Source organism: Acartia tonsa, chromosome 2 (genome assembly GCF_053477335.1).
Source record: "Acartia tonsa isolate MP-2025a chromosome 2, ASM5347733v1, whole genome shotgun sequence".
Taxonomy (NCBI): Eukaryota; Metazoa; Arthropoda; class Copepoda; order Calanoida; family Acartiidae; genus Acartia; species Acartia tonsa.
In genome coordinates, this window is record NC_137261.1 from 46,466,815 (window position 1) to 46,538,903 (window position 72,089).

Below are 72,089 nucleotides of genomic sequence, written 5' to 3' on the forward strand. Positions count from 1 at the left end.
AAAGGTTTAATTTTACTTCTTTTTTAACCATGTGGGATTTTTTCCATAAACTTTTACCTAATCATCTAAAAATAAGATGCCTATTGATTATGTTTTTATCCCTACGGATTTAAAGTTACCTCAACCTAACAAATTTTAAGTAAAGAAGTTGTTTACCTTCCCCTGCGGGTTTTAGTCTAATCTACCTATCAAGTTTAGAGTACGGAGCCTTATGTACTTACACATTACCCCTATAAGGGTTAGAGCTACCTATACCTAACTCTTTTAGAGTAAGTTAAAAATTATTCCTTTATCCCTGCGGGTTGTGTAGAGTTACCTCTACACAACCATTTCAGAGTCGGTAGTCTACTTTTCTATTCCTTTATGGGACATGAGCATATCAAATTATTCCTTTATCCCTGCGGGGTGTAGAGTTACTTCAACCTAACCATTTCCGAGTAAGGAGTCTCAAGGGAGTCACTTTGCAATACTCCATTTTCATTCCTTATTTATCTATTGCAGTGGGATAACTTTACATAAAAATCGAGTTTTAAAAAAGTAATAAGGATTTAATCTTAATGTCAATGAAATCACAATATTTGATAACGAGTATAATCATATTTTGACATAATTGTCATTTTTTTATTTCCTGTATGTCAATCATAACAATAGAAATTAGAAATTCTGGTAAATATTTATGGTGAATTTTAAAGTTTATTATTCCCAAGAAAACTTGGCAGTAACAAAGTTTTTCTTTTGGTAAATTAAGCAGTTGGTTGAATAACATATATAAGAATACACAATACACATTGTAAGTTTTTTTTCATAAGACATTTATTTTCAACTGCAATAAATTACTGATATATCATGACCTTAAACATAATCAAATTAAAAAAACTTAAGTTTTTATTTAAACTATTTTTTATAGATTTTTTCTCTCCAAAAATTGTTAACAGATAAACAGGCATCTTAATACTTAACTTGTTTAATTAGTGTAGTTTTAACTTCAACAACGCATTTGAAATTATACATAAATATTAATAAAATTTCCCCTCATCCTATTACATGAAGTATTAAGCTATTTTGTCTGTAGCTTAAGATTTCGATAACTACTGTACCTATTGAGTTCTTTGTTTTATGGAAGCTTCTTATAGGTTTCTGGATAGTTTTAGGCTATTTAATTTTTTATATCTAAGTTAGGTTTTAGGCTATTTTACTAATTTCCTTACTTCTTTATATAGAGAGCTCCTAGACTAAAATAGTATTAGGAAACAAACTTTTTGAGCTTCATTAGCTTTGGTTAAGAAAAAAAGCTAGAAATGGGATAGCGATGGAGTCCATCTAAGTTATTAAGCCCTACGGAGGGTATAGCCATTTTTAAAAATTAAAAAAAAGTTGGGGGGGGGGGGGGTTAAGAATTTTCTTATTATCTTATTATAGTTTCTTATCTTATGTTTTTACTTGCAAATCCAACAACTAACAATTCTAATTTAATACCTTCAATTTTTTCATCCTCCCCTATCCTTTCACCTCACCAACCCGACAATTGGATCTGTGTGGCATCGTCCCCATGGGAGTAGTTTAAAGTTATCCGAGGCAAGGTAGCCTAAAAATAAATAAGAGAACGATCATGTCCAATAGTGACAAAGCCTCACAAAAACATAGTTAGAAACATTAAGAAATATTTATCATTTTCTCTTTAATTCTTATAGATGAGTCAAACAAATCTAACCAAAGGCGTGCAGTAAGGAGGTGTAGGGGTTGTATCCACCCCACTGGCAAAAAATAAGGGGGTCCCTTCTAATGTCCAATCCCCTTCACTCCACTACACCCCTTTGTAACCCCCCTGTACAAGAATCTACATCCACCTTAAATACCCAAGGGGGTGTCAAGGTGTATCCACCACTCCCCCCACCTCTATAATTAAACATCACCCCTCTTGTTACACCCCTAAAAACCCATTCTTTTTTTGTTTAAGAGGGGTGTAAAAATTTTCCGGTGCTCTTCGAGCACACTCCTAGCAAAAATCCTGTGTATGCTACTGATTCAAACACTTTTTAAATGCCAAAAAAGTTCACCTGATTACAAATTCTAGAATGTGCGCTATATTGTTTACCTCTATATAAAACCTTGGACAAATTACAAGAGTTGAAGATACCAACGCAATCTCCAAGGAGTAATATGGTTCAACATATAGTAGACAATAAAACTATTGGCCGTGTAGAGGATCAATTTGTATATAAAATATTATCTTTCTTACAACTATATCCATTATTTTTTCTTAAGTAAAACCTTTTTTTCTCAAAACCCTGTTCTTTTTTCTTGCCTCACTTTATCATTCTTTCTCTTTTTTTCTCTTTTTAAATACATATTCATCTTTTTTCTTCCTATAACCTTTCTTATTCTCTTTCAGTACACTCTCATTTTCTACCTAACATATTTGCACACATAACCACACATACACACACACACACATAATACTTGAAGTTAACCCTTCAAAATGTCATTTCCTACCCCCACTGTCCGCTCCTGCCCTGAAAAGTTATTATGCACTGCATACAGTGGTGCCATTCTATATTTCTATATATGGATGAGTTAAAATGATTCAACTATAACAAAGCGAAATAAAAAAGGCCATCTTGACAGTATCAAAGAAATTAGACAAGAAATATGTCAACCATACTTTTGCAATTAAAGTGTAGTTCAATATTAGTGGCTGGTATTTATAAATGCTTGTTTTATTGAGGTAGAAACTGCTGCTTAAAATCTTATATCTTTATTTTGCTTATAACCTACCAAGAACAAATTAATGATTTTTTTTGAAAATATCTTAGAATTTTGGGGAAGAAATGCCTTGACATATTAAATTATTTTCATTTTCTTATGGTTTTAACGCCATATTCTAGTTGTCCATTAAAATGGCGCGAAGACAAGAAGTCCCACGTGGGATGAACCAGTGAACGGACCAACCAAGGACAACTTGACAAAATTCAAGTGCCAATGCAATTCTTGCAAATTAGATCACGTGACCATTTCTTTGTCTCTATTGGTCCAAATTTGCACTAAATATATATGTGTGTGTGTGCGTGTGCGTGTGTATGAATTTAAATAGTATTTTGCAAACACAATATATACATTTGTGTGTGTGTGAATACATGGTTATGTAAAGTTACACACACAGAAACTTACTTTTCAAATGAAAGGTCTGTGTGTACTGTCCAACATTAAGAAAGGGATAGAACAATGGATGGAAAATTAATCATTCCAGTTTAAACTTAGAAAGGGAGGGGGCATTTGGCTATTTATTACACTAGACTCCAAAGTTTTATTTTAACGTTTTCTTATTCGTTTTATTCGTTGGCTTAAATACTTTGGGGAATTTAACTAGATTTTAATTGGTTGTGTGTCCAAACGTTTTAATCACTAATTGTAATCTACAAAAGAGGTAATTGTGTGTATCATCAATTTATCATCCTTTGTCTTATCCCTTTAGATTCCTGGTTTATACAACTTTATTGGCTTAGCCCCTTCTATATTCAAAAGTAAAGGAATAGCTTAAAACCAACCTATTAAACTGAAATAGCTTAAAACTAATTTAGAAGCTATTTATGATTTCACTCAAAAAACTCAATGGGTTAGCGAGATCTTAATGGACAGTATAAAACCTTCTGGATACTTTTTTAATAGCTTATTGAAGCAAGATTGAATTATTGTCCTATTCCTGTTTCCATAACTCTGGAGCATTTATAAATATTTGATAGGTGGTAGTACATTGTAAGATGAATTAATGGATATATACGTGAATGTTATACCAGGGAAAAGTTGTCGTCTATTCATCTTCCTCATATGGACCTCATTTATTGGTTAGTTCGTTCATCCAGTAGGAGGGGAAAAGAGTGGGGTACAGAAATCGATGATTAAGTAGAAATGCGTAAAATTGAATATCCGCTGAAAGCTGGCTTTAATACAATTCGATAAATAACTATTATCCGTTAATAACAATCTATTTCTGCAATTATATTTGCAATAGTTTGCAAAATTAAACAAATTTTCTTTAAGTATTATCAGTGGCGTGCGAAGCACTTTGTCTAGGGGGGGGCATTTTGAATATTTTGTAAAATTTTGCCCCCCCCTAAATCAAAGTGCCCCGGGGGGGCACTTTGCTTTAGGGGGGGGCATTTTGATTATATATACTAATTTTAAATAAAGGCGTTTTAAGGGGTGGGATTATTTGATTATGGGCCTCCTAGTCCTTATCCCTTCTTCCCCATCCCTTCCCCCATCCCTATTTCCCATTTATATCCCCCACCTCTTCCCCCCCCTATCTCTTCCCCCCCCCCATCTCTTCTCTTCCATCCCTTCTCCCCACCCTGCAATGACCGAAGGGAAGGGAGCCAGAAAGCATCTTTGAAAAAATAGTACAGAAGATAAATTAACCTTCCCCCCCCCCCCCTTCCACCACAAAACATTTTTAATGGGTGAAAGGGGATGTTATAAAATGTCAGCAGGAAGGATGAATAACCACATTAAAAAAAATTGGGGGGGGGGGGAGATAAAAACACTCATTTTGGAAATAATTTACCAAAAATTAACCTAATATGAAAAAATTATTTTAAATATTTCTTTATTGTTTGACAACAAGGATGACAACATCTTTAAGTAGCAAAGCACAAAAAATCATTAATAAGAATACAGACAAGTAGATTTAAAGAGCATCTGTTGAAATAAATATATATTTTAGGTAGAAAAAGTCAAAAATTCTTTTTTTTCAAATGTTGTGTGATGCCAGTCAAAGTAAATAACATACTGGATGGGCTATTTATTACACTAGTCCCCAATATTTCATAGCAGAAACCATTTGGAAGGGCGCGAAGCGCAAATTTTTTCCTCAAATATGCAGTGAGGGAGGGGTTTTTGGGCTATTTATTACACTAGTCCCCAATATTTCATAGCAGAAACCATTTGGAAGGGCGCGAAGCGCAAATTTTTTTCTTCAAATATGCAGGGAGGGAGGGGTTTTTGGGCTATTTATTACACTAGTCCCCAATATTTCATAGCAGAAACCATTTGGAAGGGTGCAAAGCGCAAATTTTTTTCTTCAGATATGCAGGGAGGGAGGGGTTTTTGGGCTATTTATTACACTAGTCCCCTATATTACATAGCAGAAACCATTTGGAAGGGCGCGAAGCGCAAATTTTTTTCTTCAAATATGCAGGGAGGGAGGGGTTTTTGGGCTATTTATTACACTAGTCCCCAATATTTCATAGCAGAAACCATTTGGAAGGGCGCAAAGCGCAAATTTTTTTCTTCAAAAATGCAGGGAGGGAGAGGTTTTTGGGCTATTTATTACACTAGTCCCCTATATTACATAGCAGAAACCATTTGGAAGGGCGCGAAGCGCAAATTTTTTTCTTCAAATATGCAGGGAGGGAGGGGTTTTTGGGCTATTTATTACACTAGTCCCCAATATTTCATAGCAGAAACCATTTGGAAGGGCGCGAAGCGCAAATTTTTTTTTCAAATATGCAGGGAGGGAGAGGTTTTTGGGCTATTTATTACACTAGTCCCCTATATTTCATAGCAGAAACCATTTGGAAGGGCGCGAAGCGCAAATTTTTTTCTTCAAATATGCAGGGAGGGAGGGGTTTTTGGGCTATTTATTACACTAGTCCCCAATATTTCATATAAAATTTTCTTATTCGTTGGCTTAACAACTTTGGGGACTTTAATGGAATTTTGATTGGTTGGTTAATTAAGTCGAGTTTCCATACATTTCATCCACTAATTGTAATCTATATAAGGGGTAATTTTGTGTATCATCAAAGCGCAAATTTTTTTCTTCAAATATGCAGGGAGGGAGGGGTTTTTGGGCTATTTATTACACTAGTCCCCAATATTTCATAGCAGAAACCATTTGGAAGGGCGCGAAGCGCAAATTTTTTCTTCAAATATGCAGGGAGGGAGAGGTTTTTGGGCTATTTATTACACTAGTCCCCTATATTCATAGCAGAAACCATTTGGAAGGGCGCGAAGCGCAAATTTTTTTCTTCAAATATGCAGGGAGGGAGGGGTTTTTGGGCTATTTATTACACTAGTCCCCAATATTTCATAGCAGAAACCATTTAGAAGGGCGCGAAGCGCAAATTTTTTTCTTCAAACATGCAGGGAGGGAGGGGTTTTTGGGCTATTTATTACACTAGTCCCCAATATTTCATATAAAATTTTCTTATTCGTTGGCTCAACAACTTTGGGGACTTTAATGGAATTTTGATTGGTTGGTTAATTAAGTCGAGTTTCCATACATTTCATCCACTAACTGTAATCTATATAAGGGGTAATTTTGTGTATCATCATTGGAGATGTACAAAATTTCTTTGGTAAAAAGTTTATATTATACAAAATAAAATACTTCCTACAACCTGGTTTGTTGTGTTCAGTGAAAAAAGATTATAACCTAATTTCTACATTAATTAAAAAATTTGGTAAGGTTAAATGAATAGTAACTGTCTGTTTGGCGCGAAGCGCCAAAATTTTTTTTTTGGAGTATTTCTTGATCTTTTTTTTTGGAAACTGGGATAGTTTTGCTTTTTGTAGGGTAGGGGGCAAAAAGGGGCATTTTTGTTGACCAGGGGGGGGCAAAATGGGGCATTTTTTAACATTTAGGGGGGGGCAGGGGGGGCGGTTGCTAGGGGGGGGCAGGGGGGGGCGTTTTGGTCGCTAGGGGGGGGCGATTGCCCCAAATGCCCCCTTCGGTTCGCACGCCACTGAACTGTATTATTAATTTTATTTTAATAAATAGTATGTGTACACAATTGGGATCAACTGCAGTTCACGGTAAAATATTCTTGGTAACGAATATTTCAAAAAATCTATGAATTTTAAAGGCTGCTAGCTGCCAAACAGCTGAACGTACAGATCATGCCCGCACACTGTTTTAAGGGGCAAAAGAAGGCCTACAAATAATTTGGAATAGCCATAAATTAAAAAAGCATAATTATCTCGCAATGCAGAGAAATGCGCAAAAAAGACCTATTTTACGCGTTTTTTCTTCAGTGAAGCTTTCCCTGTGCATCATTGGATTTTGGCTATTCCAGATTATTTGTAGGCCTTTTATGCCGCTTAAAATGGTGTGCGGGTATGATCAGTACGTTCAGCCGATTGGCAGCTAGCAGCCTTTAAAATTCATAGATTTTTGGAAATATTCGATACCAGGAATATTTTACCGTGAACTGCAGTTGATCCCAAAATTGTAATTTTGTAAGAGGATATTCATAAAATTAGCATCCCACAAAAAATGGAGTAAAACTTGCCATAAAAAAATGTAAAGCTTTCTGGAAAATTATATGTTAATCATTACTATTAAATTGTATCTTATGTAAAGGAAAGACATTATATTGATAACCAAAGCTTTTAAAAACACGTTCTTTCATTAATTGGCTTAAAAACTCTGGATAGTTTAATTACATCTTGATTAGTAGGTTCAAACTAGAAGTATCAACTCTTTTTTTCAAAAATTTCAATTACAAAAGGATTAATTTTGTCAATCATCATTGGGGATGTATATAGATTAATATTCAATCCCCTGAAAGCCCTGGACTTTCATACAATTGATATACTTTGATACGTACAAGGCAGAGAGAGAGAGATTTAGAGAGAGAGAGAGATTTAGAGATTTAGAGAGAGAGAGAGAGAGAGAGAGAGAGAGAGGGAGAGAGAGAGAGAGAGAGAGAGAGAGAGAGAGAGAGAGGGGACAATGGACTGTTTATTACACTAGTCCTCAAAGTCTTATAATGACGGTTTTTTTATTCGACGACTCAACAACTTTGATGACTTTAATTAAATTTTGATTGGTTGGTTCATTAAGTTCATAAACAAACATTTTAATCATTAATTATAATCTACGGAAGGGGTAATTTTGTGTCATCATTGTGGATACACATTAGTTTATTGTTTATTGTCTTAACCCTTAGAATCCCTGGCCTTAGCAAATAAATTGCTATTAAAGGGCGTTCAACAAAGGTAAGTATAGAGTTGCTGCGCTGCTAACTACACAATTTGCAATGTCTGTATGCAAAATATTATGAATTAGAAACCATATAAAAACAATAATTACATACATTAATACAATTATATACAGTACACCAATAATTTTTAATCATATTCTAAAAATTAAATATTAATTTCTTTCTAATGAAAAATTGTATTTCCCCTGGAGGCCTCTTGGGCCACTTGAAGGGGGGGAAACGCCCCCCTCCCCTCAACTTTAAATTCTAGTTTTACAAGGAAAAGGCAAGGGTAAAATTGTTATGGGGTGATTTCACTTGGGAGGGTGAAGATACCCCTAACCCCTAATAGTTATAAACATTCCCAGGAACTATGAGAATTTACACCGAAAACATTTCAGCGATTAGCGAGATCCTTACACACAGACAGATATCCTGTTACTTTTATATTAGGATTATTACCAAGATAATTAGATATTTTATTGAAATAATATTTAAAAAATAATGAATACCTTCCTGTCAAAAATTTCAAGGACCAGTGATAAAAAATCTATCGATAATAGAAATAAAACAAGAGCAAAAATTTAATTGATAGCAGAGATATAAGAATTGATAAATAAAAGACCAGCAAAAAAATATTCATAATATATAGGGCACTTGAGGTGGGGTGGGAAAAATCGACACCCAACCAATTGCAATTTTAGTTTTAAACAGAAAAAGTTAAATACTTATTTGTTGAAGGCTAAGCATTTTTTTCGCGGAACGGTTTCTCTTAAAAGGGTTTTAGTTCCCATCCCTAAAATAGTTTTAAATCTTTCTAGGGCCTATGAGAAACTACACTGTAAACGAAAACCATATCGGTTCAGCAGTCAGCAAGTACTTATGTTGTTTGTGTTCTTAAAGTATTTTATAGAGTAGGAACGCTTCCTAAAGTTGAATTCTATGGAACATGAGGTTTTCTTTCTATATAATCCTTCTCAGAATTCAACAAAGAAAATAGAAAACAATTTGAGAAAGACATGAAACAGATAGGTGTGATTACAATTCTACAAATTTATACCAACTAGCGACTACGGGTACATTTTATTTTTGAAATATTTTTGGCGATTTCTCTTGATTGGGTGTGGTACCCTCTTCCTTAATAGCTATAAACTTCCAAGGATCTATGAGAAGCTGCACTGTAAAGGAGAACCATATCGGTTCAGCAAAAAGCGTGATCCTTTGGTACAGAGAGACAGACAGCAGACAAACAGACAGACAGACAGAGACAGGGATCCTGTTACATTTGAATAAAGTTAAAAAAATAGAGGGGACAAGAGTTAAATACATGCACCTCTCATCCGAGTGAAAACCCTATACTACAACCTCGTTGGTTCTAAGATTTGTCAGATTTTTTACACTTTTTCAAATCTTTGAAATGAACGCCAAAAATATGAAATTAATGTGGTATTCGCATATTCAACGTAAACTATACTTTTTATAGTGTTGTCTTGAGACAAAAAAAATTTAAAAACTTCCTCAACTTTTAGTGTATATTTGTCGAGCTCAGTGAGAAAACAAACATTTCCTAGACAAAATTGTCTGCAATCTTTTGGGTCCATAAAGAAAAAGGAAGGTAGTTGTTCATTATACGTAAATCTATGCTTAAAAATTGATTTTATTTGAAAAGAGTTTATTTTCCACTATAGCACTAAAAAATTTACATCCTTTCATCCTCTTGATAATCAAAAACTACAAAGTGCAGAATATTAAACTTTGATATCAATATATATTTTAGTTTTTGCTCATTTTGTTAAATCTCATCATATTTCATTTGAAGTTTTGGGGCTATTTTCGTGAATTTTCGTATTTTTATTTGAGCACCAATCAGATTTGTAAAAATGTCAAAATGTATCCAAGGATGATAACAAATAAATTGAAGGTTTATAAAAAGGTGGATAGATATAAATACTTATAATTATATTTCTATAAAAAACATTCAACAGTGTCTTTTTGCTATAGGATATTAATTGAAACAAGAGATAATAGAATATATAGAGGGTCAATGGCATAGACGTCCAAGGGGGGGGGGACGGGGGGTAAAGGGGTGATTACCCCCCCCAAAAAATGAATTTAAAAAGCTTGGATGCCCCTGGTCAATGGTATTCAGTTTTTGTTTGCATGCATACCGTTTCATTAATTTATGTTTTTGTAATTAATGATTTTTAAGAATCTTGTCTTTGCACAGCTTCTTGTAGCGCAGTTTTTCTCTTTTTCAACGTTTTTCCTGACCAAATCTATGTAAAGCATCGTGTTACAGACAATTTTTCACAAATATTGAAATAAAAGTTTAGTAAGCCTTGACCCTTTGCCCCTCTGTGCTAGCAAAACTGGTTTTAATGTTCAAATTTTTTCTTTTCCTATTCACAGAAGGTTGTATATAATACCAAGCGATAATTGTTATTTCTCGCATCGTATTATAAACGGCTTTCCGCGGATATAGAATGTACAAATATAAGATTAAAACCAGTTTTTTTAGCCCCGAGGTGCCGAAGGCACCGGTTAAAAAAACTGGTTTAAATCTTATGATTGTACATTTTTATATTCGTAGAAAACTGGTGGTTATTATTCGATGCTAGACATAGTTTTTTCGTATGGATTAGAACCGGTTCTTATCCACCGGATTCGAATGAATACGATAAATAACTATACCGTCTTAGTTATAATAATGATCTTAATTAAAAGTAGAACTAAAACATTACTTTTAATTTTCCTTTGTCTAACTAAAGTTGAATATGTTTTGGTGAAGGAGCCAATCTTGGGGAACAAATGTGGAAACATCAATTTTTATGATATTACTCTGTCTGTGCTTCAGGATAGAGAACCAGGGATATAAAGACAATGGCCGATAATTTGATGTACATCCCCAACAAAATTACCTTTTCTGTAGATAACAATCAGTGGTTGAAACGTTTGGACTCTCAACATAATAAACTAACCAATCAAAATTCAATTGAAGTCCAAAAAGCTGTTAAGCCAACGAATAAGAAAATGTTTTCATAAACAGACCAATATCACCTTCCTCCTTGCATATCTATAATACAAAGTAGAACGATGTCTGTCTGTCCGTCTGTCCGTCTGACCGTCTGTCCGTCCGTCTGTCTGTCTGTCCCTTAAGATCTCGGTAACCACTGAACCGATCGGATTCTACTCTTCAGGGTATCTACCTATTGGTCCTGTGGTGGTTTTAAGCTATTTTCTCGGGGGGTGGGACACCCCCAACCCCCCCAAAAACCAAAAAATCCCCCCCCATTTTTTTTTTTTTTTTTTTTTTTTTTTTTTGAAGGAGTTTCCATGGTCCTTTATGGTCTCTCGCAATAATTTTTTTTTATCACCTCTTGGGAAAAGCCCCTAGAGGCTAGGGGCGAAGCCGCTAGTATGACATATTTGAATAGGTTCATTATATGCAGCTATCTCAGTACTATCCAAAACATCTTTATTTTTAAACAATTGTAGTAATTTTACTCAATTAAATATATTTTTACTGTTTTTAGCCTTAAATCATTAGTATCTATCTAAAAGTTTGTGTTTAACTTTCTAACATTAAGAATTTGCAAACTTTGTAATTTTGAGAAGCACTTTTTGCTAAAAGAATCCTGATCCAATAAGAAATGGTCCAATCTCTTTTTATTATATTACCTTGGAGGAAGAAAAGAGCTTACTGTGTCCCAATTGAGATAATCAAGAGACATATTGTAAAAATCAGCCAATAGGAGAATACTGACAGTACATTCAAGACATCTCTTTGGTTCTTTTCAGATCTGGTAATTAAGGGCATATTTTTTTCTTTTCATTCGCATTAAGAAACGCATTGCTTAGGATAAATTTTTTCTTGGGTCAACTAATTCGTGTAAAAATTTCTTTCCTTGTATAATGTGAAGCATATGACAAAACACAATAAGTTAATTTTAAAATTCGTTGAATAAAGTTAGCTTTCTATAAAAATTATATTTAAAAAAAAATTAATATTGTATACAACAAAATGTAAACAACGATTTTTGTCTGCGAAAATTCCCTTTTTTAGTTTGACAAAAATGGGGTCAGATGGAATATCTAAATATATTACATCTATTTGTGTCCCGCACTACACAAATATCAATAATATTTTATCAATAGCTGGGGAAACATTTTATTCTTTAATTTCAAGATTGGACATCTTCTAAACCCAATATGTGTTTTCAATAGAAAAATAAAATAACCTGGGGCAATCTATTGACTTGTTTGCCCATTAATCAATTGTTCATCATCAAGATTAAACCTGGGTATAATTCATAACTCTACTAACACTTTGAAAATCAATCTTTAATTAGAATGGTTAGTGCAAATATCTATCAGTTTGTTAAAAGAAAATTTAGAATATTGTTTGCATATCAAGTTGAAATTTCTGACACCTTACTTTGCAGGGAGGGAGGGGACATTAAGCTGTTTATTACACTAGTCCCCAAATTTTTATAATAAAATTTTCTTATCCATTGGCTTAACAACCTTGGGGAATTTTAGAATATTTATTAGTTTGTTAATTTAGTTCTGTGTCCAAACGTTTTAACCACTAGGTTTAATCTACAGAAGGGGTAATTTTATGTATCATCATTAGGAATGTGTATCAATTTATCAGCCATTGTCTTATCCCTTTAGATTCCTGTTGCTTTGGCACAGAATTAACCTTGAATCAGATTTCTATATCTCAAGTTAGAATCTTGTAAAGTTTTGCCAATTTTTCATAAACTTTTAAGCGCACCATTTTTGCAATCTTTGGGCAGAATTAAAAGTTTTATCGAGTTGAAATTTAAAATTATGGAAAACTTGTGGCATTTTATGCAAAAAATGAACAAGCAGAAACAGGGCTATATATATATTCAATTTGTAACATTTTATTTTCACTTCTTCGTATAAATTTTAAGATACTGCGCCCTTAGTATCTAGGGGCTCTATATTTGAAGAAATATAAATGGGCAGAAAAATAGCCTAAAACCATACCCAGTCTTTTTATAAAAATTGAATAGCCTAAAACCATCTTGGAACCTCTCCGAAACTTCACTTTAAAGAAGGAAACTATCAGTTCAGCGGTTAGCGAGATCCTTCGGTACAAACAAAAGAATCTTTTTATATTAGTTTAGAAATGACCTTGTAAAATGGAAAAATGAATATGAAACTAATATAAAACAGCTACATCAATATTTATGCTGATTTCTTTGTCAAATATTGGATATCTTTCATCTTTTTCCCAGAATAAACCTTTTATCCTAATGTAAACTGATAAAAAAGTTATAACATTTTTGTTAAGAAAAGCTATAACATAATTTCAGTAAAGTTAAAGTAAAATAAATAAAAGATTAAATATTTGTTAATAAATGATGAATATTCATGAAAAAAACTAATTATTGCAGAAAAATCTTATAAAATTTTAATCCTACTTTAAAATTTAAATGGATGTTATGCAGATAATTTTATGGATAAAATATGGAAATAAAATTTAAATAAATCCTTACTTAAGAATGTCATTTGAATGGCTTCTGAGACAAAATATTGAAATGTGATGCACTGGTATTTATGTAAGAATTTGGCTTAACTATAAATGTCTATTTTTCATATTTTTTTATAATTCTGTTTAAACTTTTAGTTGAAAATGTTATTAAAAAATATTAAATTTGTCAAAATTTAGAATTATTTTTCAGTTTTTATTTTCTGATTCTATGTGCATACATTCCCAAGTTCCAAGCATTGATTTAATGATTCGATTTGTGGAAAAAAAGTGAGCTATAGATCCGATGCACTTTTGAGAAAATAAGTAAGGAGTCATTATCACAGCTCTGTGATTGAAATACTAACTCAAAGTAGAAAATTTCAGTGTAAAACTTTCCAAGAATTTGCAAAGTAGAAAGTGCAAAAAGAAAAGAGAGTGCAAATATTTGATTAGGTTGTTCAATACAGAATTTAGGATAAATGAAAATCTTACCCTGCGCAAACTTGAATGCAAAAGTATAAAGATTGTTACTTTGATCTTTACCTTTATGGGTTTTGAAAGCTCTGCCTTTAAAAACATCCTTAGAGATACATATGAAGCCTCCCTAACTCATCAACCTAATTATTACAAGTTATTAAACTCATTTTGTTTAAACGGGTAAAAAATCATTAATTGAATAATGAAAAAAGAAATTATAATGCTTATTTTAAATATTTCATCTTTTGCCAATTTCAAAACTAACCCTTTAATATTAATCAGGGAGGAAGGGGGACATTGGGCTGTTTATTACACTAGTTCCCAAAGTTTTATAATAAAGTTTTCTTATTCGTTGGCTAAACAACGTTGGGGACATTAATGAACTTTGATGGGCTGGTTCATTAAGTTGAGTGTCCAAACGTTTCAATCATTATTTGTAATCAATAAAAGAGATAATTTTTTTTATCCTAATTGAGGATGTACATCAATTCATTATCCATTATCTTATCCCTTTAGATCCCTGGATATTACTTGTAAAGTTGTATGTCTATTAACTCCTGGGCACTTTATTTTTTATACTCGAAAATATTATGGATTAATTCATTACATTTTTTTTATTATTTGAACCTAAATCACACCAGTAATGGAACAAAGATGGCAACATTTATAAAATGCAAAGCTGGTTTAAATACATTTTTAGATAATGTTAAACTTTTCCATGCAGGTTTTAAGCTATTGTTACTTGGATGTACTTTAAAAATCGGTACTCGCAGCTGTATAAAATAACGATAACCCCCATCCACTCCCTTCCTACTAGAAGATGAACGAACTAACCAATAAATGAGATTTATATCAAATTTATTATTAAAAATCTATAATAGCTACAGCTTAAATATAGCGGTTGATGTAGGATGGATATTAAAAGCGGCCGCTCAAAAAAATGCGGCAACTAGCCACTGTGAGACGAAGTGTGATCCTGTTTTATCAAAATCCACGCAAGAGGAATTATAAAATCTTTGATATTGGAGATAGAGAAGTGGGATGTGGAATAATTTAAGTGTGATAAAAGTTGGGGAATAAACTAAGGATTACAAAATTTAGGATAAACACAGCCAAAAAGGGATAAAAGAATTACAAAAATAGTTAAATTTACCATGAAACACTAATAATAACAAGCATGATTATATCCAGTCCATTTTAGGCAAAGCAATTTCAAATTTAAACATAGAAAGATCATGAAAGATGTATGGCATAGAATCCAAACAGATACTAAATCATTACAGACAGAAGTAAAGACAGACAGACACGATAACTTACAGAGTAACTTCTCAAATAAAAATAAAGTAAAAGATATAATAAACCTTATCATAAACCATTATAGTCTAAATCTCTATGTAAAGAATGTTTTACAGAATATACCAGTTATGAATGAGGTACCTGACCAATAATCTATACATTATTACTAGGATGTTGCACCAGATTTTTATGTACTCTGATAAAGTGATGCTCGCAGCTAGCTAAAACAATTCACCCCATCAACACCAATTACTAATCCCTTTCCATCCAACTGGATGAAAGAACTGACTAATAAGTGAGGTCCATATTTTCCCCTGTCAAAATATATACATATTACACACTAGCTGCTTCGCCCCTAGCCTCTAGGGACTTTGCCCCAAGAGGTAATTTTTAAAAAATAGGTACTGCTACAGCCTACCTAAAAAAACGAGGGGTATTTTTGGTTTTTTTTTTGGGGGGGGGGGGGGTGTTGGGGGTGTCCCCCCCTCAAAATAGCCTAAAACCACCACAGGACCAGTTTATATATATTCCCTAAAGAGTAGAATCCAATCGGTTCAGTGGTTACCGAGACTTAAGGGAATGACAGACGGACGGACGGACAGACATCAAGCTACTTTGTATTATAGATATATGTATATTCAATATCCATTTGGCCAATTAATTATCCCTTTATGCCAGAGGAAGGGAGAAACTTTGAGATAGGGGAAAATTAATCCATTTGAATTATCCTGTTTTGGTTGATATAATCCGTATAGAACACAATAGTCTACTTTATATTGATAATCCTAAATAATACACCATCTCATTCCCTGCAATGTTTAGGTAGCGAAGCTGCCCTTTAATTAGGACATGTTCGTTAAAATTTTCCTTTTTTATTGAACATAACTACTAAAAAAATATGATACAAAAAATAATTTTCCTTTCATTTATTTTCCATTGACAATATGTTGAATATGTGTTTATAAAAGATATACTATTACTTGGATCTTAAACCAGATTATCATCTACTCAAATAAAGTGAAACTTGAAGTTAGCAAAAGAAAGATCCCCCATCCCCTTTCTTCCTACTAGATAAACGAACTGACCAATACAGTTCCATGTTAGCAACCTTACTTGAATAAAATTTTTCCCCTGTCATAATATCCACGTATATTCTACGTCCATTCCCTTACCCCCTAAAAAATCTTAAACTAATTCGTATTCTAAACCCTATGTCCCACCCTAATATTTCCTATTTCTAAACATATAGAGAGGTATATAATAGAGTACTTGTTAGTATTCTACTAGTATTCTAAACCCTATGTCCCACCCTAATATTTCCTATTACTAAACATATATAGAGGTATATAATAGAGTATTTGTTAGTATTCTACTACTATTCTAAACCCTATGTCCCACCCTAATATTTCCTATTCGTAAACATAGAAAGGTATATAATAGAGTACTAGTTAGTATTCTACTACTGTTCTAAACCCTATGTCCCACCCTAATATTTCCTATTTCTAAACATATAGTGAAGTATATAATAGAGTACTTGTTAGTATTCTACTAGTATTCTAAACCCTATGTCCCACCCTAATATTTCCTATTTCTAAACATAAAGTGAAGTATATAATAGAGAACTTGTTAGTATTTTTTTTGTATTCTAAACCCTATGTCCCACCCTAATATTTCCTATTTCTAAACATATAGTGAAGTATATAATAGAGTACTTGTTAGTATTTTTTTTGTATTCTAAACCCTATGTCCCACCCTAATATTTCCTATTTCTAAACATATAGTGAAGTATATAATAGAGTACTTGTTAGTATTCTACTAGTATTCTAAACCCTATGTCCCACCCTAATATTTCCTATTTCTAAACATAAAGTGAAGTATATAATAGAGAACTTGTTAGTATTTTTTTTGTATTCTAAACCCTATGTCCCACCCTAATATTTCCTATTTCTAAACATATAGTGAAGTATATAATAGAGTACTTGTTAGTATTTTTTTTGTATTCTAAACCCTATGTCCCACCCTAATATTTCCTATTTCTAAACATATAGTGAAGTATATAATAGAGTACTTGTTAGTATTCTACTAGTATTCTAAACCCTATGTCCCACCCTAATATTTCCTATTTCTAAACATAAAGTGAAGTATATAATAGAGAACTTGTTAGTATTTTTTTTTGTATTCTAAACCCTATGTCCCACCCTAATATTTCCTATTTCTAAACATATAGTGAAGTATATAATAGAGTACTTGTTAGTATTCTACTAGTATTCTAAACCCTATGTCCCACCCTAATATTTCCTATTACTAAACATATATAGAGGTATATAATAGAGTATTTGTTAGTATTCTACTACTATTCTAAACCCTATGTCCCACCCTAATATTTCCTATTCCTAAACATATATAGAGGTATGTAATAGAGTACTTGTTAGTATTCTACTAGTATTCTAAACCCTATGTCCCAGAAACCAGTAAAAGTGTCAGACTGATTATGACGTAAAAAAAATAATTATCCAATAAGAGGCCACTATAATTTTACCATTGGTCAATAATGGCCTCTCATTGGCTAATTTTTATTTTTACGTCATAATCAGTCCGACACTCTTACTGGGTTCTATGTCCCACCCTAATATTTCCTATTTCTAACAAATAAAGAAAGGTATATAATACAGTACTTGTTAGTATTTTACTTGTATTCTAAATAAAATATACAATCTAATATTCAAAATTATTTTGGACATTTGACAGTTGATCAAACTGTTAATTGTACAAATACTCTAATGTATAAATCTAATACTAACACAAAGAAAGACATATTCCCTAATCTGTATTCATTTAAAATCGATACCTAGAAATAAGATGGACCAGATTTACCAGGAAGGAAGGGGATACTGAACAGCATAGTGGTTTCCTTCTCCAAAATATTTATAAACCTTCCCAGGACCTAAAAAGTAAAGGAAAACCATATCAGTTCAGTGGTATGCGATACATACATAAATATGTTTATGTTTTACATTCATAGATATCCTGCTACTTAAATAAAAGGAAAAAGGCAACTGGTTGGATTTTGCATTTTTTCGCTTTATTAGATGTTATAATCCTTGTTTTATTAATATCAGGGAGGGAGGGGACATTAAGCTGTTTATTACACCAGTCCCCAAAGTTTCATAATAACGATTCTCACTAACTTTGGACATTTTTACTTGATTTTTATTAGTTGGATCATTAAAATGAGTGCCCAAACGTTTCGACCACTAATTGTTATCTACAATAGGGATAATTTTGTGTACCATCATTGAAGATGTAAGTAAATTTATCGGCCATTGTCTTACCCTTTAGATCCATGAGTTATATCCTTATTTGTGTGTTTTGTTTGGGGGATGTAATCTTTAACGATCATTCATCTGAAAGTCCATATCATTCCCAAATTTAGTTCAGCTTTTGTGTGAACCTTAACAAGGACATGCATAACTAAGGATAGACACCAGGGAAGAATATTTAAACATAAATGGTAACACTTAAAAAATAGACGATTATCTATTTATGATAACAAGCGAGTAAATCACATTTCCCTCTTATAACAGACTAACAAAAAAAACAGTCATGAAGTTTACCTTAAGGTGCTTTAATTAAATATGAAAAAACTATAAGTGCACAATTTTTTCCACAAAAGGGGTAATTTTGTTTATTGTCATTCATGTTTATTCCCTAATACCTAATACCTTTAAATCCCTTGAGAAAATGGAGAGAAGTAACTGCGCTTCATAAAATTATAGAAGCGACGCTTTTCGAGAAAAAAAAACTGACACGTGCGAACACTTTATTAAAAGTGAATTTACGTTTTAGATTATCATTATGATGGGGAATACAAACGTATGTATGTACCATTGATTTCACCGCTGAGGAACATCCGTTTTATTTGAGCGATGTTAAGATATCCACTCTCCATTGTATATAGGATATACTTAGCTAGGTAAATGTATTGGTCAATTCGTTCATCCAGTAGGAAGGAAGGGGATGGGGTAAAGGGAGTAGATATAGAATATCGTTATTTTAGCCAGCTAAGATGGTGTTGTAATCTTAATTTTAAGATGCTTTAAAAATTATATGGTCATTCCTAAGACGATAATACAAAATGAAGAATTTGTTATACATTTATTCAATAAAATATACAAAAAAAATACATTTTCTTTGTCAAGGAATCTACCTATATACAAAGGCATTTTTAAAAAAATCGAAACTACTATCTTTTACAAAGTCTATTATGATCTAGTCATTGATGGGTAAGTAGTTTATGCAAAAGTTATTAAACAATATCATTATCGTCCATATTAGAGGTTAGATAGGCATATAGATGGGGTAGTATACTATATTCAGCCCCGTCATCTGAGAATATGTCTCTGTCAGCTTCGTCACGTCCATCTTCTATAATTCTACCTGAAAAATAAAAATGAAAACATATAAGAATAACTATTTTATAATAAGATAAATACCATATTTTAATTTAATATAAAATTATTTTTCGAAGCCATACTGGAAATTTTTTGCTTATTTACAGTTTTGGTTACTTATTAATATTAATATTATAACTTAGTTCAAAAACTTTTGCATGCTATTTTCGTTCTTCCTCGTGTTTCAATTTTTCCCATACTGATAGGTGATCTAAGAAGCTTCGTGTGCAGTGATTTAATGACATGTTGTATTGAAATTCAGTAAAGAAATGATTTTATAGAATGGCTTAAAAACCGAATAATATTCGCTGAATTAAAACAGTTTCTCAACTATTCCTGTACAGCATCGTATATCAGACAAGTTTCCACGAATATTTAAATAAAAATCATCACTGTTTTTAATCTTTAAAATTGTATTTTAATATCCCGCGGAAAGCTATCTGTAATACACGGTTTTAAATCAAATAAATCAACCAATATCTGACCATGATTTGTGCAGGTTTTACCTGGATAGTAGTCATACACTAGGAGGGAGGCCAGATCAGGAGCCCCGAGGGCCATGTTAACCTCAAGATCGTCGTCTATATCATTGTCCTGCGGGTTGTTATGCGGATAGGAACCCTGCGGGCGATGGGCTCGGTGAATTTGATACTGCACCCGGCTATAACATGAAAATATTTTATTTTAAACGACAAATATGAAATTATAAAAAAGCGAAGCTCAAAATATCAAGACAGTCAAGACAACAGAATATCAACAAAAGAATGAAATTTAATACGTATAGGTTTAATAAAGAAATGCTTCGCTTTTAAACATTGTGCAAAATCGAGTTAAAAAGTTTTCTAAATAATTATGTCTGAAGGACGACTCAAACATAATATTAGAGCTCTCCGTTACGACATATTACTAATTTAGAAAAGCTTTACTTTTAAAATCATATGTAGTTACTAGTTAGATAATTACTAGGCATTAATAATCTTTTATAGCAGCTTGACTTAAACATAGCATTTGATAACCTATTAATTACTGCGTTATTGCATAGTTCCTATAACAATACCTATACTAAATTATCTAAAACGAGGATGACAACATCCACAAAGCGAAGCTCATAAATCAGAAGGAAGGACACACGAACAATAACTCTTGTCAGAATTTAATAGAACATTAACTTGTATAAATAAAACTGTATACAGTTGCAAAATTTAGTTAATCCTTATACTAAAGTAACAGGATGTCTGTGTGTTTGTCTGTGTGTTTGTACCGAAGGTTCTCGCTAACCGCTGAACCGATCGTATTCTCCTTAACAGGGTAGCTTCTCATAGGTCCCGGGAAGGTTTATAACTATTTTGGGGGAGGGTACCACCACCCTCCCAAGAGAAATCGCCCCTAGAAAAAAATTAACCCTCCCGAAAAAGAGACTTTAACGAAACATAAACCAATTATTTCTCTAATTAGATATTTTAAATAAAAAAAAAACAATCAAAGTGCCACTAGAGGCCTCTAGGGGCGTAGCCGCTAGTACAGAATAAAGTAAAAAGACATAAATTTAAGATTTAAGAGGTATCGCTTATAATATCGTATAAGTATCGTTATATAGTATCGTATAAAATCATATAAATAGGATAAAAATATCATACAAAAAGATTTTATCATAAAAAATAAAAATCAGCATATTTTTAATGAACGTACGGACTTTCTAGTGACGCTACGCTTTTTAAATCGTATCTAGCTGTTATGGGAATCACAACTTACAGCGTACGTGTAATTATAAAATGAAAATACTCACATTGTATCACGTTTGAGAATGACAGAATATCTTAGAAGCATATGAAGATAACCAGCTTGTATTGTTATCCTAAATAATAAAAATTTATGGGATATATACATATAGTTATTTTAAATAAATTGATGGATTTAATGGAATGTTTTTAGGATATTGTTCCAAATCCTACTACTTTGAGAATAGTTACCCTTCCCCCTTATTTATAAAAAAAAGTCATTAGTGACGAAGTCCAATCTGTACCACTTTTGATTCCTGTGACGTCATAAAAATGAGGGAGATGAGAGGAGAAGTGGGAAAGAAAACCCCTAAAAAAGAGATGGAGAATCCCTTATTTTTATGACGTCACAGAAATAAAAGTGGTAGTGCTTTTGTCCCATTAGTGATTTAATTGTGTTAGATAAAAAAGATTTATAAAAGACTTTGAAATTGTATTCATGACAAGCGGCACCGCCCCTAGAAACAAAAAACATTTTTGGAGAGGGAAGAGTATTTTTTCTAGTGGCGCTTCTCGTGTGAGGTTTATGTTACCTTCCTCTAAAAAAGTTATAAACCTTCCCTGTACCTAAGAGAAGCTGCATTGGAAAGGAAAGCCATATCAGCTTAACGAGATCCTTAGTACAGGCAGATACCAGTTACTTACATTCAAGAATGATGTCAATAACCTTATAAAGAACTTTTTTCTACCTGTTCATTAAAACGGCTTTGAATCCCTCTCTTTCTTGATTGGCCAGGATTCGGACCTGTTAATATTCATAATTATAAATCCACTATTAACAAATAAAATAATATAAAATTTAAATGAACTTTTCTCAGAAAGAAAAAGATTAAACTTTATAAGGGACTATTAGGTGGTTCCCTAATATTGTATTTCGACCAAGATAATAACCTACCAATGGATTTATTATTTCTTGGATCTTACACCTGATTATCATTTACTCTAATTAAGTAAAACTTTTAGCTGGCTAAAATCGGAATCCCACATTCATCCCATCCCCTCCTACTTTATGAACGAACTGACCAATAATTGTTGTCCATGTTAGCAACCAAAACATAATATCTACCTATATTCTATATCTATTCGCCTACCTGTCTTTCTAGCTCCGCAAGATCCAAGCTAGTCTCTCTTATTTTTCGTTCTAGCACAACACGTTTACTGCGCAGTTTTGTTAGCTCATTCAACATCTGCTGCAAGGAGGATATGTTCGGATGTCGACACCTAAATAAAGCAACAAATGGTTAGCAAATGTGAGATCAAGCTAATCGCTCGGGCTCATCTTGCAGTTAGCTTTTCATTTGCGTAATTGGTAACGTGTCGGCATGCAGTCTGGTCAACACCGCGTCATTCTAGAGACATACTATTGCTATGCAAGGCGCCTGACATCAATTGTAAGCGTAAGGGGAATGTCTTGGTCGTAAATAAGGCGCAACTTATTGCCATGCACAATTATAACTTCCAGACATATGCAACAAAGGGATGGTTCTCTGCAGGGCGTATGAACAAATAATCCTGCACAACAATTACTAAAATTTAGTTCAAAGATGCACCAAAATAAAATCCTGACGCTAAAAATAAAATGGTTAGGAAATGAAAGATCAGGCTAATCGCTGGGTTCAGTGGACTCATCTTACAGTAAAAAATTCTGGTAAGGTTTATGTTAAGGATACTTTCGCCCTTGAAAATAAATTACCCATAGTAAAAAAACTTTCTAACATATAAATTTAAGATCGGCCAAAATAAAGATAAAGTTATTCTAGGTATATTTTAATAAAAAATAATTACTAAATAAAAAAATAAAATTTACTAAATAAATGAAAATATTAATTAAAAACTTACTTTATACAATCTTTACAGTAATCATTATGAAAATCCACAGTTCTAAACGTAGTCAAGTCATAAGACATTTTTGTAAATTTATGTTGACAACTTTAACAATTAACGTTTCAAATTAGACTGTTAGTTATATCAAGTAAAATAAAGTATTTTCGCGAGTTTTTGCTGGCGGTCAAAATGGCTCTAACCTACCTTGCCTTACTCTCAATATGTCTCCCACACCATTTTTCTTGACTACTTAATAATACACTCCCCCCTCCCCCTCCTCAGCTGTTGGTTATCATCTGGTATGAGCGCGCTTTGACCGTTTCAAGATCAATTGAAACCGAATGGAAATTTTCTCCTAGCTGTTTATGAAATAAGTTATTTTATATTTATTTATGTTTTATTATTTTTGTGTTTTATTCTATCTTCTATCTTTTATATAATTTTTATATACTTTTTCAGAATTAAAATTGAAATCTAGCTTGGTGATAAAAAGCAAAAAAAAAAATCAAATGAGCGTGGCTGCATCTTTTCAAGAAGGGGGTATATTCTTGAAGATATATTGGTTTTCGTTTTATTAACATGAACGACAACATCCTTAAGAAGCGAAGCACAAAATAAATCATGGAATGAACAAACGGACAAAAATAGTTATAGAGCAGATGTTAAGTCGTCAAAACAAAGAAAAGAAAGAAAGAGAGAGAGAGAGAGAGAGAGAGAGAGAGAGAGAGAGAGAGAGAGAGAGAGAGAGAGTATGCAAAACTCAAAGAAAATTACAAAGTTCCAACTGTTCATTGAAATCAGTTGCACTCTTTTACGGGCCAAGGTATTCGCCCCAACGTCCCTAGATTGACACGGCGTGGTTGAAACTCGAACCCAACACCTTTCTGCGACGACGATATGGGTTTTATGTATTTTAAAAGTATATGTGTTTATGTGCAGGTTCTTGTTGTGTGTATCTGGGTTGCATGCGTATGTGTAAAGAGTGACTGAAACCCACTGGTCCGAAAATGTACACAAGTTTGCAAAGTACAAAGGCAAATAACCAATGAAAAATTGCCTCTAAAACTTATTTTTTATTTTAAAAATAACTTTGTTGCAATACTCGAGAAAAACATTTCAATATTGTATAAAATCAGACCCTGAATTATCCTGTCATCCTATATTTGGCGAATGTGTTGGTGTATAGTGCATAGCTAATATGCATGTAAAAAATGATTAGCTACAAAGACAAGCGACTCAAATTCGTCGAATAAATGTACAATCTTTTTCGCTCTCTAAACTCACGCTTGTGTTTGTATGATCGGGATAATTTAATGCATGCAGCATTGGTGATATAGGATCTCTAGAAAACTATTTCGTTTGTATTTTTTCCTACTATTTTCAACTAGCGTATACGCCACTAACCTCTAGTGTAATAATATGAAGTTGGTAAGGAGCCAGAAAAAAAAGCCTAAAACCATCTCAAGGCTGAAATCTAATAGTAAAATATCCAAAAGCCAACTGGGACCTAGTGGATATTGAAGTCTTAAGATTTAGACAAAAAAACCTCACTACTTTATGTTATAGGACTAGCGGCTACGCCATAGAGGCCTCTAGTGGCACTTTCAATGTTTTTTTTTAAAAAGAATAATACGATACCTATCTAGTGTTATTGCCAGAAAAATAAGTTTAAATCAATGTATGAAGATGATTAAAGTCCCTCCACAGATTATGACGTCATGCGATATAATAGCCAATGAGAGGCCAGTATACACTGTAATTGACCAATGCCATGGTAAAATTTATGCTGGCCTCTCATTGGTTATTCTATCGTATGACGTCATAATCTGTGAATCATCGTCTCAATTTATTAATAAAGTTTATTATGAAAATTGCTTCAGATTAAAACAAAACTATAGTTTTAATCCAAATAATTAAAAAACATCAATTCAATAATTATTTGGGAAGGGCCCCTCTAAAATAGACATTTATCTCCAGCATTCTGCAAATGAAAAAATTGCTAAATTTGATATTTATTCGCGCATTTGATTGCTAACTACTCTAACTCAACTTTCAACTATAATATAGGCATATTTGACCCAAGCTAACAATCGTTGCAAAATATTATTTTCAACCCAAAGGTTGCAAAAAATGCAATGATTTAGATTCACTTATGTCAAGGCATGACCCTGCGTTCGCAAAAACACATAGAGAATCAATTTTTGCAAGTAATTTTCCGCGCTCACCAGCCAAAATTGCCAAAAGTTAAAAAGATCAACACAGGGCATATTTGTTTTGCACATTTTATGCAATGGATATATTTTTACTTGGATCTTACACCAGATTTTCGACACCATGGAAACTGTCCCAATTTTGTATAACTTTTGCGGAACATGTTCCAGTTACGTCATATTTTTCTTTCCCGAAAAAGGGAAGGGGGAAAGAAAAAAAGGGAAGGGGGGAAGAAAAAAGAGATGGGAGAAAAGGGGGTTTTCCCCATCTCTTTTGAAGAGATTTTCTTCCCCCCTTCCCTTTTTCGGGAAAGAAAAATATGACGTAACTGGAACATGTTCCGCAAAAGTTATACAAAATTGGGACAGTTTCCATGGTGTCCAGATTTTCATATTTTCTAATAAATTGAAACTTGCAGTGGGCTAAAATAATGATTTCCCCCTTCCACACTCTTTACTCAACAACATTCTACAACTGAATGAACGAACTGACCAATAAACGAGTTCCACAATAGCAACCTAAATTGACGACAAGTTTTCCCCTGGTAAAATATTCACTTATATTTTACATCCATTTTTTACCCGTAAACCATACTAGTGCTTTACACTTAATCTGTAACCCACTTTAACCTACATGAAATAGAAGAAATCAATCGATACAGCTGTAGACGGACGAAATGACCAACAGACGGACAAATAGACAGACATACATTGTTTTACTTTATATTACAAATTTGACGAACAAAAGTACAAAAAATCCACAGCTATTGTTGGTCATTAAATTTGCGAATGACTAAGAATTGCAATGAATATGCGTAGTTTGAGTGTGCGCGTGTGTGTGTGTGTGTGGGGGGGGGGGTGTATGTGTGTATGCGCGCGCTTGAGAGTTCTTTGCTTATATTAGGCGCAAGCTTTGCCCATTTTGTCTCACTAAATTTGCATACATACATACACACTCTTAGAATATTATTCTTTTAAAAACAAAAGTTATTACTAAGCTTTGAAAGTTGAAAGTGCAAAGACGTAAAATTGGAGGAGAGAAAGGTAACAAAGGTAATATATCCCCCCCCCCCCCCTAATAAATATTTCAGATTTTCCAATAGTTATGCCATAACAAAGTTGGTTAGATATAACCCTAGGGCCTACCCCCACATCTGAAACTTCCAAAACCCTTATTTTTTACAAATCAGGTGGATTTGAAACATTTTATACACCAAAATAACCCACCCCCCCCCCAAAAAAAAAAAAAATACGAGGCAATACAGTAAAAAAAACCTTATTTGATATAAAACATTTTTCTTAGCTGGGAGCCTTTTCATAAAAACTTAATAGTATGTTAAACTTTATGAGTATCAGAAATTTTTTTAACAGTGTACATCCATTCAACGAAGCTAGCCCTAATTTTATCACGAAATATGATTTTAAATTATTTGAAAATACATACACATAATGATATATAATTTATAACATATTTAGGCGCACCACAAATTTGAACATGGATGATTAAGTCTATAAGAATGGATTTTATTTTTCTTGGATCTTAAAAAAGGTTTTCATGTTCTAAAATAAAGAGAAACTCACAGCGGGCTAGAATAACGATACCAAATTAAATCCCCCTTTACCAATTTAGGTTGCTAATATGGACCCCATTAATGGTCAGTTCATTAATCCAGAAGTAGAGAAGTGGATGGGGAGGGTGGGGTTATCGTTATTAAAGCCAGCTGCTAGTTTAATTATAATCTAGTACAACATCCAAATAATAATATATCGATTGCATGAATGAAAGAAACATCTTAAAAAAAATGTTTAGATATCTTTTACTATGGCTACTCTATACAGTGACAGATTGTTCCCATGTATGTCGATATTTTTAAAAGCTAAGCATTTCTAAAATAAGGAACCAGATGTACGGACAGCTAAAATTATTGATTTAGGCATGTTAAATTTTCCTAACGATTTCAAAATTTGCATGATGATTCTTGTTACATTAGGGTACAAAAGGCGCCATAATATAAGCATCTCTTTAATAGAGTCCTAAAAATGTAAGAATATCCATTAACAGTGTTTAGACCTATAAAATAGGTAATATTCTGCTTTTTAAGTTTTGACACTCTAGAATTGTTAATGTTCGTTTGATTTTAGAGCTTCGCTTTTATGGATGTTTCTTTTCTCTTGTTAACTTGTGATTCTTTAGCGGTTGGCCCCTATCATCTAGGAACTCTGTGTTCGAAGGTAAAGGAAAAGACAAAGCAATAGCCTAAAACCACCCTAAGACTTATTCTTAGAATAAAATAGTTTAGAACTATTACGGGACCTATCTGAAAATTCACAGTCAAAATCGTTATAAAAATCTTAAACTACAGAAAAAAACCTTACTACTTTATATAAAAGGATATTCATAGGGCAAAAATTGTTCTTATTAACTGTTTGATCATCATAATTACATCATTATATATTAATATTAATAGTATATTTATCTATTAATTAGAGCAAGCATTAACTGGTTTTTATGAACAATTAGGCATAGAGATTTTAGAGTAGCCACAATTATTCCAATTAGGAAAAATGAGTAAAACTCAATTGACAATAAACCCCTTGCTTTTAAAACTCCTGTAAGTAAGTCTAAGCATTCCCCCCTTTTCTTCCTAGTTTTGTAACACACAAAAAAATTATTTATTTAACAATATATCACCTTTAAATACCAGAAGTTTAAATACTTTAATATTTATGTCTCTCATAGACATTATTTTCCGCAGATATCAAAATGAAAAATCATAAGATTAGACATAGCTCCGTCAACCCTGATGGCAAAGGCTAACGAAAATGGTATTAATTTGATGAATTTTAATTTGTTTGTAATATTGTCTGGAATATAAGGCTATACATGATTTTTCATTATGGCTGAAAACCGGTTCTAATCGTGCGGATATCAATCGGTTTCGAAGTCATTTACTCCAATTGTTTAAGTCTATGAATCTGCTTTTAACTCCTAGATTCTCCTTATGAATAGATATGATTCTATAATTTAAATCAATATTTGTTAACATTTGTTCTTGTAAAGAAAATTAAACATGATTACTCTATAGTTCTACTCTATTAAAACAAGGTATGAGTTATTGAGATAAAGATTAAGTTACCCATACATTTTGGGAGTTTTCAAAAGCTTTGATAAGGTTCTCTTCAAATCAATTGGATTAAAGGATTGGTTTATGTACAAAATTGTTTTTAACTTGTTCTTGTTCATGTTTTTAAAAGGATTGGTACTAAATTGTTTTTAACTTTGTTTTAAATAAAGAACATGTATTATAAAACAAGTATAAAGATATATATGTTTGTCTGTCTGTCTGTCTGGATTTTTAAGAGATTTCTTATATTGGTCATGTAAGATTTAATTTAGTTTTAGATAAATAATCCTTAAATTTTTACCTAATGTTTAAAATAGTATCTTTTAAAAGAGGCATAGTTAATAAATACTTGATCAAGAAAAGCATTAAAACTATAAGTTTTTTTTTGATTAATTAAACTAGGATGAACGTTATCAAATCCACTTGAGCCTGAATCTGTGTACAGAATTGATTTTAAATTCCTGACTAGTAATTTAGTCAAATATTCAAATATTTAGGCACTAGTTGTTTTAGCGTGTTTATTTTCTAGTTGCAAAGTTAAGTATTTGGAAAGTTGGAGATTTAAACTAAAACAGGTAATAATTATTTATCGCACCGGGCTAACAAAACTGATATTAATTTTATAATTTTTGTTACAATTTCTGTTAAAAATTGTCTGTAATACGTAGCTATACATGATTTTTTAGTATGGCTGAGATCCGATTCTAATCCAGCGGATATTTATTGGTTTCGAAGCCAGACTGGAAAGTATTGTTATTCTTTACACTAAACTGTGTATTATAAAAACTAGCTGATTTTAGAATATTACTTATGTATCAGTATTTCAGAATCTTGCTTTGCTTAATCTGTTTATGTTATAAGCAAATTCTTATATTACAATACTTATATTTGATTTTTTTTACCAAATACAAGCATTATTTTTTTTGTACAAATTTTCTAGCCCATATCACACCATTTCTTATTTAAATCCCCAACTGTATACATATTATTTGATTGTTTACGTGAGCTGGAATAAATTTAAAAGAGTTTTCTACAAACTTTAAAAAAAGACTTTATGGGACATCCTATGACTTAAATTTATCACATATCTGTGGTTAAACTTTATGGCTTAGTTTTTTTTTATGGTCAAGAAAGGGAGGGAGGAGACATTAGGCTGTTTTTTAGTCTAGTCCCCAAAATTTTCTTAAACGTTGACCTAAAAACTTTGGAGACTTTTTTTTATATTTTGACTGGTTGGTTCATAAAGATGAGTGTCCAAACTTTTTTCAACCAATTATTGTAATATACAGAGGGATTAATTTTGTGCATCATCATTGGGGATGTACAATGTACATCAATTTATCGGTCATTGTCTTATACCTTTAGATCTTTGCAAAAAAGTCAACTACAAACCTCTCGATAGCCCGTAAGTCCGACTCGCCGTTTTAGATAACTTATTGACAAACGTTATTTAATATCTTGAAAGTTGTCAAGCTAACAACTTTAAAAGTAAAGTTTCCTTTTGATTTTTATTTGCATACATTTGCTTTTAGGATAATATACACACAAGCAGGGATAAGACAATGGGCGATAAATTGATGTACCTCATCTGTATATTACAATTAGTAGTTAAACGTTTGAACACTAAACTAAATTAACCAACCAATATTCAATAAAAGTCCCCACAGTTGTTAAACCAACGAATAAGAAAACGTTATTATAAACTTTGGGAACAAGTGTAATAAATGGTCAAATGTCCCCTACATCCCTGGAATATAAGAGTGAAATTACAAAAGTTGGTTTCTTAACATGACAGAATAACAGCACATTAAACGGTATAATTAAACAAAAAATCTGTAAAATTGTAGTTTAAATGACTATAGGATTGCAGGTCTGATGAAAGAAGGTGTTTGTCCAAACACTTATTTTATTTACTTTTGTAGCAAAGCTACTCTATTTGCATATTGAATCAAAGAATGTATTATAAACAAGGATGATGACATTTATAAAAGCGCAGCTCTGAAACGGTAGGTCAGAACAAAATAAGCAAAATATAAATGTAAATGTCTAAACAAAATTGTATTCAAATTTGTTGCAAAACTGCTTAAATACAGGTTACTGTTGAAGGGCATTCTTACTAGGGTTGGGCTGGATACTTTTTTGGCCGGATACCGGATATCCGGCTGATTTCAAATGCCGGATATCCGGTAACCGGCCAGATATCCGGCCAACGCCGGATATCCGGCAAATATTCGGTTATCCGGCCAAATTACCGGATATCCGGCCGGATAACCGGCCAAATTACCAGATATTAAAGTAGTTTAAAAAAAAATTCTTCAGAAATCTTATATAAATTTACATAAAGTTAAACTTATTCAGAAAAAATGTTCTTCTAGCTTCAATAATAAGAAAATTATAGCCATTTAAGATTTTAAAAAGCAGAGATTTTTGGTGTAAAGTATAAAAAATTATAGAGCCGGATATCCGGCCGGATAGTTTCAATATCCGGTATCCGGCCGGATATTAAAAATGGCCGGATATCCGGCCGGATATCCGGCCACACCGGATATCCGGCCCAACCCTAATTCTTACTTCTTAATTAAGTCTCGATTATACAGGGTCATTCAAGAGAAATGATTTTTTTAAAAACCTAATTATGCATAGAAAATAAAACAATTATGTAAAATCCTTTATATATTTGGAAGACCTATTATGAGACATTTATGTTTCAAATATTTGAAAATGATTATTTCAACAAATTATGTCCTAAAAACCGGTTTTTCCAAAGGCCATTTTTCGAAGATTTATTGATTTAAAGGGTGTAAAAAAGTGTGCACCTTTTTGAAATTCAAATTGCTTGACTTGTGTTAATAGTAGAAAAATGTTGCGCATACCGTTGGAATCGTCATAAGCTCTAATTTTTGAAAATATAAGAACCGTTTTTGTGCTTTTTATAGTTTAGGAGCTACGTTGAAAAATTTGAGAAAAAGGTTGAAAATTTTTAAGAAATTGGAACATTTTACCTCGTAGCTCCTATACCATGCGTAGCACTATAAAGGTTTTCATATAGTAAAAAAATAGAGCTTATGACGATTCTAACGATATGCATAACATTTTTCTACTATTAACACAAGCCGCGAAATTTGAATTTAAAAAAGGTGCATATTTTTTTACAACCTTTAAATCAATAAATCTTCGAAAAAAAGGCCTTTGGAAAAACCGGTTTTTAGGACAAAATTTGTTGAAATAATCATTTTCAACTATTTGAAACATAAATGTCTCATAATAGGTTTTCCAAATATATAAAGGATTTTACATAATTGTTTTATTTTCTATGCATAATTAAGTTTTTAAAAAAATCATTTCTCTTGAATGACCCTGTAGATATGCTTCGCTTATAAAACTGTACCTTGTTGTAATAGGAATCAGTATTAAAAGAAACAGATGAATAGGATAATTATATCACATATAAAAATTGTTGTTAAAAAGGTTAAAAGCAACATGTTTAAAATAAACGTACGGATAAGGCCAAATTGTGAAAGAATTAAGATTTTTACGTCCTCAAATTAATCTGCTGAATTCTAATCCTTTGGAAAAATATTATTGACTTTCCATTTATGAAAGAAAGGCGTCGAAAATCTTTTATGAAGATTCCCCTTCCCTTGACCAAAAAGAATGTACAAACTTTTAACTGTCTAATTGGACATCTTGCCGTTCATACCAATGATCAAATCACCCCCCCCCCCCTCTACAACTTAAATTTAATATATAAAAATATGATTATAATATTGAATGATAAGTTGTAACCTTGTGATAAATGTATATGCTTGTGGTGTATATATGCTTTATATACATACATAACTTCAGGTATTAGACATTTAACGGTGTTATACAGCAATAACATTGAGAGAACATTTGGCGTCGATTTATGTTGCTATTATCAGTCTCAATTGGTCAGTTCGTTCATCCAGTAGAAGAGGAGGAAATGAGGTACAGGGGGATAATTGTGTGGTATCGTAATCTAAGCCCGCTGCGAGCTTCACTTTATTAGAGAATATAAAAATCTGGTGTAACATCCAAGTAATAATATATCTATTGTCCAATCCCTTTAGATCCCAGCATACATACTACATGCCTATATTTGATGCATTTTTGAATGCAGGGAGTGAGAGAGAGGGTTTTGTGTGTGCAATGCATGTTTGTGCACTATGACAGGGGTGTAGTAATGGTTCAATAGCCTATAAATATGTCCTTGGTTTAAATTAGGGTTGGGCCGGATACTTTTTTGGCCAGATACCGGATACCGGATATCCGGCTGATTTCAAATGCCGGATATCCGGCCAACGCCGGATATCCGGCCAAATTACCGGATATCCGATATAAAAAATTATAGAGCCGGATATCCGGCCGGATATAGAAAATGGCCGGATATCCGGCCACTACGGATATCCGGCCCAACTCTAGTTTAAATATTGGATATAATATAACTTGGATCTTACACCAGATTTTCATGTTCTCTATTAAAGTGAAACTCGCAGCGGGCTAAAATAACGATTCACCTCTTTCAACCCTTTACCCCAACCCCTCTTCTCCTGCTGGATGAACGAACTGATTAATAAACGAGTACCATATTAGCAACCATGTTAGAAAAGTTATAACATTAAACCAGTTTTGTTAGACCCGAAGGTCTGAAAGCCCGGGCTACCAAAACTGGTATTAATATTATGGTTTTTCATTTTATTAATCGTATTTAATTGTCTATAATACGATATGATACATGTTTTTTCAATATGGCTCAGAACAGGTTATTATCCAGTTCCACCAGATATTAATTGGTTTGAAGCCAATACCGAAAAAAATAAGAGACCATTTACCTATCCCAAAATCTAATATTGGCAAAATTCAGATAAATTTGAAAGATTTAAATTTAGATTGAGAAGTTGGTTTCTTCAAAATCAAACACTCACACACACACACACATACACACACACAATCAACAAGAACATTGAGACGCAAAGGTGGCGGTGTGTTGGGCAATGATGAAATTCAAAAGAACAAGGTATTATTTTTATATTATTATCTCTAAAGACTTGCGGCGGCACCCTTTGCTTATAGTATTTTCTTTGTATTCGAATAGACAGATTGGGAACAAAAAACATATTACTTTATAGATGAAATAGCTTAAAACCAACACAGGGACTAAAATGGAAAACAGAATCGGATTAGTGGTTAGCGAGATCTTTACAAACAAACAAAAATTTATAAAATAGTATATCAATCTTGAAAAAAAACCTTATTATTATAATATTTATTGGTAAAATATATCTTTTTAAAAATGTTATAAACTAAATTTTTTTCTCAGAAAATGTGGAGAATATTCTGTAAATCCACCATCTGATGTTGAAACAGGTATTTACATACAATCACAGATTATACAAAAGTTGTGATTTCATTCCCAGAGTACCTTGTCGAGGACAGAAACTCCCAACCATTTAAAAAATTTTTTTTTGTTAATTTATTTATTACTTTGTAAGGTTAGGGCAGGGTATATTGGGTTCTTGGTAGCCTCACAGGTTTCACCCTTGCCAATTAATTTCAGTTCTCGATTTTGACTATGAAATAAAGCACCAGTAAAGCTGCCCTGAAAATCATAAACTTATTTACATTATAGTTTTAGAGACAGGATAGCAATAAACAATCATCATCATCGCCATTTATCTCTTCTTTCCAGAGCATAGGCCACGTACAATGGTTCTCCATTTATCTTTGAATTGGGCCTCAGTAGAGGCTGCACTGAAAGATGAAAAATTCTTCTTTCTCAGTTCCTCAAGGAATTCCCTCCTCCAGGTTGTTTTTGGTCTGCCTGGTTTAAACAATAAACAATACAAATTTCAATTCAAAATAATGATTTATGTAAGGTTTTAGCCTATTTGCACGTTGAAAGGCATTGTGCACTCCTCCAAAATAAAATGTATTACTTAAAACACCTTACTACTTTGAGAGTTTTTTTATGTAAATGAAAGATAATAATTTTGAAATGAAATAAACCACATTTAGAGATAGTTTTGCAAATTAAAATAGCAACAATCAAAAGAAAAGTTTTGCACACCCACCAATCCTAAGCCCTAAGCTTTACAAAACTTAGCCAAAAAAGAGTTCATTCAATTCTGAATAATTTTTCAAAAATATTTCAGCTCAATAAATGTAAAAGTATAGATGTATAACCCCGCGTGGGGACCTTTTTCGTCTGCTAGCAAATTGCACTCGGCTCTTTTGTAGTGACATGATTATGTTAATATTACCGACGATATTGGCTGATATTCAAAGAACCAATTGAATATCAACACAGGGTCCTACCCGTTGGTATAGTTGCTTATAGCTAGTGCCTCCTCTATTCTTTTACTTTATTGTCAGCTCTTTGTTTTGATAATTTTTCTTTCTCGTAATAACCAAGCATTTAAAGTAGTTTTGATTACGTCATAATTAAAGATAACTGCTACTCTATAACTAAGGCAAATATTTAGACTTATACACTGCAGAATGGTGATATATAGTAAGTAAGGGGCCAATGGGCTTTTAATTACACTATAGTCCCCAAAGTTTTTTTAATAATTTTCTTATTCTTTTATGGCTTTTTGGAATTTAATGTATAACTTAAATGTAATATAGCTTCAATCAGTTCAAGCTGATAACTTGCTGCGGTATATTAAGAAATATTATTTCATATAAAAACGGAATATTTCAGTTACATTGAAAAAACACCCCAAAAGTTTGCCTATTATAAAAGTTGAAAATTTGGAATGAAAATTGATGAATCCGCCGCCTTTACAAAAGTTTATTTTTTCATTAGTTTAGAATACTTATATTCTTCAACAAGGTTTAAGAAGAGTAGAAAACCAAGGATGATAACATCTATAATTGCGAAGTATACAAATTATAAAAAACATGAATTAACATATATTTAGAGCAATGCGAACTCAGGATTTTGCCAGAGTGGGTGCGCGAAGCGCATGCGAAAATTTTGACACCTTCCTTTAACCATCATCAAGGGAGCTTTAGGGGGTGTAAGCTTTTTTCACACCACCCTTAAATTTAAAGTCTTTTTTTGCTTGACACCCCCTTTGGATCCTCTGAGGCGATGTAGACTTTTGTCAAGAGGGATGTACAGGGGTTAAAGGGGTTGGGCATCTAAGAGGTTGGAAATACCCCTCTACACCCCCTTCTGCATACACGCCACTAATATAGAATGTTAGATTATAATAAAAAAGTATGGACCTAGTTTATTGGTCAGTTCGTTTAACAGTAGGATGAGAGGGGTTTGGGTAAAGGGGATAGATGTGGGTATCGTTATTCTAGCCTGCTGCAAGCATCACTTTATTATAGTACATAAAAATCTGGTGCAACATAAAAGAAATAAAACATAAGTTATTAAACAATGTATATTAACTTCAGCGCCATTAATATCTCCGGCTGTAATAAAAAAATTTCGAGTATTAATGTTAGTATCTTAATAGAGATTTTCCGGACATAAACCATTAAGAAAGGTAGTGTTATGTAAAAGTAGGGACTCTTATTCTAAAAAAAGATAGATAATTACCAACTTAACTTCACCCTTCCCATTTTTTCTACTTCTTTCTGTTTAAAAATGACACTTAAAATGTAGGGTCGGGTTTTTTCTTTTACTTTTTAAGTACTGTTCGTTAATATTTATATGGTTTGTCCGTCTGTGTCTTTGCCTGAAGACAATAAAAAGTGTTTAATGATCTTTTGTTTCAGGAGAGGTGGCTTTAGAGGCTAAGGTAAGAACATATTTCTTCTATGTATAACGAAAAACAAGGACGGCTATGTCTTACAGACATAGACATATTTTCATCCTTGTAATACGCACCTAGAGGACTCTAGGGGCCCTTAAGGGGAGGAGGGAGTCATCCCCCACTTTCAATGTAGTTATTTTTTTTTGGGGGGGGGGGGTGGGCATTTTTCTAGAGGCGATTTCTCTCAGCTAAGATATTGGTGGAATCCTCCCCTAAAATAGTTATAAACCTTCCCGGGACCTTTCAGAGGCTACACTCTAGAGGAGAATCATATCAGTACACAGAGATTCTTTGGTACAAAAAGACACACACAGATCCTGTTACTTTTATATAATGATTATTATTTTAAAGAATGAGAATGGAAGATATACCCTGACAAATAAAGAAAGCATGAACTTTCAGAAATCTCCGTTTGGTAATTTCAGGTAAAACCAGCACAGGAGCTGTATTAAAAGGACTCTCCACAGAAAAATCAACTTTGGATTTTTGAAAATCTAACCTGAAACTATTATTCTCTGTTCAATTTTAGGCATTTTTTGTTTTTGTGGCATCGCGATCGAAGCCCTTTTAAAATTTTGTCCGCCGCCTATTTGTACTGCCGCTATAACAATATATACTACACTTTCCTCCACTCAATATATGTTCGCCGCTAAAGAACATTTGCTCCATTGCAACCGGCCGCTCTACGATTTATCCTCTTCCTTGACTGGACAATCCTGCCGCCTCCATTTTGTGTTCGCCTCCGCCAAATATAACCATCTTTTGCCGCAGTTGCCGCATTCATCGCCCTTCTCCGCCGCTACTCCGCTATACATTGCGTACGTTGCTATACACAACACCCCCAGCCTCCATTTAATTTCTGAACAAGGGAGAGGGGAGCATGTATTGAAACGCGACGTACAGCAATGAATAGCGGAGTAGCGGCGGAGAAGGGCGATGAATGCGGCAACGGCGGCAAAAATAGAAGCTAAAAATCACTAAAGCAGCACAAATTAAATGGCGGGAGGATTCACTTAAAGGAGGTCAAAAATTTCAAAGGGCTTCGATCGCGATGCCACAAAAACAAAAAATGCCTAAAATTGAACAGAGAATAATAATTTCAGGTTAGATTTTCAAAAATCCAAAGTTGATTTTTCTGTGGAGAGTCCTTTTAAGAATAGAAATTTTATCAGTTGATGATCATTGAGATCCTAGCTGGCAGATTTCTTTATGTAATAACTAGCGGCTGCTCTTAACTCTTAAGCTTGAGACAAAATAAACCTTACTACTTTCTGTAATACTAGCTGCTACGCCTCCCAGAGGCTCTAGGGGCACTTAAGGTGGGAGGGAGAAAAGTCGATTACCACTCCCCCCCCCCTCCATTTTCAATTTGAGAAAAATAATTTTTTTTTGTGTGGTCATCTTTTATTTTAAGGGTGAAGATACCCTCCCCCGACCCTGGAACTGTAAGAAGCTTCACTGTAAAGGAAAAGCAAATCAGTTTTGCAGTTAGTGAGATCCTTCACTACAGACAAAAAAGCTTACTGCTTTACATAATAGGATAGAGTGATCAACTCAGTTTAATTAAACATGTTATTTTTTTTTGATAAGTCCAATACATGGTGTTTCATTCTTAAAACAAATCTTCAGTTTATACTTAAAAAGACATGATGCTTTAATGAGTAAAAATTATATACTTATTAAATCAAAATATGAACTTTAATCGGATCTACTGCAGTTCACGGTAAAATATTGCTGGTAACGAATATTGCTAAAAATTTATGAATTTTAAAGGCTGCTAGCTGCCAAACGGCTGAACGTACAGATCATACCCGCACACCATTTTAAGCGGCATAAGGAGGCCTACAAATAATCTGGAATAGCCAAGATCCAATGATGCACAGGGAAAGCTTCACCGAAGAAAAACCGCGTAAAATAGGTCTTTTTCGCGCATTTCTCTGCACTGCAAGATAAATATGAATTACTGATTTATGGCTATTCCAGATTATTTGTAGGCCTTTTTATGCCGCTTAAAACTATGTGCGGGCATGATCTGTACGTTCAGCCGTTTGGCAGCTAGCAGGCTTTAAAATTTATAATTTTTTAGCAATATTCGTTACCAGCAATATTTTACCGTGAACTGCATTAGATCCCTTTAATCTTTAGGTCAAGTATTAGAAGATCCCTACAGAAGTTAAAAAAGAAAAGAGGGAAATCTATGGAAAGAGAAAATGCAGGGATTGAAGGATGTAGTAAAATTCAAACTTTCCATGGAATTTCAAAATTTTAGGGTGGTTTTAGGCTATTTTCCAAGCCTACCCTACCCTCCCCTATAGGCTAAATAATGTACAAAGTATATTGTTTTATACTTCATTTTTACATGTTATGACCGTTAAGAGACTGTTTTTCCCGTCAATCAATTCTTTAATCCTAAAAGCAGGGAATGACAATGAAGACAATAAAGAGAATAATGATGAAACCGGAGGTGACGAGAGAAGCAAATATGAAATCAATATTGATTATGCCAACAATACTGATAACTATACTATTAGGTTAGTCAAAATTTGGATATTTCAGATTATTTTAAAGGAAGCCTAAGCAATTCAAAATTTATCAGTTTTAGTAGTATAATAATAAGTCTATTTCTCCATAATCAGTTTATTTACTTTTTTAATAGATGAAGTTTGTTTGATGGATTGATGACACCCCAACACCCCCATTCGGCACGCCACTGTGTATATACAGTGGTTTTTTAATGGAACAAAAGCATTGATTTAACCACTTACCATTGATAAAATTTGATCCTTTGCAAAAATAGGTTTTCTTTTCTGATTCAAAATGCCCAAGAAAATAAGATATTAATGATCAAATTATGTCAATGATAAGTGGGTTTAATGAATGATTCGTTTGTTCCATTAAAAAAGCACCCTGTCTATATAATTTTCAGGCCCAAATCAGCCTTGGACATGAGAAAATCGAATGGAATGAAAACTATTGGAAGAAGACCATATTATTCTACTATTGAACTGAACAATAAGGTAAGGAAAGTTGTAAAAAAGTAGCACAGTAATAATAATCTAACACTATTTTTTTTAATAGATTGTTAGCAGCAATACTAAAAACGTTAAAAATAGAACTCATTACCATGCATAGTTTGTATTTTGTGACAAAAATCATGCCATCAAAGGATTGGTTGTCTGCTATGTACTGTTCCACGGGACAATTATTAGGTTAGAGACTTACCCTTACATCATGTTCTAGCTAACATTCTAAAATATTGCAGAACCTATTCTGACATATTAAGTAAATTAAATTGTAACTGTGATAACCTTAATGGCTGTATGGGTGTGTAAGTAAGTGTAATAGAAACTTTAGAATGAGGAGACTATTTTTCATTAATTTGAAGGAACATCAAAGTGATGGCTGGATGCATAACAATAAAAAATTACAGAAAATCTGTGCTTTCTAAAGCTGGTTTTTATCTGTTTATATTTGTAATGTTTAGAATGTGGATTATGGTCAGGATATAGATGACCATGAATACAACAATGATGAGACTGAGAATTATAATGATGATCATCAGGTACATACAAATTATATATCAATTTGACAGAGAGGGAGGGACATTAGGCTGTTTATTTCACTAGCGCCCTAAGCCCTATAATAATGCATTTCATTTGTTGGCTTAACAACCTCGGAGACTTTTATCCCTGTCAATTTGGTGTGTTAATGAATCAAGTTTTCAAAGGATTGCATGTGTCTTGAGGTTAGCTTTTTAAGGAATTATACTCTATATATGTGGTTATTCCATGTCTGAAAAGCTTTAAAATGTACATATTAAATCTTTCAAACAAATAATTTACTAAAGTTCTCCTCAGATATAAAGATTACCCCCCCCCCCCCCCCCGAAATGAATTTGAAATTTTAAATTTCCCCCTTCCCCCCGGATATTAATCGGTTTACAATTATCCGTATTGAGTCAAAAATCCCAAATATTAAGATATTGATGTTTAGGATAATACTGAAGAATATGAAGTGGAAGAAGTTGAAAACCTTGAGGATCAACAGATTTGTGTGGAAACTTTTGATAAACTTTATCATGAAACTCATCAGGTGTGCTTCAAAATAATTTAGAAATACTTATTTCCTCAAATATAGGTTTTTATATTAGAATCCTGAAATTACAAACCATTACAAACCTAAACCAAGATAATTCTACAAAGTGTTTTTAAAATTTAATTTTCAAAATTTTACAAAATATGGTGTAACTGTACCCCCACTCTTTAAAACTACCACAAAATGATTCTATATTCAGAAAATATCCAAAGATGAGAACTATGAAAACCAGAGTCTTGCAGACACTGATATTCACAGTGTTACAGAAAATAATGATGATGATGAGAACAACAACTTTGAGGCATCTGTTATTGTGCATGAAGGTATACAATTCATTTCTGCCTCTATTTGTATGTCAGCATGTTAGTGCCCAGTCACAAATAACCTATTGCTTAGGATGTCCTAACATTGAATTAGCCATCTGTGTCTATGCTTCCAAAATATCACTAAAAATATTTATTAAAACTTTTTTCAATTGATTGACTAAATTGCTGCACCCCTAGCGTCTAGAGGCTCTGTGTTCAAAGGTATAGAAAGGGGCTCGAAAGTTAGTCTAAAACCATCAAATGACTTACAATCAAAAAAGGAAATAGCCTAAAACCTATGTGAAGTTTACCTAAAAAAGAGAACCTAAATCAGTTCAGTAGGTATTGAGACTTTTTATAAAAGGGTTATTGTATTGTTTAGACCTGATCAACAATGATCTTTCTTATCTAGATGCTGATGATGAAATAGAATCTGAAACTGATAGAGACACTGTTGTAGATGCTAGCTATGATCTCAATAATGATGGGTAAGTAAATCAACTTAAAGATGCTAGCTATGATCTTAAGCTAGCTATGATCTTAAAAATGATGGGTAAGTAACTGAAATAGAATTAGAGACAGCTAGCATTGATCTCAATAATGAAGGGTGACTATATGAAATAGAATCAGAGATAGATAGAGACACTGTTGTTGATATGGACCTCATTTATTTGTCAGTTTGTTCATCCCTTAGGAGGCAAGGTAAAGGCGTAACGGTGGTTATCATTATTTTAGTCAGCTGGGAGTATTATTTTATTAGAGAACATGAAAATCTGATGCAACATTAAAGTAATTATATTTTGATTCTTAAAAGACTTTTTTTCTGAAAGTATACTATTGTAGTGATGAACAAAATGACAATGATGAGGACAATAAGGTTAATAATGATGTGGATGAGAAATGTGATGAAGAGAAAGAAGTATCTATCTATTCTGGCCAACAACCTAGAGGACCTCTTGCTGAACTGTACAAGTAAGATTAAAATCAATTTATCATATTTGTATCTAATATTCAAACACATCTCCAAATCTGACAAGTTTTTGAAACTAAATAATTTTATTCTTAGATTTTTACAAGGCAGTATCTAAATTGCTATTCTTGACTGGCTATAGGTTTGTCTTCGTTATAATAAGTTTTGGAATTTTATTGAGCTTTTTTAAAATTTTCTTTACACCCACTAAAAGTATAGTTGAAAATGATTATAAAGTTACTAATTAAGTCATTAAATAGTAAATACGTCCCTCATAACTAGTAAACACTTGCATACAATTTTCTTTCCAATTTGCAGTAAAATGTAATTATACCGCGGGAAAGACAAATTCATGAAAGCGAAGCTCAACAAAGAAGACAAAGTGACACACCAACATTAATAATTAACACTCCTTATTAAAAATTCCACATTTATATTGTATTTTTTTCTTAGAATTCAATAAAGTACTTCTTAGTGTCTTTGATTTTGTAGTTGCTATGCTTTTGTTAATATGTCTAATCATTTAAAGAATCACTATTTCAAAAGTCATATCAATATAAAAAGTTATGTCCCATAATTAAGCTTAAAATTAATATTTTAATATAAAGTTAATGATCATATGATAAACAATAAAGAGTAGCAATTCTTCAAATAGGTTCTTTTGATTTTAAGAAATATTTTAACCAGGGTTCGGAAGCCGCGCCTCAGCCGCGCATAAGCCTCAGTTTTAAACCTGCTTGTGAGCAGAAAAAGAAATTTTTGAAAGAAGGATTGTCTAATAAAGAGACAGTTTTATACATCCAGCTAAATTTTATAGTGATAAAATGACGATTTCACTGAGGCTTACACGCGGCTTACGCGCGGCTTCCGATCCCTGATTTTAACACAACTCTAGCATTTTATAACTCATCAAATTGGTTAATTGTAAGGATGTGGTGACGTAAAAACATACGGACAGACACAAACTAGAAAAACATCAATTTTACAAACCATTAAAGAAAACATAAAGTTTAAATATCTAATTTTAATCATGCAATTAGTTTTGAATGGATTAAGTAAAAAGATTGGACATTGAATAAATGTATAATTATAGATGTATAATCTAGACAACTACCTGGCCCAAGTGGTGGGGCCCTTTTTCGTCTTCTAGCAAATTACTTTAGGATCTTTGGCGAATCTATATTCTCGAAACTATTGGCTGATAAAGACCCAATTGAAAGTCGGCACAGGCTCCCCACCCCGTGGGTAGAGTTACATATAGCTCGTGCCACCTATATTCTTTTACTGTAATGAACAATGAAAGAAAATTTTGATTTAAAAATTTTCAGGCATGAACTTACTAAAAGCCAGGAGACGACTACAGTAGCTGAAGTAACAGAAAATAAAAGATCAAGTATAATTGTGGAGCAAGTTATTGTACATTCAGAAATCTTTGAAACAAAGGTAAAGAATTTCAAGCTTTGCAAAAACCTTTAACCATTTAAGAGCCTCAAATTTTGTTGTATATTTTCCTGTATAAATAAAGAAGAGTGTCTTCGCCCCTTCGCACAGTTTTACCCCTCATTTCATTTTGTTTCCAAAACTTTTTGGGGGTAATTTTATCTTTTTTTTTGGGAAGTTGTCTCACCCTAAGGACAATAGCTAAAACCACCACAGGACCAGTATATACCCTGAGAAGCACAACTTTGTCTCTCCAGTGGTTACTGAGATCTTAAGAATTAGACAGACAAAAGGACATCTTACTACTTTATATTATAGACCAGCGGCTACGCCCCTAGAGGCCTCTAGTGGCACTTTAAATATTTTTTTTTATATTTTAAATATAATTTATAACGTTTGACGTTTATATTGAAAAAAAATTTCGGAGGAGAACCCGATCGGTTCAGCGGTTAGCGAGCTTCTTCGGTACAGACACACAGATACACAGACACACAGACAAACAAACATCCTGTTACTTTAGTATAAGGACTAGCGGCTACGCCCCTAGAGGCCTCTAGGGGCACTTGAGGAGGGGGGAGTCGAATTTGATAACCCAATTTCTTATTTTAGATTTTAAAAGAAAAAGATTTCTTTTTTTTTTGGGGGGGGGGTATTTTTCATTTTTGGGGGAGTTGGGGGTGTCCCACCCCCCAAGAAAATAGTTATAAACCTTCCCGGGACTTATGAGAAGCTACCCTGTTAAGGAGAACCCGATCGGTTCAGCAGTTAGCGAGATCCTTCGAGACACACAGATACACAGACACACAGACAAACAAACAGACAAACATCCTGTTACTTTAGTATAAGGATAAATAGCGTAGCAAGACAACATTATCTAATAAGAGTAAGAAACGTGACAAGATTAGTTCTAATTAGATTTTTCAAATCTACCAAAACTTAGAAATAGATTGAAGTACGTTAATCCCTAAGTTATAGAGGATCTGCACCAACAAGGATGACAGAATCCATAAAAGCAAGGCTCTAAAATGAGAAGGATGGACAAACGAACACAAATTGTAGAGTATCGAATTTAATACTACATATAAAGGGTATACTTTCACTTTTAAGATTTGATTACAAAGATGCTTTGCTCATAATATTGCACATTGTTGTCCTTTCATTATCATTATTCTAAAAATCCAAAACGGACGAACGGACTGACCCTAATTATATAAAAATAACCTAATTTTAAATAGGATGAAAGTACAGATTCTGCCACCAACGCCGCCAATATATCTGCCATACTTAATCATCTGAAATCATGTGACGGGGGGGAGGAGGCACCCCAGGCACCCTCTGCAACACAAGTTAATAAATCAACTCAAGTTGAGGAAAAAAGGAAGAAGGTTAGTGCTTTTTCGAAGCAGTAAACTTATTAAAATTTTTGTTTTCTTTTTCATTTTTTTTCTGCTAATCTTTTTTCCAGTATCGCATCGCAACTGGTATGTTACAACCCGGTCTCAGCCATACTGAAAAAAAAACTATGTATAGCATCGTATTATATCCAGTGTTCTACGAATATAAAGGTGGTTTTAATCTTATAAATGAACCTAGTAATAGTGTCTAACTTTTTATCTTTGTGACGTAACAAAAATCGAAGGATGAGAGGAGAGGTGGGAAAGGAAACCCCTAAAAAAAGATGAATTTTTGTTACGTCACAAAGATAAAAAGTTAGACACTATTACTAGGTTCTTATAAATTTACATTTTGATATCTGCGGAAAGCGATTACTATTCTAACATTTTTGCTCTATTTTAGTACTCATATTTTGACTCTTTCAAACGACTTTGCCATATATCATTACATTTCCCCCCAATGTGCGCTATTTTACAAATTTTTATGAAATAATGACCACCACGAAAAAAAATTGTTAGTGGTTTAGAGTTTCAATTTAGAAACAATAGACAGTTTAAAAATAATTGATGAGGTTATAATTTCTACCATAGTATATATTATTTCAACATAGATATCATGAGAAATTTACTAATTTGATAAACATGTAAAAATTTATTTTTAAAAAAGTGCGTTTTTAGTAATACATTGCATCGTATTATAGACAGCTTCCCGCGGATTTTGAAATAAAAAATCATGAGATTAAAACCATTTTTTTAGCCCCGAAGGACCGGGCTAACAAAACTGGTATTAATTTTATGATTTTTATTTTATCATTCGTGGAGAACTGACTGTAATACATGATTTCTGAGAACCTGTTCTAATCCAGCGGATCTTAATTGGTTCAAAACCATGCTAGAAAAATCTTTCTTTACTTTTATTCAAATGATATAAGATTAATGATTATAATTATTTGACAAAAAAAAAGACAAAAATTGTACGTATAATTGTTTTCAGAGCCCCTACTTACCGGCAGACGTAGAAAAGGTAATAGTTATTTCTCGTATCGTATTATAAACGGCTTTCCGCGGATATAGAATGTACAATTATAAGATTAAAACTAGTTTTTTTAGCTCCGTAGTGCCGAAGGCACCGGCTAAAAAAACTTGTTTTAATCTTATGATTGTACATTTCTATATTTGTAGAAAACTGGATATAATACGATGCTAGACATAGTTTTTTCGTATTCATGAGAACCGGTTCCTATCCACCGGATTCAAATGAATACGAGAAAATATTTTATAACAATTGGGGACATTTTTTCATATTTGAATTGGTATTATCAAATAGAAACCGTATGAATGTTTAAAATGTCCAAAATTAGTTTTTTCAAAATAATATAATAATATTTCTAAATTATACAATGATTTCGAAATCTACTTATTTTAGAAGTTTTCATAAAAGATTTATAAAAAGAAAGCAAGGATGATAACATCCATAAGTAGCAAATCATATAAATATTTTGAAAAATATGATCTAGAAATTTAATTTTGATACCACATATTACTTAACAAATGGAAATCCCAGACCAAAAATACTTTTTCTTTCTTGTATAAAATAGGCGACAGCCTACATAAAAAAACTATTTCTATCTTATTGAGTTGACGGATCGTCATACATGCATACCACTATACAATGTTAATTAAGTAGTTCAGAAACTTATATTAAACCTTAATGGATTAATTATTACTTGGATCTTTTACCAGACTATCATACACTCTAATAAAGTAAAACTTGTAGCAATCCCCCCTATCTCCCCCCTTTACCCCACCCCACCCCTTACTGGATATACGAACTGACCAATAAATAACAGGAGAAATAGCAACCTTAATTGACGACAATTTTTCCCACTGCCATACTATCCACGTATGTTTTACAACCATTTATAACTTTATATTTGTAGCCCCGAAGCCCTGCCTTGGTAACACATCCCTATGTGAAAAGAAAGGATATAGAACTGGATCTCCAGGTTGGACAGATTGTATTCCTGCACAGACGACTCAGGTAGTTGAATCTTAAAAATAGTAATTTATTGCCTGTTTACTGGTTCTTAGCCATACTAAAAAATTATCTACATATAGCATCGTATTATAGACAGCTTTCCACGGGTATAAAAAGATAAAGCAGTTCAAAGTTTAAAACTAGTTTTGTTAGCCCAAAGGGACCGAAGACTTGGGCTAACATAACTGACATTAATTTTATGATTTCTATTTCAATACTCGTGGAAAATTGTCTGTTTTACAATGCTATGCATGATTTTTCAATATGGCTAAGAACCGGTTTTAGTTTATCAGATATTAATTGGTTTTAAAGCCATCCATCCTGCAATAGGTATTATTAAAAAGGGAGAATGCATTAGCCAGTAAACAGGCAAATACATGTTTCTGCACAATTAGAAGTATTTGGCTTGAATAGATGATATCAATGAATAAAATATTACACTTAAAAATTATCTGTCATTTTCATGTTTTATCTTTTGTTATTATTGACTGATGAAAAATGATCTTTTCAGTCCTGATTGGTATTATGGAGAGTGCCATGGGGTCATGGGTTTTATTCCCGCAAATCATATCAAAATCCTTACATATGGCGACGATGGTAATGAAAAGGTATGCAGTTGCTAGTTATCTGCTAGATGTCGAATTAGATACTGACCCATAAATTGATGTTATAGAAAAGTCAGGGAAGGAGGAGACATTGGACTTAAAATTCTAAGGACAAACAAACTCTCTTGTGGCGTGCACAGTAATTCAACAGTGGAGTGAAAAAAGTGGACGGCATTTCTTTTAAATTTTGCTACTGTACGGCGTACGTCACTTATTAGATCAATAGTCTTTATAGTACAAATATTGATTAATTGATTGATTTTAAGGTGAGAGCCATTGCTAAAACGAAGTACACTGCAAGAACAGACAGAGAATTGTCGCTGGAAGTGGGTCAACTTGTCTATATTACTCACAGGTAGATTAAGCTAGGCTCAACTTGTCTATATTACTCACAGATACAATTCAGCTAACTGTGCTAAAACCATGCATAGGTAGATAATTGCAATAAACAAAAGGATAGATATATTATTAGTACATTAGCAAAATACATACATGCATAATCATAAAATCACAGCAATCGCCAAAAAGCGTTAAACCTTTTCATTCTGGAAAAATAAGTAAAGCCGTTTACAAGATCTTAACAAACACACAGGTCACTGTTGTATAAATATTACTGTTAAAAAATACCGTTCTTAATTTTTATTTATATTGTAATAATTTTGTATCCGTATTTGAAAGTAACAGGATGTACATATGTCTGTCTGTACTGAAGGAACTTGCTGACCCAATGTGATTTCTCTTTACAGTGTAGCTTCTCCAAGTTTATAAAGGTTTTTATCTATTTTCTGTATTACCACCCTCCATGAGAGAAAAATCCCTTCACCCCAAGCTCCAAAAATTTGTTTTACTTCTTATCAAAAGTAGGAGAGGGTCGACTCCCCCACCCCACCTAGAGGCCTTAGGTGTGCGGTACCAATTACTTAAAATTAAATATTGTATGTGCTACTTTTGATATATTTGTTTAGATTAGACTATTATTGGTATACTGGACATTCTCTTGGTAAAATTGGTATAGTTCCTGCTCAATATCTAGAAATTTTATCTTCCTCAAAGGTAATTATCTTAGTAAGATTGGTATAGTTCCAGCTTAATGCCTAGAAATTTTATCTTCCTCAGAGGTAATTCTCTGAGTTAGATTGGTATAGTTCCAGCTCAATACCTAGAAATTTTATCTTCCTCAAAGGTAATTCTCTTAGTTAGATTGGTATAGTTCCAGCTCAATACCTAGAAATTTTATATTCCTCAAAGGTAATTCTCTTAGTTAGATTGGTATAGTTCCAGCTCAATACCTAGAAATTTTATCTTCATCAAAGGTAATCCTCTTAGTAAAATTGGTATAGTTACAGCTCAATGCCTAGAAGAAATTTTATCTTCCTCAAAGGTAATTCTCTTAGTAAGATTGGTGTAGTTCCTGCTCAATGCCTAGAAATTTTATCTTCCTCAAAGGTAATTATCTTAGTAAGATTGATATAGTTCCAGCTCAATACCTAGAAATTTTATCTTCCTCTAAGGTAATTCTCTTAGTAAGATTGTAATAGTTCCAGCTCAATACCTAGAAATTTTATCTTCCTCTAAGGTAATTCTCTTAGTAAGATTGTAATAGTTCCAGCTCAATACCTAGAAATTTTATCTTCCTTAAAGGTAATTATCTTAGTAAGATTGGTATAGTTCCAGCTCAATACCTAGAAATTTTATCTTCCTCTAAGGTAAATATCCTAGTAAGATTGGTATAGTTCCAGCTCGATATTTGTTTAGATTAGACTATTATTGGTATACTGGACATTCTCTAGGTAAAATTGGTATAGTTCCTGCTCAATATCTAGAAATTTTATCTTCCTCAAAGGTAGTTCTGTTTTATCATTTCACTGGGGGCTTCAAGGGGGAGGGGTAAACTTAAGAAATGATGAACAATTATTTTTAAGGAGGCGGGGGCTTTTTTTCTAGAGGCGAAAAGTCCAGCGCTTTTGACAGACAAAACAATATATGAAAGATTAATAAAAGGTGTAAATCTGCATGAAAGCCCTTATATTGATTGTCGTTTAAAAACATGTAAATAGTTTAGTTCATCGACAATTTTATTAATTGCCTTAAAGTTAACAAAAATCATTGATAATAACATCATTATTTTATAAAAAAAAAACAATTATAAAGTTATTTTGTTATACAAATTTATGTTTTTCTGCCAGGATGGTGGTTTACCTCCGATTCCAGTTTGGTATGATAGATCTCAGAGACAGGTTGGTAACAAAATTTAGCTCTGTTTACAACAACTAGCGGATACGCCCCTAAAGACCTATAAAGCACTTGAGAAAATGAGGGTATTTCGATCCTCAACTTTACATTCATTTTTGGGTGGGGGATTTTTCCAGGGAAGATTGGCGTTATCCTCTTAGAAATTTTTTTTTCAATTTTTTTCAATTTTTTTCAATTTTTTTCAATTTTGTACCCCCCCCCCCCCCCCCCCCCCCCCCGACTACCGACGAACAACTATTTTAGGTTAGGTTAGGTTTTAGGCTAGGGAGCCGAGCGCTGCGGCTAGGCAGGCAAGGGGGCCGAGCGCTGCGGCTAGGCAGGCTAGGGAGCCGAGCGCTGCGGCCACGGTTCATAGTTCGTTGTCGGGGGGGGAGGGGGGGGGTACTCAAATTTTCAATATTGAAAAAAAAATTTCTAAGAGGATAATACCGGAAGATTTTTGGGGGGAGGTACCCTCCCCCCAAAAAGTTAAAAACCTACCTGAACCCATAAAAAGCTTCACAGTAAAGGAGAACGATGTCGGTTCAGTGGTTAGCGAAATCTTAAGCTATAGACAGGCAGACACCCTGTTTCTTTTTATAAAAGGATAGATAATAGTTTGGTGTCTCCTAATTTTTTCCTAAATATTATAATCAAAGAAGATATAGGGGCCTTGATGTATAGATTTAAAAGATGTTAATATTTTGTTTAGGCTTATCATATTGATGTTATTGAAGATATAACAAGAGCTGAAAAGAATAGTTCTGCTTATGATATCTTTATTTAGGCTTATGATATTGATGTTATTGAAGATGTAACAAAAGCTGAAAATAATTGTTCTGCTTATGATATTTTTATTTAGGCTTATGATATTGATGTTATTGAAGATATAACAAGAGCTGAAAAGGATAGTTCTGCTTACGATATGGATAGGAATCTCAACAAAGAGACTGATAGAAAATCAAGGTCATATTTTTTATGAGATTTTTAAAATTAATGTTTGTAACTGCAAAGTTAGACGTGTTAATATGGAATATTGTGACAAAAGAATTTTTTTCACACCTACGATATTGGAAAATTTGTTCCTTCATGGTTAGGGGAGGGGATGGGGTAAATTCATAAGTTATATTAGCCAGCTTGAATAAACCTTTTATCAGGGTATGCAAGAATCTGTCACAATATCTATGACATAGTATACCCTATGATGGAGATTTAGAGTCTTTTTGACTAAAACAAAACAATAGATAACAATTGGGTGTAGTTTTAGCTCAGAGTCATATCTATTGGTAGTTTAGGTTATCCCTCCACTAATAAACTAACAATCTACCCTAGAAAAACTTTCCTGAAAATTGTGGGATTAGAGCGTCACTTTAATTTATTGTTTTGTTATTTTTCAAGGGGCGATTTCTCTTAGGAGGGTTAAGATACCCTTCCTAACATAGTTATAAACCTTCTCTTAATCTTATTAGAAGCTTTGCAGTAAAGAAAAACCATATTGTTTCAGCATTTAGCAGGATCTTTAGCTACAGACAGACACACACACAAATACAGTTAGACATCCTGTTACTTTTATATAACACAATGTTTAATGTTATTATATTTTAGAATGAGAGAAAGATACAGGGAGAGATCATCCGACCGGACTGACCGATATGATAAAGAATCCGTCAAACAAAATTTGTTGGGCAGAAATTATTACAATAAATCCTCCAGCAAAGATGTTTACTCCAGCTCTTATAAAAAAGAACCGATAATTTTTGTATGATTGTATTTACTTTTTTGGTTGCACACACATCTACTCTAAAACTAAGTAATTCTATAGTCTTTAATGTTTTCCAGTATGGTTTCAAAACGTATTGATATCTGCTGGATTAGAACCGGTTCTTTGCCATACTGAAAAATCTCAAAAACGTCATTTTACAGACCAGTTTCCACGAATATTAAAAAAAATAATACAACTAAAACCAGTTTTGTTAAACCGGGCATTCGGCCCCTCTGGGCTTACACAACTGGTTTAAATCTTATAATATTTCATATTAATATCCGCGGAAAGCTGTGTATAATACGATGCGAGAAAAAAAAACTATATCTTGTTTAAGTTGTAATTAAAAAATTATTTATTTTTCTTCAAATGACTTGTCTAACAGTCAGTTTTAAAAATTCCTGGCGAAATATTTTCTTAATGTACAATATTTTACTGTTCTGAGCTACTTGTGAAAAAATATGTCCCTGTTGTGATTTTTATAAATTCTAGTTATAACAATATGTGTAAATTGTAATATTTTTGTAGATAAAAAGTTTAATGTTTATATTTTTGATTTAATATTTTGTAAACTAATGTCTTTCTGTGTATAATAATTTTTAGATATGAAAATAAATTTTCTTGTAAACATAGGGTGCTTATTTTTAATTTTTATTTATTTATGCACTTCTGTAATATTGTAAAATTTGAAAGAATAAAATACTCCAATACTAATAATACTGATCCAATGGATATATATTATAATATACGTGGATATTATGACAGGGGAAAAAAGGTTGCTAACATGGAACTTATTTATTGGACAGTTCGTTCATCCAGCAAATTGTAATTTTCAAATAATAATAAATCCATTACTGATTCCCTCAAAAAGAAATACAGAAATGGTTGTTTATTAAGATATCTAGTACCACGTTTGAATTATTCTGAAGCTTTAGATCTCAATAACTAGTAAGCCGATTTAGTTCTCTATTTTAGGTCCTGGGATGGTTTTAGGCAATATCATTTTTGGATTTAAGCTATTTTTTGCCATCTCCTACCCCAACCAATGCAGAGCCCTTTGATGCTAGGGGCGCAACCACTGGTATAAATAAAAAGAAAAGGTTGTTTAATAAAAGGTGGAGTACTCTGTTTCTCTCTATAAATTTCAGGGATCTAAAGAGATAAGACAATGGCCGATAAATTGATGTACATCCCTAATGATTATACACCAAAGTACCCCTTCTGTAGATTACAATTAATGGTTGAAACGTTTAAACACTTATATTAATGAACCAATCATTAAGTTCCTAAAGTTGATAAGCCAATGAATAAGACATTATTATAAAACATTGGGGACTAGTGTAATAAACAGCCCAATGTCCCCCTCCCACCCTGATAAATTTAGTATTCTAAGTGTGTTACAAACATAACACAAAACTTTGATATTTCTTACTTGCATTTTTCTCTCCCTTTTTTCACTCCCTCTATCTATCTATCTATCTATCTATCTATCTATCTATCTATCTATCTATCTATCTATCTATCTATCCTTCTATCTATCTATTTTATCTTTTTTCTTTTTCTTTTCTCTTTTTAATTACGGAACAAAGTCTTTACTCATTTGCAAGTAGTAAAGGAAAAGCATTTTCAATTAACTAGCAGCTTAGTCCTTTACGGCTAGGGTTGAAAAATGAATAGGTGGAGAGTAAAACATTATCTAGAAATAGCTTATATATTGAAAAGCAATTATTTAAAATAATATTAGGCATAAAATAAGAATGGACTTTAAACTTTAAACAGATTTTTATGAGCCATACTGAAAAATCACATTTATACTAGTATGCCGTTTTGAAACCGATTAATATCCGCTGGATTAGAACCAGTCCTGATCCATACTGAAAAATCATTAAAAATTGAAGTAAAAAATTTTGTTTTACTATATAATATAGTATAAATGTGTAAATTGTTTATGTGAAAATACTAGTTTTTTTCTCCCTAAGGATTTTCTTGTTTCTTGTAATTTATTGTTAGAAATGGTTACCCTACCTTTTACAACTATTTATACCAATAGATATACTAGATTTAGATAGTGAAGATATTAGATATAATAATCCCTATAATTATGAATCTAACAGGTTTTCTGTCTGTGAGTACTGAAGGATCTTACTTATCGCTAAACCGATACGGTTCTCCTGTACAGTAAAGCTAATCAAAGGTCCTGGGAAGGTTTATAGATATTTTGGGAGAGGGAACCACATTTAACCATCCCTTAATATTTTTTTTTAACTTTATTTTTTTCGAAAATTTTTTAAAATTGATGGGGAAATGTACCCCATACAACTTCAAGTGCTCCTATAGGCCTCTAGGGGGCTTAGCCGTTAGTAGATAGATAAACTAAATAAATATTTGTAGAAATACATCAACTTCTTTCATTATATTTATTAGATTTAAAGATTTTAAAATTTTAAAGGAAAATTATGTCTGTCTGTCCCTCTGGAGCTTAAGATCTTGGTGACTACTTAATCTAGAGGCGGGCCTGTAGATTATATACAGATTTGAAAAAAAATATTTCTTGCAGCTGCGTGAGGCTTTAACCCTGCGGGTATCTATTCTTACTGAGTACTTTCACTGAGAGGCTCTCCATGTGAACCTAAGCTAACCAAAGGAAGCATCATATACGGCTTTGTTTAACATTCGTTTTGGTTCCAGATTCAACGGGGAAACCGCCGATTTTACGGTTAATTAACATGTACTGTGTACTGTTCGTTTTTTATTAGATTTTAAAAAGCTTCGCAACATATGATGTCATTTCGTTTATTATAAATCTGATTTATAATAAATGCTTTGTGTTTGTGTGTAGTTTAATTATATTCTTTTAACCCCTATTAGGGAAAGTGATAAATATAGTAGAACATTATATTATACAACAATTTATGTAGAATATACATGGAAATTATGACAGGAAAAATTGTCGTCAATTTAGGATGTTATTTCTCCTGTTATTTTATGGTCAGTTCGTTCATCCAGTAGGAGGGAAGGGTATAGGGTAAAGGGTGTGGAGGCGGGGAATAGTTATTTTAACCCACTGAAAGTTTCACTTTAGTAAAAACCATAAAAATCTGGTGTAAGATCCAATTAATAATATTTCCATTCTTTGCATTAATATTTGGAACACCAATACCTGTTTTTTAGTCGGACACACAAAAAGCTTAATTTCCAAGTATTTTAGTGAGTGAAGCCAAAAATCTCTTAGCTGCCACAACTATTTCTATTCAAATTCGTCCCCTTTTTGTCAAACTTTTTAATGAGTTTCAACTTTTTGTCGCCGTTTACATTAGTATAGTGGGGGAGACTCGCAGGACTTTAGGGAAAAGTTTTTAGAAATGAAATCCTTATAATAAAGTAAAAGATTCTGTGTGTAAGTGTGTGTTTCTGTCTGTACCGAAGGATCTCTTAACGAACTTATAAGGTTCTCCTTTATAATATAGCTTGACATAGGTCCTGGGTTTATTTATCCCTGGGTTTATTTTGGGGGAACGAACCACCAACCTCCAAAAAGAACCCTTCCCCCCTCCAAAAAAATTAACGTCTAAATTTATTCTTACTCTCTCTTTTTAAAACTAAAACTAAAAGTTTTTTGGTGGGGGCGCGATCTCCTCCACCCAACCCTTAAGTAGCCGCTAGTTAGAAATAAAAGAACTTATGCTTGACATGTACAGTACATACATTTTGAACAATAATTCTCTAGCTACTGCAATATAACATTATTTCTAATCGACCTAGGACTCACCATTAAAAATAATCATTAATTTGAAATTTGCCAAAATATATATTAACATGCCTAATAACGTTTGAAAAAAAGTTTTCTGACAATGAAAATATAATTGTTATGATTTCCAAATTTTACCTAAGTGTTAAAGTAATCCTCATCTAAGGTTAAACAGGAATGCAATATTAGGCACTCCCCCCACTCTCTTACAATCATTATGTAGTTTAAATTAATTGATATAATTAGAAAACTTTTTAAAATTCTAGTTACTTTTCCTTGCATCCATGATTTGAAGAGGCTTTTTGATGTGTCTGTCGGCTAATAATTATACACTAACTTTTTATAAAACACAGAATATGTGTGTGTGTTGTGTGTGATTGTGTGTGTGTGTTTGAATTTAAATATTTGAGACTGTGCTATTAGTAAGCTATGTTATTCTTCACGGATAATGGGATGTTAAATAAATTAATTTAAAATGAGAACATCGGGAATAGATATAGAATAAACATGGATATTATGTCAGGAGAAAATTGTCATCAATTTAGGTTGCTAACATAGATATCACTTATTGGTCAGTTCTTTCATCCAGTAGGAGGGGTAAAGGGGGTTAATCGTTATTTTAGCCAGCTTCAAGTTTCACTTTATGAGAGTGCATGATAATCTGGTGTAAGATCCAAGTAATAATAAATCCATTACAACTTAAAAATGAAAAATCAAAATTTATACCTTCTTCTGCTTTGTTAGATCCGCGGCATCATTATTATTAAGAGAAAGGGAAATTCCCTGACCCCAAACAGGCTCAACTTGCTAATTTGTGAGATAGCAAACAAAGGGTTGGCTGTCTGTTAAAGGACCTACTGTGCAAAGGTTTGCTCCTAGAGTGTTCTCTACCACGAATATGAAAATAAAAATCATAAAATCAAGACCAGTTTTGTTGGCCCAGAACTTCGGCCACTTGTGAAAAACAAAAGTGGCTTAAATACTATAATTTTAATATCCCCGGAGAGTTGTCTATAATACATGCTCTAATTAACTATTAACTAAATTTTACTTGTAATGTGCAATGAAAAGTAATATATCTTTCCATAACTCCATGAAATTTTTGTGGCTTTTCTATGGCTTCTATAAATAATTTGAATCAAAGGATTAAAATTAAAATAACAAAAACAAATGACAGTAAACAAATATAAAATTATTCAGATTTCAATAAAAGATTTTTAAAAGCGATCATTTAATATTTTTAGGATAGGTCCGTGCATAGCGTAGCAACTCTGTAATCGTTACAAGAAAGTCCATTAAAAACATGATAATTTCTAACTTTTTTGACAACAACTTTTTGAATAAAAGAATTATTCTACTCGTCTGATTTTTGGAATACTGATGACTAGGACAACAAGGCAAATATTATAAACGAGGCATCTTTATGATCAAATCTTAAATAATCAAATCAAAGTATGTCCTTTAACTGTATCCTGTATTTAAGCAATTTTGAAACAAATTTATGTACAATTTCAATTAGACTTAAATCAAGATCTGACACTATAGAAGAGTTATTGTTCATTTGTCTCTTCTTCGGATTGTAGTCCGTCCATCCGTAACGAATTACTGAAACAATTGCTAAAATTTTTTTTATTGACTTAAGTACATTCATTAAAACTATTAGGAATTTAAAGAGCAAATTTAAAAATTTGAAGATTAAAAATCTATTTTGGATATTTAGTATAATTTTATATAAGTGATGTAAATTTGATCTTTTCTTAAAATACTTAAACTGAAGTATTTTAATTTCAAATTAAAATATTTAATCTCTGAGTATCAAATTAACGAATTCATAAAGAATTGATTTATTAAATATTGTTAAAACTATTAGGAATTTAAAGAGCAAATTAAAAAATTTGAAGATTAAAAATCTATTTTGGATATTTGGTATAATTTTATATAAGTGATGTAAATTTGATCTTTTCTTTTGTTAAAACACTTAAAGTGAAGTATTTTAATTTCAAATTAAAATATTTAAAAATCTGAGTATCAAATTAACAAATTCTTAAAGAATTGATTTATCCAAAATGGTTTAGCCAAACCAAACAGACTATATGAAACCTTTCTTTGTGCAAAAACCTATGTTGTTTTAGGGACTTTTGTTAGATTTTTATTGGTCCAAAACGTTTCAACCACTTATTGTAATGTTCCTAGGGTTATTTTAGTGTATCATCATTACGTATGCACGTTAATTAATCTGCCATTGTTTAAACTCATTAAAATCTTATATGTTTTTGATTACAGAAAATTTCTTTTTTTAAAAAATGGTAGGGAGTGTTAAATTGTAAACAAAAAGGGGATTTCATGCCTTAATTTTACTGTAAAAACCTAAGCATTAAAAACGTTGTAAGTTGGGTTAAAAAAATTACATTATAGTCAATTGTTATGCAAAGTGTACAACCCAAACCCTAAGAGCCAAAAAAAGTGTTTGAGTGGTGATATTTATACTGAAAAATAAATTAATGAAGATTTTTAGATATTTTTAAGTATTCCTCTAATTTGTCACCTAAAATTATACAAATATAAAGTAGCGTGGCTACTCTATAAATAAGGGTTGTCTGTGCGCCTGTCACACCGTCAGTAAAGTTACTGGAAATCTGTTCATCTGAATTTAAGTTACCGATTGTGTACATATTCCTCATCCTATCTCAATATTTACTACTAGATAAAAAAGCTTTAAAAAAATCAAAATTGGAAAAATTAAAATTTTGAATGTATAATGTGTAAAAAGTTTATACATTATATCGCTTTTCCCTTTTACCGGATAAGCTGAAAATAGCTTTTGCAATATTTGGGTTTTCTGCTGTACAACTTCGGAAATTAGGGAAGAAATAGGCAATCAATTTTCAGTTGATCGGAAATCTTCTAGTACAATCTCTACTCAGTCTATAGTTTTGTTTTTCAATAAAGGGGACAACAAAATTCAACACATTTTACATATAATTAACATAATGTTTATTTTGCGCTACTTATAAACAAAGTTCTCCTTGTTATTGTATTTAATTCTAATAGTATTTCTCCCAATCCTTACCAAAAAACATTTTGAATAAATCATTGATATGATAAAAACATTTTGTTAAGCATTACTTTTATGAATACTGAATAATATTAGTTTCTATACAAGTACAAATTTATGCATAAGTTGTATACTAAAGTGTAAAATAGATGGTTGACAAAATAAGGGTTTGACAGCCGCATGTTATTGGTTTAGGCTGAGAACTGTTGCGGCTTAGTGTTGCTGTGAGGGCTTAGCTTAAAATTGGTTCCTACTGCAGCTATGTCAGATGTGCGACTTTGAAAGGCAGAGTATGGAGAATGTTTGGTCCAAAAACAGGCGTAACTCATTATGTACAGTAAGGACTTCCAGGCAAAGGTCGTGCAATCAAAGAGTTGGTTGTCTGTTACTTAACCTAATATCCCCGGTTTGTGGACAGAAAAGGAGAGAATTGGCTCCCCTTAGTTATATTTCGTTGATGCGTTTTTAGAGTACATTAAAAATCTGTTGCAAAATCCAAGTAATGAATATCGAGTAATTATTTATGTTTAAAAATATTTCATTATGTACTTAACCTGTATCATTTAAGAGGATTGTAAATTGAGAGTGAAATACATTGGAATAATTGATTGTAAAACTGTGATAAAATTGTGGAAAATTTTACCATTATATGCAAATTATTCTTAGATTACTTGATATTTTTTGACATGTAGCTTATTTTTTCTTGGAAGTTATTACAAAACCAATTCAATTAAATAGGTTGAAATGACCAAGCATACTTTCTAAGAAAGACAGATATGCCTTTTATTTTATGACTCATCGTTTGGAGGCTCTTTTAGCAAGGGTTAAATCTATAGGATAATTCTTACATTTTGAAGTAAGCTTTAATAGTTCATCTATGCAGGTTGTCTATTTTATTGATTTATTACTCTATTTATTTTTCTATGAAAATAATGTAAAGGGTATTATAATATGTTATCAAAGTTTTAATCTTGACACTGTTTTATGCACTTTGCTGTGCATACAACATTGTAAAAATGCTTTTATTACTAAGACAGAAGGGGGGTGTAACCACTTCCCTGACAAAATTAAGAGGGATGAATACACTCCTCCCTTGGCAAGGGTCTTCTACACTTATACTTACACCCCTCTAATAATGCAAATGGGGGTATCAAGGTAAAAATATAACACCCCTCTTAGATTTAAGGGTGGTGTTTAAAAAAAAATATTAATTTAGGGACGCTTCTTTGATTGACACCTAGTGGGGTGTAATCCCCCCCCCCCCCCAACTCTAAACATACACTACACCTCCCTCGTTTTTGTTTAAACGGGGTGTCAAAACCCTAAGCACGTTACTGCTTATCAATACTTAAAGAAACTGTTGTTTTTAGAGTTGAAAAGTGAAGACCAAGAAATTCTGAAAATGGAAAAAACATTGCAAAAATATATAACAAAAGTTTGCAGTATCAAAAAAACACTATGCATTAAAGACTAAAAAAGGGTTTAAGCTTATAGGATAGCATATTCGTCCGTCAGTCAGTCAACTAGGCAGTTAGGTAAGAAAGGAGTTAATTTTAGCAGGAATCAAAAGATAGGTCATTTTATTTTTAACTTTTATTCAATTATCATAAACTATTTTCAGTTAGAGCTGCGAGTAAGACAGTTATAGAAGTCGGCGAACGTGGCTCAACGCGTAGCGCATCATCTCGACTTAACACCGCCTCATAACTAAAGACGTTAAAAATGATTCCTACTGGTGCTATGTCAGGTATGCAACATAAATAGTTAGAGAAAGGGGAATGCCAAGGCCCAAAACAGGCACAACTCATAACCATACACAGTTAGGACTTTGTTGGTTGTCTGAAGGATGTATGACCTTATAATCATGCACAGTATTAAGCAAGGTTTGGTTCAGAGGAACTTTAAAGTAAGGAATTGTGGTGTATTCCGTCCTAAAGGCTATCCGAGGCTAATAAGTTTATATGTTTTATTTATTAGGGAAGCTTGTTAATGGCCATGATTAGTTAAATCTCCAAAGGACCTATAAAAAACAAGGATGACAATATCCATAAGTAACAAAGTTTTGTACTTAATTATGCTTCCTATTGATGGGAATGTTGACAAGAAGTTTCAGCCTTGCCAATTTTTATAGGAGCCACGAAAATCACGTTTCCCCAAAAACAGACAGACGGACATTTCGAATAATAAAGCAAAATTAATAATTTTGTCCTACCAAAAAACGTTTCAAAAGAATTTAATTAATATTCCTAATATAATGATAAAAAGATGATTGACTATGAAAGAAATATTTAATATAGAATAATAAATCAAATATGTCATAAAACTTGTTCTTAGCGTGATAATCGTAGTGGCTATACATCACTGAATCATTATATATGTTAAAATTATACCAGCCTTTAGTGTTTTAAATTGACATATTAAACATAGAGGTTAATTTACATGCACTTTCAAGTACCTCACACTGATAAGCATACATATTAAGAAAATTAAGTTTTATTTACCATTAAAAAGAAATTCTAGTAATTTTAATACCCAAAGCTTTGTTTAAGTCATGTAAGACATTACAGATTTAATTACCATATGGTTTTGTTTAACCCTCTAAAACAGAAGTCCTCTATATTTTGAGTGAAATGTAAAAAATTTTGATCCTATCACGCAATATGAATAGAAAATCTTATCGTCTAGACCTAATTTTAAGATTCATACTTTTCAATCGATAATTTTGAATTAGAGAAGAGATAATTTTGTTTATCATAGTTGGGGATATACATAAGCTTATCGTCCATAGTCTTATCCCTTAAGATTCCTTTCTACAATGGTTGCTGATTACAAATCTGTTTCCATAAGTAAAACTGCTTCTGCAAAGTACACAATTTTTACACTGTACAAAAACTGAAAGATAACCTAGGCGACTGTGAGCAAGAGCCTTTGGCTCTAAAACTGATACATACCACTGATAACAAATCCTTTTTGTGCCCTAATTAAACCTTATGAATTGCGGCTACATTAGGGATAAGGGAATATGTATTATGTTATCTTCTTGTGCCGTTATTTTCTTAGATAATTATTTAATGGTCTGTGCTCATAGCATGTAATGGTTCTGTATTCATAGGGTTAAGTAAGAAGGAGGCATAGAAATAACCTTAAACCATCCCAGAACATATGAAAAAATAAGAACTCAATTAGTTCATAGTTATTGAAACCTTACGCTTTAGACAAAAAAAACCCTACTACTTTAAGTAATATGATTACTATTGCCATTTGACGGTCGGAGTATAAAAAAACGGAGTTCTTAGAAAACATGTCTTTTTGTACCTTATTCCAATACATAAAAATACTACAGTCAATTCCCAGTATATGTACCTGTTTATTGCAAAAAAAACCATTTATTTCAACAATATACTTTTCCCTATGTTCTAGACCCTTTGTTGAAAAAAAGTGGTATAAGATATTCAACTTATGACGCCTGTAAGCCCATGATAGTAATCTATTAATATGCTTGATAACCTAGTTTAAAATACAGAGCTACCATTTTAGATCCTTCATATATGGTGTTCATTCAAAATAATTATTTTTCACCTTTTTTTCCTTCAACTTTTTGGTCTAAATACAATTTCTTTTAATGACTGATGAAAAAGTTGGAGGCAAATTGTTACTTATACTTGGTAAAACATGTTTAGTTTTATTTCGGATAGGTAAGCTTATAATAAAGGTAGGTATACCTAAGAATATATTTCAAAAAGCAAGTTAGGGGACATTAGTCCCAAAGTTTTATAACAACGTTTTTTATTTGTTGTCTTAATCACATTGGGGACTTTTAAATTTTGATTTGCTGGTGCTACCGTAGCAGGGTCCATTTATTTACCAATCTACAGATAGGGTGATTTTGTTTATCTTCATTGGGGGTGTTTAACGTCCATTTTCTTATACCTTTAGATACCTGGTTGTAATGCAGAAACTTATTCAAAATAAGAAAATAGGCAAAAAGTGAAGAAAATAAAAAGAGTTTAAAGAAGGTATTAAAACTAGAGTGAAAAATAATTACTTCTCGGCCTTTTAACTGGTAAATTAAATCAAGGTGTTCAGTTCAAACTATTTAGGGGTTATGGGTTTCAATGTTAAATATTATTTAAATTTGTGTCTATGAATTTAAAGTTTTGATTATTCATAGCAATTAATTGATTTATTTATTTAGGTTCGGTCGGTCCGTTCTCCGTATCGGATAGCTTTTATCGTCAATTTAGGCTTGTTAGAATTGTCCTATCGATAATGCATAATGATTTCTGTAACAATTTGGTACGATTTAGAATGCGTAGAAATGATTTCTAAGACAACAAAGTATAATATTATTAGAAAAAATTTCCCAAATACAATGTATGTACTTAACAGTAAACTGTATTTGAGCCATTTTGAAACAATTTTATGCTAAATTTTGGTTAGACTTATAAATGTATGTTCTTTTTATCAAGTTCTGACATTCTAAAAGTATCGACGTTTGTTTGTCAGTATTCTTGCAGCCGCAAATTTGATAAATTTTACTCCTGATTTCTATTTCAGGACTGCTTGCTCTGGCTTTTTTGCGAAGGTCTGCGGCTTAGGGTTAAATCAACAAAAGCTAGCTAAATAGGCTGCGGCTGTCGAGTCACGGGTAGAATACTCATGTACATACAAACAAATTCACAGAGAAATTGCAATAATCCTTTTAATTTTATTGTAAATAATTTTCTGGAAAATTAAGCACACTAATTGGCCTTTAAGATCACGATTTTTCTTGCCAATTTCCCCTAAATAATAAACGTAACTTTTTAATTCCTCTCTAGTTTGTAAAAGTTCACAGCCAACCTATAAATTGTATTTTCCGTCACTTGAAAAATAGACATTTTGTTTGTTGCAATATATGAGTTTAGCATGTCTCCAGGGCTCTAAAGAAAGGAGGGGGACAATTCTACACCCAAGGACGTCCAGGGGGGGGGGAGGAGGTAAAGGGGGCCATTTTTTTATTGGGAGGGTGGAGATACTCTCCTCCGAATTAGTTAAAGACCTTCCCTGGATCTTAAAGGAGCTTCACTGTAAAGGAGAAAAGTATACATTCAGAGGTTATCGAGATCCTTCGCTAGATACAAAAAAAGCTTACTACTTTATATCATAGGACTGGCGGTTTCGCCACTAGCTTTGCCCAAAGAGGTAATTAAAAAAATAAGTACCTCTGGTGCTGCAACCACCACATTTTAAATTAACTGCGTAAAATTTAAAAAAAAAATTAGGGTGATTTTTTTTTTTTTTTTTTGAGGGTTGGGGGTGTCCCATGCCCGAAGAAAATAGCTTAAAACCACCACGGGACCAATAGATATATTCCGCGAAGATTAAAATCCAATCGGTTCAGTGGTTACTGAGATCTTAAGGGACAGACAGACGGACAAACATCAAGCTACTTCGTATTATAGATAGTTGCAGACCTCACCTTTGAAAATTAGGTTGTTTTTGCCCAAATTTTTAATTAGTATGTAACTTTTGGAGGTTTAGTGTAAAGTTTTAGATTGTAAGAAATGGTGGTTTAATTGCATGATTAAAGATATTATCGTGAATTTTCTGTTTCTTTACAATTAGTTTTCTGTATATATGTACTGTTCACTTATTCATTTTATACAGTTGCATTTATTTTGAAGCTATCATACAAGTTATCAAATCAAAGTTATTTGCCAGTATAAAATGAGGTTTAGGATGCCTGTTAGTTTGTATAATTATATGTTACACAACAAATATCCTTATCTAGGTGTTCTCCTTTTCAGTGATGCTTCACAAAGGTCCTTAAGATCTTTTTTTTGCGAAAAAGCAGGTAAAACAACTCACTCTCCTCCATCCCTAAAAAAACTTTGCTACAGATTTTCATTTGTTTTAATTTTATTAACTTACACTGTGCTAATGATATAGGGAAAATCATATAAAGTTGCAAAATTGATAGATAGATAGATAGATAATATGTAAATAAAAAATAAATCTAGGCCAAAATACAATAAGTTATTGTGTGTATAGAAAAACAATTTTACTTAACCAGCAATAAAAAGGTATAAAATATATAGAAACATATTAATTATCCTACTTTACAAACACACACACACATGTATATATTCATGGTGCATTATTTGCCAAATGTACCACTTTTCTGCACTACCTCTCCGATTTTGTTAATACTCTATATTTTGGTCCGTTGGGTCATTCAAGGATGCTGGATGGCAAAAAAAAAGTTTCAGAGTCCCTGGATGTCTAGATATCTAGCTATCTATGAAGGTAGGTAACAAAAATGTAAAAAACACCCATTTTTTCACAATTTTAAAAATTAATTTTTTCATCAATCTTACATCCAATCTATACATTTTATACACCAAAATGATCGTTTATTCATGTAAAAAGCGCACATAATGCTATTTTGGCCAAAACTCTAATTTTACAGGGTGTCCAACAAAAAGTGTATTTTGGATATCTAGCGTAATACCCAAAATACCTGTCCGAAAAAAATCATTTTTTTTGGCTTAAATCCTGTGTTTTATCTGTGTGCATATGTGGTATATAACGGTTCGGACCACCTGGGACTATAAGGTTGTCAAATTTCACTTTGGGACACCCTGTAAATGTGATTTTTGCGTCTGTAGAGCTAAAACTTGGTCCAAATTGGCTATTTTTTTCAAATTACTCTAATATGTGTCTTAGTATGTTTGGCCATAGTGTTTTCTGACCAGATCAATAATTTCATATTTTTTGGACACCCTGTATTTTCAAAAAAAGAGAAAAAAATTTTTTGTTTTTTTAAAATTTTTTTTTCTATTTTTAAGTTACTTAAAACTGTCATATAGATACAGATTTTGACTAATAACAATAATATTTGCCTATTTTACAATTTTTTACACTTTTGGGACACCCTGTGCATGTTTTTGAATAATGATGGTTTTTGCCCATTTTTTGGGGGAAGGAGTCGTTTTAGGGCCATAGAATATTTCTTCATTTTTGTAGAACTTTTCAAGACACATCATTTGTTATTTATGCAAAAACCGCAAAAACCGAACCGTTTTGCCGTTATTCACCGCCAAAGGCGGAATTTTTTTACGTTTTTGCCGTTCTGGAGGTTGTAATGGGCATTTGTGGTAAGAAAACGTTGATTTATCAAGATCCCTCTAAAATACTTTTATTTAGGTAATTTAATTTACTTAATTTCATATTAAGTAAAATTTTTTGTGCAGCTAACCGTTTTTCGTCGAGATGGATTTCAATTGTTAAAACAAGAAAATTAAGTGAATATAACATAAATAATTGCAATAACATAAGTGATAAAAGAAACATAAATCATGTGCATTTGAAATTCCTTTTGACAAAAATCGGTTGGATATACAAAAAAATTTACTTCACATGAAATTTAGTAAATTAAAATGCCTAAATAAAAGTATTTCACAGTTATCTTGATAAATCAACGTCTTCTTACCACAAATGCCCATTAGAACCTCGGGAACGGCAAAAAACGTAAAAATTTCTGCCTTTGGCGGTGAATAACGGCAAAACGGTTCGGTTTTTGCGGTTTTTGCATAAATAACAAATGATGTGTCTTGAAAAGTTCTACAAAAATGAAGAAATATTCTATGGCCCTAAAACGACTCCTTCCCCCAAAAAATGGGCAAAAACCATCATTATTCAAAAACATGCACAGGGTGTCCCAAAAGTGTAAAAAATTGTAAAATAGGCAAATATTATTGTTATTAGTCAAAATCTGTATCTATATGACAGTTTTAAGTAACTTAAAAATAGAAAAAAAAATTTAAAAAAAACAAAAATTTTTTTTCTCTTTTTTTGAAAATACAGGGTGTCCAAAAAATATGAAATTATTGATCTGGTCAGAAAACACTATGGCCAAACATACTAAGACACATATTAGAGTAATTTGAAAAAAATAGCCAATTTGGACCAAGTTTTAGCTCTACAGACGCAAAAATTACATTTACAGGGTGTCCCAAAGTGAAATTTGACAACCTTATAGTCCCGGGTGGTCCGAACCGTTATATACCACATATGCACACAGATAAAACACAGGATTTAAGCCAAAAAAAATGATTTTTTTCGGACAGGTATTTTGGGTATTACGCTAGATATCCAAAATACACTTTTTGTTGGACACCCTGTAAAATTAGAGTTTCGGCCAAAATAGCATTATGTGCGCTTTTTACATGAATAAACGATCATTTTGGTGTATAAAATGTATAGATTGGATGTAAGATTGATGAAAAAATTAATTTTTAAAATTGTGAAAAAATGGGTGTTTTTTACATTTTTGTTACCTACCTTCATAGATAGCTAGATATCTAGACATCCAGGGACTCTGAAACTTTTTTTTTGCTATCCAGCATCCTTGAATGACCCAACGGACCAAAATATAGAGTATTAACAAAATCGGAGAGGTAGTGCAGAAAAGTGGTACATTTGGCAAATAATGCACCTCAATGTATATTTAGCCATATATTCGTTATTGATTATATGAATTTACGTAATTGGTGTTGAGTATATTCTACATACATGGTTGAGATGGTGGTGTGGGGATGGACAAAGAGGGGGGTGAGTTGGTTGCTTGCAATGTGATGTGTAATTGCATATTTATATATTATTGACACTCCTGCTTTACAAACTCTTTCCTCAACCTTACAATTCCATCAACCCACGTGGGTTACAACCAGCCACCAACCAATCACAGTTCAGCAAAACCATGTATCTGTTCTGTTATTGGATAGAATTATTTTGCATTGCTGTGATTGGCTGGAATGTTTGGATGAAAATACGGGAAGATGGTTGTGGTCCCACGTGGGTTGGTGTTGATGGAATCCATGGATTTTGTATGTATACATATGCCACCATATTTGTAGTGTGTGTGTGTGTGTGTAAGCACAGAATTTTGTGTATTTATGTGTGTGTTTGTTTGTATGTGTGATATTATGTGTAAGTATGTGGATATGCTTTCAAACCTAAGGAGGTGAACATTTAGATTTGTATGAGTTGTTTGAGTCATAGTGGTAGGGGAAATATGTAGAGTAGCTCATATACACTATGGCAAAGGGGGGGGGGGGGGTTAAAAATGCGGATTTTATAAGGAGGATGGTCCACAACACAAAGTAATTGTAATTCAGAGCAGGATTTGGGGTTATTGAGGGAGGAAATGGAGGGAGGGTTATGATTCTTCTGCTGTGAAGATTATAGGAATGGGATCTTCTTGCTACAACAAGATTCAGACTCAGTCCTTATATAGAATACATATCTTGATGTGTGTGTGTGTGTGTGTGAGTGTGTAAGAAGAATCAATGCTAGAATTGGTTGCTTGGTTCATCTCACTTCTGATCTGTACTGGTTCCTTTTCTTAATAGCTACAATAATGAAACATCAAATTTTAAACCTTTCCTTGCAGCATATCTAATTGTGATATTAGCTGTCTTTAAACTATGAAACCATCTATGAAGGAGAGAAGACTTATTGCTTGGCCTAAATTTGTTCAAATCCAACCACCAAATACCAATTAATCTTTTACCATTAGCTCCACCAATGACCACATTTATCTGTGGTGTGAAAATATGCTAATTCTACTCATTCACTGCTATTTGAAAAATTAATCAGATAAAATTAGATTTTTAGAAATAAAATAAATTTTAAAAGAATCTCTAAACTTATTAAAGTTAAATTCTTTCAAACTTTACGTTATTTTCTTTTTAAATGTGCGGCTAATACTTCATATAAATTCAATGACTTCTAAGAATATTACAACAAAGGAAAGGATAGAAAGATAGATAAAGTTGGTGTAACCTTATTTTCTTTGGGGTTAGATATGAATTGATGTCAGGTTAGAAAATCCACTCACATTCAAACAAAAACATATATCAACTTTTTCCCTCTCTCTTTATTCTCTGGCTAAATTCCAAGCTTGTCTTATAAATACACACTAACAGACAGACAGACAGACAGACAGACAGAAAGACAGACAGACAACAGACATACAGATTTACACCACCAGCTCCCTCTTATAAAAACATTCACATTATAAATGGAATGTTTTTGTTGTTATCAATCTGAATAATATTTACTGCTTTTTATGTATCAGTTGGTTTCACTATTCAGACACAGGAAAAAAATGATTTACAATCTTTTTCTTTCTTTTTATTAGCACAGCAACTCAATAATTTTAAACTTACTTTTTTCTGTCCATTCTACTGTGATAAAGTTGTAAGTTCTTTGGATAAATAATAATTTTTCATGGCTACTTTTAAAGATAGATGCTTGAAATGTAGTAATAAATGAATAACCTATCTTAACCATTCGTCTGTTTGTTTTGTATCCTTGTTTTGTTTATATTTTCATCCTTGTTAGGTTCGGTCCGTCTGTAACGGTCACCTCTTTTAGTTAATTTAGACATGTAAGAATTGTCCTATTGATTTTAAACTTTGCGTGATGATTTAATTAACAGTTAGGTAGGATTTAGTAATCATTATTAGAAAGACCGAACGTCAATTGAAACATTGATTTTAACTTATTTGCATGTTGTCATCTTTGTTTCTATCAATTTCCCCGGTATTCCTATAGAGAGGGGTTATGAAGTATTTTACATTTATATTATCTAATTATTCATAAACAAAAGATTAAAGGATAAGAATAAAAATTCAAAATCATTTTTGTAAAATATCATAATTATAGTACAGTAACTTTTCTAATAGATTCTTTGGAATATTTTCTATTTTTACTCTTTTGTATAATTTTCTATAATTAGGGTCGGTCTGTCCATCAGTGACGGATAGCTCTTTTCGTTAATTTAGCGTGGTTATTCCTGTAATAGTTAGGTAGGAGTTATAAAGCCTAGCAACTCTATACTCGTTATTAGAAAGTCTAAACATCCATTTTAGACATGCTGATTTTGACCTTTTTTGACAACAACTTTTTGTATTTTATATTTATCCTATTGATCTCTTTTTTTAATGATAATTCCTAGAACAACAAGGTACAATATTATTAGTGAAGCATATCTATAATTTATAATTCTAAAAATGAAAGTATGTTCTATCACTGTATCCTGTATTTATGCAATTTTGCAACAAATTTATGTACAGATTTGTTTAGACTTACAAAATATTGTTCTGCCTCTCAAGTTCTGACATTTTACACGTATAATTGTTTGTTTGTCCTTACATCTTATTTTAGAAATTTGTTTTTATGGATATTGTCAAACTTTTTTGATAAGGGACAAACAATGATATTAGGAAAAAAGTAATAAAAAAGTTTTGTATAAAAAAATTAATTAATAACATTTTTTAATCAAATGAAATTTGTATTGAGTATTTTAAAACAAAAATTATGCTGAGGGAAAAAACATTAAAGGAAATGAAAATGATTAATGCAGCATTAAAATATTTTCATTGTTGACAAAACATGATTATTAAATTATAAAATTGACTAAATGAATTAATTATTTGCGTCAACAGACAAAATTTTATTTTTCAACCATTTATACTTTTAGAATTCATTGATTCCCTCGACTTGGAAAGAAAACTTGATGGCTGGAACCAGAGTTTGGTGGCCGCCTAACTGAGGCTACAGCTGCAGATTGATAGCCTTTTTGCTGAAGAAAAAACTAGTTATAGGCCGTTGAATTTTTTACTGCTTTATAGTGCCTACAGCTACAAATTTTCATTTTTAAAGCACTGATGGTCATACAAAAAATAATCTAGTGTCTGTAAATATGGCGGCTGCCAAGCCCTGTTATGAACTATACCTGACTCCAACTATGGCTGCCAAGCCCTGTTATGAACTATGCCTGACTCCAACTGTGGCTGCCAAGCCCTGTTATGAACTATGCCTGACTCCAACTATGGCTGCCAAGACCTGTTATGAACTATACCTGACTCCAACTATGGCTGCCAAGCCCTGTTATGAACTATGCCTGACTCCAACTGTGGCTGCCAAGCCCTGTTATGAACTATGCCTTGACTCCAACTATGGCCGCCAAGCCCTGATATGAACTATACCTGACTCCAACTATGGCTGCCTAGCCCTGTTATGAACTATGCCTGACTCCAACTATGGCTGCCAAGCCCTGTTATGAACTATGGCAGACTCAAGGTAAACAATTCTTTGTGAAAGCTCTATAATTTCTCATTTCCTTGAATAGTTTTGAAATACCTAGTTGCCAGCAGACTTACAAAATAAAGTTATGAGATAGAGGGAGAATCACTTAAAATTCATATCTTTTTGACTATTAGAAATTTACTATTTTTAACAATGCTTTCAAAGACAAGGCACAAAATGTAATTTAGACTTGATTTTAGGATGTTTAAATAATTCCTTCTTCTAAGTTTCATTTTGTTTAGCACCAGAATCAATATATAAATACGTGGATGTTGCACCAGATTTTGATATACTCTAAAAGAGTGGATCTTCAAGCTAGCTGGCTAAATAACTATACTCCCACCCACCCGCATTATTCTATCCCCTTCCCTCCTACTGGATGGACAAACTAACTAATAAATGAGGCCATAACTAGCAACATAAATTGACAACAAATTTACCCCTGTCAATATATCCACATATTCTATAACCATTAGCACCAGCTACCTACCTCATTCTACACTGTACATCTATAATTAAATATCTTTTACTGAACCAACCATTAAAGTATGATGTTAGAATTATTGAAAATCTATACAGAAAAGTTTTGGCTAATGGATTCTCTACAAACTCACGCTGTAATTTTTCATAAACTTTACATGAAACCTTTTAAAAGTTTAAAGTTTTGGCAGAATTTATTCAAAAGAGATTGGCAAAAAAATGTGTAAAAAGTGAAGATTCATGATGAAACTAAAATAGAAAGTTTCCCTGCGAGTAAAAATATTAAAATGTTTTAAATAAACTTTACAAGGATAAATAATTTGTTTATTGTTGGCCAAACTAAAACATAATAAATATAATAAGGCTTTTTATCTATAATACAAAGTAGAACGATGTTTGTTTGTCTGTCTGTTTGTAGCAAAGGATCTCGCTAACCGCTGAACCGATCGGGTTCTCCTTTACAGGGTAGCTTCTCATAGGTCCCGTGTCGTATGAGCAGCAAGGTGAATATGCACTCTTCCCCAAAGGGTTAATTAATGTTCATTTGTACTTAATAAATAAAAATGAATACAAAACGTTGACAAATTATTACTTAAAACATGTACATTAAATTATAGAATTATTGTGATTTTTAATAAATATTCTGTTTTAAGTACACTAAATTTCTATTGTTTATGTCCTAAACTAGTTATCGCTCAACTATAAGTTTACGTTAGGGCTAGCTAAATGGTAGATAATTGCAGTTTAAGGAAATCCGCCGCCTAATGAGCACTGTATTTAGGTATGTAGATATTAATTGTAATTATCATTATCCAATAGATATAAGGCTCTATAGACACTCTATTAGAACAGCTTTCTTTCAATTAACTTTTGTACTTTGCCTATTGCAATATAGTAAGGTTTAACTCTATTATGATACTCTAATAGTTAATCTATAGTTGTTATCTATTATATTATTTGTTCTTAATATGTTATTATTTAGAATCTACCAAACTGTTTCCACCATACCGTGTACCTTGTACCCAGTGTTGCTTTAACTGGCGCCCTACTCAATACGGGTTGTACTGACAACTAGGATTGGAGACAGGGCAAAGGTTAGCAACTAACAACAGAGTTTAGAGTCATCTCCTTCTACTTTGCCTTCTGAACCTTGTCTTGGTTAGTAATTCCAGGACTAAGTGATTAGATTGGGTCATCCTGGCGTGACACCTGTAGAGAAGCTTTGCACCTAACCTGTATGTATCTATCTTTTTCTTTATTTTAATAAATCTGTACAACTTCAATATTTGTTTTATTTTGGCAGTATAAACGGTTTTGGTTTTTAACTAAATAGGTATTTAATAGGCCGGCTATTGATTCCGCTCGCCCAACATCCCGGGAAGGTTTAT

General features: G+C 32.4%; 2 protein-coding genes and 1 long non-coding RNA gene across 3 annotated transcripts; 2 read left to right on the forward strand and 1 right to left on the reverse strand.

The window, feature by feature from the left end:
• Positions 1–19,397: 19,397 nt before the first annotated feature.
• Positions 19,398–23,484, reverse strand: LOC145312001 (uncharacterized). Its single transcript, XM_080151081.1, has 6 exons — positions 23,327–23,484; positions 22,579–22,708; positions 22,177–22,232; positions 21,496–21,564; positions 20,216–20,370; positions 19,398–19,695 (listed from the first exon to the last, which is right to left on the reverse strand). Exons 1-6 carry the CDS (start codon positions 23,392–23,394, stop codon positions 19,565–19,567), a joined length of 609 nt encoding a protein of 202 aa, XP_080007207.1. The 5' UTR covers positions 23,395–23,484; the 3' UTR covers positions 19,398–19,564.
• A 5,604-nt stretch (positions 23,485–29,088) lies between these two features.
• LOC145312579 (uncharacterized) lies at positions 29,089–51,610 on the forward strand. Its single transcript, XM_080151835.1, has 23 exons — positions 29,089–29,221; positions 33,557–33,684; positions 33,988–34,034; positions 36,402–36,424; positions 36,791–36,864; positions 38,585–38,667; positions 38,856–38,970; positions 39,366–39,456; positions 39,924–40,001; positions 40,433–40,531; positions 40,734–40,857; positions 41,252–41,327; positions 41,683–41,811; positions 43,138–43,252; positions 44,485–44,634; positions 45,638–45,667; positions 46,584–46,684; positions 47,193–47,289; positions 47,553–47,641; positions 48,252–48,339; positions 49,473–49,523; positions 50,381–50,484; positions 51,124–51,610. The coding sequence occupies exons 2-23, from the start codon at positions 33,662–33,664 to the stop codon at positions 51,281–51,283; spliced, it is 1,947 nt and encodes a 648-aa protein (XP_080007961.1). The 5' UTR covers positions 29,089–29,221; positions 33,557–33,661; the 3' UTR covers positions 51,284–51,610.
• A 19,783-nt stretch (positions 51,611–71,393) lies between these two features.
• LOC145312825 (uncharacterized) lies at positions 71,394–71,984 on the forward strand. The gene is made up of 2 exons (XR_013877136.1): positions 71,394–71,482; positions 71,684–71,984. It is a non-coding gene; the product is annotated as an uncharacterized LOC145312825 (long non-coding RNA).
• The last annotated feature ends 105 nt before the right edge of the window (positions 71,985–72,089 follow it).

Coding starts and splice junctions, on each gene's coding strand:
- LOC145312001 (XM_080151081.1), bottom strand. CDS start 23,394: ATGTCTTATGACTTGACTACGTTTAGAACTGTGGATTTTCATAATGAT. Junction 22,709..23,326: donor TACTGTAAAGATTGTATAAA/GTAAGTTTTTAA, acceptor TGCTTTATTTAG/GTGTCGACATCCGAACATAT. Junction 20,371..21,495: donor ATTCTCAAACGTGATACAAT/GTGAGTATTTTC, acceptor TTCATGTTATAG/CCGGGTGCAGTATCAAATTC.
- LOC145312579 (XM_080151835.1), top strand. CDS start 33,662: ATGATGAAATTCAAAAGAACAAG. Junction 36,425..36,790: donor AGGTGGCTTTAGAGGCTAAG/GTAAGAACATAT, acceptor ATTATTTTAAAG/AATGAGAATGGAAGATATAC. Junction 43,253..44,484: donor CAGAAATCTTTGAAACAAAG/GTAAAGAATTTC, acceptor AATTTTAAATAG/GATGAAAGTACAGATTCTGC.